The sequence below is a fragment of the Pleurodeles waltl genome, chromosome 4_2, assembly GCF_031143425.1.
Source record: "Pleurodeles waltl isolate 20211129_DDA chromosome 4_2, aPleWal1.hap1.20221129, whole genome shotgun sequence".
NCBI lineage: Eukaryota > Metazoa > Chordata > Amphibia > Caudata > Salamandridae > Pleurodeles > Pleurodeles waltl.
Window position 1 is genome coordinate 24,608,660 of NC_090443.1, and position 72,089 is coordinate 24,680,748.

Genomic DNA, 72,089 nt, shown 5'->3' on the forward strand with positions numbered 1-72,089 from the left:
GGTCTTTTCTATTACCTTGGCTGGGAAAGGTAGAAGAGAGATGGGGCGGAAGTTTTTCAGGTCGCTTGGGTCAGCCGTAGGTTTCTTTAGTAGGGCGTTGACTTCAGCGTGCTTCCAGCATTCGGGGAAGGTAGCAGAAGAAAAAGAAGAGTTGATGACGGTCTGGAGGTGCGGGGCGATGATGTCGTCGGCTTTGTTAAAGATGAAGTGCGGGCAGGGGTCCGAAGGGGCGCCGGAGTGGATAGAGTTCATGATGGATTTGGTTTCTTCCGTGTTGATGTGGGTCCAGTTGTTGAGGGTGATGTCCGGGGAAGCGGGTTCAGTGGTGTATGGTTGGGTCTGGTGTCCGAAGCTGTCGTGGAGGTCGCTGATCTTGCGATGGAAGAAAGTGGCGAGGGATTCGCACAAATCCTGTGAGGGCGTGACGGCGTTGGCGCTGGCGCTGGGGTTGGAGAACTCTTTGACGATGCTGAAGAGTTCTCTGCTGTTGTGGCTGTTTTTGTCTAGTCTGTCGGTGAAAAAGTTCCTTTTGGCAGTGCGGATCAGGTGGTGGTGTTCGCGTGTAGCGTTCTTGAGGGCGGTCATGTTGTCAGCGGTGTGGTCCTTGCGCCAGGCCTTCTCAAGGGCACGACAAGTTTTCTTTGATTCTTTGAGGGTGTCAGAGAACCAGAGAGGTTTTTTGGTGTTGGTCTGTCGATGCGTGCGTTTGAGGGGAGCAAGGTTGTCAGCGCAGTTGGAGATCCAGTTTGTGAGGTTGAGAGCTGCGTCGTTGGGGTCGGTGGTGAGGGTGGGTTGGTTGGCGGCGAGAGCGGAGAAGAGTTGCTCTTCAGGGATCTTGTTCCACTGTCGACGAGGGATGGGTTGAGTGCGGAGGTGGGAGGTCTCGCGTCGGAATGTGAAGTGGACGCAGCTGTGGTCGGTCCAGTGCAGGGCAGAGGTGTGGCTGAAGAAGACGTGTTTGCTGGCGGAGAAGATAGGGTCGAGCGTGTGTCCGGCGATGTGGGTGGCGGTGTTCACCAGTTGTTTGAGGCCGAGGTTGGCGAGGTTGTCGAGCAGGGTGGTGGTGTTGGGGTCGTTGTTTTGTTCCAGATGGAAGTTGAGGTCGCCTAGGAGGATGTAGTCCGGTGAGGCGAGGGCGTGCGGGGAGATGAAGTCGGCGATGGCGTCGCTGAAAGAGGCGCGAGGTCCGGGAGGACGGTAGACGAGGGATCCTCTGAGGGTGGTCCTTGGGTCGGTGCGAATCTGAAAATGCAGGTGTTCAGCGGCGAGGGGGGGGTCTTCGGTGGAGGTGGTGACGCTGATGGAGTCTTTGAAGATGATGGCGACACCTCCTCCTACTTGGTTGGTGCGGTCTTTTCTGGAGATCTTGTAGCCTTCGGGGATGGCGGGTAGCGATGTCTGGAGCAGAGGAGGCGTTCATCCATGTCTCCGTGATGAAGGCGACGTCCGGGGCTGTGGAGTCCAGGAGGTCCCAAAGTTCAACGGCGTGCTTGTGGACGGAACGAGCGTTGACCAGGATGCACTTGAGGTGGTTGATGGCGCGTGGGCTTGTGGTCGTGGTAGTTGCGTGGTGGAAGATGCGTTTGCAGGAGTTGCAGGCGAAGGGTCCATGGGTGCGTTTGGGGTGAGCTAGGAAGCAGGTTTTGGAGCGCCCTGGGTTGAGGGCGTGGAGGGTGGTGGGGTCGTAGCGGATCAGCGGGGCTTGGGGGAGCTGGGGACCAGGGGTCGTGGCGCTGGGCGCGGGCCAGGCGCGGACGGGCGCCATAAGAGGTAGGAGGGGGGGGGGGAGGGGTCAGCTGGGGGCGAATGGGAGCTGGGGGGCGGGGGCGTGCAGGAGGTCGCGGCGGGAAAGCGCGAGGGAGGGGGGGGGGACAGGTAGAGTGATAGGAGCTGGGGGAGGGGGTTTAGGGTGGAGGAGGGTGAGTGTTAGGAGGTTTGGAGATTAGGGAGAGAGATAGGAGTAGGGTTGTGAAGATAGGGGAGGGGGGGTTGTAGAGGTGGGTGAGGGAGAGAGGTAGAGTGAGAGGATAGGGAGATAGGTAGTAGAGGGGGTGGCGGGAGGGGGGGAGAGATAGAGAAATAGATAGAGAAAATAGATAGAGAAGTCGATAGATAGGGAAATAGATAGATAGACAGATAGGTAGGTAGGAGGAGGTGGAGAGTGGGGGAGTTAGATAGTGAGATAGGGAGCTAGAGAGATAGGAAGATAGGAGGAGTGAGGGAGGTAGATAGCGAACGGGTTAGCTAGGGGTGAGAGAGGGGGAGGCGAGTGAGGGAGGGGGATGAGGAAGGAGCAGGAGGGCAGGCTCGGGGGAAGAAGACGGAGGAGGTAGAAGAGCCGAAGACAGGAGAACAGAAGACAGGAGAACAGAAGACAGGAGAACAGAAGACAGAAGAACAGAAGACCGGAAGAGCAGAAGACCGGAAGAGCAGAAGACCGGAAGAGCAGAAGACAGAAGACAGAAGCACAGAAGATCGGAAGAGCAGAAGAACAGAGAAGAACAGAGAAGAACACAGAAGAACACAGAAGAACACAGAAGAACACAGAAGAACACAGAAGAACCGAGAAGAAGAACACAGAAGCACAGAGAAGAACAGAGAAGAAGAACACAGAAGACCGGAAGAACACAGAAGAACAGAAGGGAAGAACAGAAGAACAGAAGGGAAGAACAGAAGAACACAGAAGAAGATTGCAGAGGGGGAGCGAGGAGGAAGAGACAGAGAGGAGGAAAAGAAGCAGGAGCAGAAGAGAAGGTGAGTGGCGCGGGGCAGGGCGAGGGGCTGGGAGGAGGGGGGTACTTACAGTTAGGTGGGTCTCAGGAACACAGGAACTCGGGAACTTGGAGGAGCTGCAGCGGCAGGGGGAGCGACCTACCCTTGGGTCAAGGGTCGCTACCACTGTCGCGCAGCGGCCGCCATAAGAGGTAGGAGGGGGGGGGAGGGGTCAGCTGGGGGCGAATGGGAGCTGGGGGGCGGGGGCGTGCAGGAGGTCGCGGCGGGAAAGCGCGAGGGAGGGGGGGGACAGGTAGAGTGAGAGGAGCTGGGGGAGGGGGTTTAGGGTGGAGGAGGGTGAGTGTTAGGAGGTTTGGAGATTAGGGAGAGAGATAGGAGTAGGGTTGTGAAGATAGGGGAGGGGGGGTTGTAGAGGTGGGTGAGGGAGAGAGGTAGAGTGAGAGGATAGGGAGATAGGTAGTAGAGGGGGTGGCGGGAGGGGGGGAGAGATAGAGAAATAGATAGAGAAAATAGATAGAGAAGTCGATAGATAGGGAAATAGATAGATAGACAGATAGGTAGGTAGGAGGAGGTGGAGAGTGGGGGAGTTAGATAGTGAGATAGGGAGCTAGAGAGATAGGAAGATAGGAGGAGTGAGGGAGGTAGATAGCGAACGGGTTAGCTAGGGGTGAGAGAGGGGGAGGCGAGTGAGGGAGGGGGATGAGGAAGGAGCAGGAGGGCAGGCTCGGGGGAAGAAGACGGAGGAGGTAGAAGAGCCGAAGACAGGAGAACAGAAGACAGGAGAACAGAAGACAGAAGAACAGAAGACAGAAGAGCAGAAGACCGGAAGAGCAGAAGACCGGAAGAGCAGAAGACAGAAGCACAGAAGATCGGAAGAGCAGAAGAACACAGAAGAACAGAGAAGAACAGAGAAGAACAGAGAAGAACACAGAAGAACACAGAAGAACACAGAAGAACACAGAAGAACCGAGAAGAAGAACACAGAAGCACAGAGAAGAACAGAGAAGAAGAACACAGAAGACCGGAAGAACACAGAAGAACAGAAGGGAAGAACAGAAGAACAGAAGGGAAGAACAGAAGAACACAGAAGAAGATTGCAGAGGGGGAGCGAGGAGGAAGAGACAGAGAGGAGGAAAAGAAGCAGGAGCAGAAGAGAAGGTGAGTGGCGCGGGGCAGGGCGAGGGGCTGGGAGGAGGGGGGTACTTACAGTTAGGTGGGTCTCAGGAACACAGGAACTCGGGAACTTGGAGGAGCTGCAGCGGCAGGGGGAGCGACCTACCCTTGGGTCAAGGGTCGCTACCACTGTCGCGCAGCGGCCGCCATAAGAGGTAGGAGGGGGGGGGGAGGGGTCAGCTGGGGGCGAATGGGAGCTGGGGGGCGGGGGCGTGCAGGAGGTCGCGGCGGGAAAGCGCGAGGGAGGGGGGGGGACAGGTAGAGTGAGAGGAGCTGGGGGAGGGGGTTTAGGGTGGAGGAGGGTGAGTGTTAGGAGGTTTGGAGATTAGGGAGAGAGATAGGAGTAGGGTTGTGAAGATAGGGGAGGGGGGGTTGTAGAGGTGGGTGAGGGAGAGAGGTAGAGTGAGAGGATAGGGAGATAGGTAGTAGAGGGGGTGGCGGGAGGGGGGGAGAGATAGAGAAATAGATAGAGAAAATAGATAGAGAAGTCGATAGATAGGGAAATAGATAGATAGACAGATAGGTAGGTAGGAGGAGGTGGAGAGTGGGGGAGTTAGATAGTGAGATAGGGAGCTAGAGAGATAGGAAGATAGGAGGAGTGAGGGAGGTAGATAGCGAACGGGTTAGCTAGGGGTGAGAGAGGGGGAGGCGAGTGAGGGAGGGGGATGAGGAAGGAGCAGGAGGGCAGGCTCGGGGGAAGAAGACGGAGGAGGTAGAAGAGCCGAAGACAGGAGAACAGAAGACAGGAGAACAGAAGACAGGAGAACAGAAGACAGAAGAACAGAAGACAGAAGAACAGAAGACCGGAAGAGCAGAAGACCGGAAGAGCAGAAGACAGAAGACAGAAGCACAGAAGATCGGAAGAGCAGAAGAACACAGAAGAACAGAGAAGAACACAGAAGAACACAGAAGAACACAGAAGAACCGAGAAGAAGAACACAGAAGCACAGAGAAGAACAGAGAAGAAGAACACAGAAGACCGGAAGAACACAGAAGAACAGAAGGGAAGAACAGAAGAACAGAAGGGAAGAACAGAAGAACACAGAAGAAGATTGCAGAGGGGGAGCGAGGAGGAAGAGACAGAGAGGAGGAAAAGAAGCAGGAGCAGAAGAGAAGGTGAGTGGCGCGGGGCAGGGCGAGGGGCTGGGAGGAGGGGGGTACTTACAGTTAGGTGGGTCTCAGGAACACAGGAACTCGGGAACTTGGAGGAGCTGCAGCGGCAGGGGGAGCGACAGGGGGAGCGACCTACCCTTGGGTCAAGTGGCGTCAAAATTATTGGTAAAACAAAAAACGCTCTTCCTATGGAAACTAGGCCCTAACTATAACTATCTACTGGCGACTGCCAGTATGCTATATACTTACAGATATTTATATATATATTTTTTTTTTCCACAGGGACATTATAGTTCGGAAATAGAATTTAAAAAAAACATAGAAATTCACAAAAAAAATCAAAGGTTACAGGGACGTTATAGTTAGGCTAACATTTTACACATACCAAACCATAGAAATTCACCTGTTTTAGTTAGTTATCTCAAGTAACTATAACTTGTGCCCTAAGGTAACTATAACTAAAGCCCTCGCCATGCACTGCTAATTACCCCACAAATTACAGTACTCATGACACCTTTCATAACATCATTGATAATACCAATGTAATATCTGCAATAACATTTTGGTCCAAAAAATTGTGCATGGCAGGGGACTTTTGGGCACGAATTTTTATGTTTTTAAATAATTCTATTTCCTAACTATAACGTCCCTGTAACCTTTGGTTTCTTCAGTGAATATACAAATATATTCCCTCAACAGCTGAAATGACTTTGAACTAATTATGTGGCTTATAAAGTCGGATGTCGGGAGTAAATCTGTGGGACAGATGGAATCACTTGATAAAGACCTAAAGTCGAAACGCATTGTGATATCTGTGATATTTGATGACCTCCGAGGAAATAAATAGATGACATTTTATTTAACACACCCCAGGAGTGACTTGTCTGTTTAACTGTTGGAGATATGAGGGTTGCTGATCTTTGCCCTAACGTGTGCACCGGCAGAAAGGCGCGTTGCTTCTAGACCAGACTTTGAGGATTGAATTTGTTTTAAAGCAACTGCGCCCGGCATTGGAAACATGTTTTCATTGTGGAAGCGAGGAGATACAGATATCCTGCGTGTGTACAGTACACTGGGAGGATTGGAGGATTCCGACTTCCAATACGCCTTGCGCTATCCTGGAATGAAAATGGCACTTCCCATATGGATTTCGTGAGTAGTGCCTTACATAGTTTGATTGTGCCGATGCGGCTGTAAATTAATAGGGTCTGGGGCCTGACTGAACTAAAATTGAATTTATTGATTTGAATAGCCTTGGAGTGAGGAATGGATGGAGCCGCCCATTATTTGCGAACTTTTCAAAGTGGAACCATTTCTGGCACGGTTGAGGGTATTGCAATGCAATGTGCGGGCCTGCAGCATAGGATCTGGAGGATTACTGGAAGTGACAAGATGAAACGTAATGATTTTTGAACAACGCATCACATAAATTTGAGGATGAGTACATCAGTATAAACATTTGAAATAACATGTTTACAGAGGCGCGCCATGCTGCAATTGCTTACGGACTTCTAAACCCATAATGCAGCAGAATGAACACAATGAAAGGTAGTTGAATCAGGCCTCTGTTATCTGTGTCTGACATACGTATGCGCAATATACGATCTGGAGAGTTATCGAGAATGAAAAGCATACGTATGCAGGGACTATATAAACACCATTGGTGTTGATCTGTTATTTAGATGACTACGAACGGCAGCAGATGAAGGCTGCGGAGTAAAAACGAAGTGTCTTGACTATTAGTTAAATGATACAATGCAAAAATGTTTATGAATGCTGCAGCAGTGGCAAGCGTAAATCTCTGACCTAACCTCAATCACGTGCTTTATTTCAAGGGGGAAGTTTCCCTCAACAGCTGAAATGACTTTGAACTAATTATGTGGCTTATAAAGTCGGATGTTGGGAGTAAATCTGTGGGACAGATGGAATCACTTGATAAAGACGTAAAGTCGAAACGCGTTGTGATATCTGTGATATTTGATGACCTCCGAGGAAATAAATAGATGACATTTTATTTAACAGACCCCAGGAGTGCCTCGTCTGTTTAACTGTTGGAGATATGAGGGTTGCTGGTCTTTGCCCTAACGTGTGCACCGGCAGAAAGGCGCGTTGCTTCTAGACCAGACTTTGAGGATTGAATATATATATATTTTATATATATATATATTTTTTTTTCCTTTTTTCAGAGAAAAAATTAAGGTTAAAGTAACATAGTTAGGTGAATGTCAGTGATAACATTAACGTTTTGAACTATGATGATCTGTGACATTAGTGATGACATCTCAAATGACATCATTGATGGCATCACTGATTACATCACTGAGGACATCAAGCTTCGTTTTCCCACATATTGCTGTATAAATTACTATGGCATTAGTGGTCTGATAATAAGTATAAAATAGCTCTGGCATCATCACTACTAACACAGAAACAACTCCCTTAGGAGTTGAAAACAAGTATTATGTGCAACACTGGCCCTATACCATACACTTTACACGCAGTATAGTTCACATTAACAATCAACAACAGATATTTGGGTAACCCTCTTTGACTACAGTGTGCAATCTGTATACAACTGTTCAGAGAAAGCCATAGTGAGTGCCAATTCCAGAACAAATGCCCTACTAGGGACAGCTTTTATCTGCATCAAACCTCTGACACACACAGAACCGACATTAAAAAATGAAGTTGATATCTGTAGAGAACTGAGTACTGTAAACAGTGTTTACTCCAGGGAGAGAGTTCATTCTATACCACACTGAAATAATCAAGATCTGAAGGTGCTAAAGATCATACTACCTGCATTGTTCATACCGTAGAGGCAACTTTACAGATGGCTCATTTCTAAAGCAAAAAAACACATATACATGGGTTAGTCCCTGGTGCACACACTCTTCTATGTTAATTATAAATTATCACGCTGACACTATTCACTCATATATTTCAAGGCTGCTTACAAAAGTTAGGGGCATATTTATAATATGTGTGCGCCAGATTTGCGTATTTTTTTTTACGCAAATCTGGCACAAACTTAACTCCATATTTATACTTTGGCGCTAGACCCGTGCAAGGTAGGCGTTCCAGGGCAAAAAATTACTCTAAGGCATTCGCGCCTTATTTATACTCCCGTGCACGGGAGGGGAAGGGCCTTAAAAAATAATGACTCTAAACCAGTTTAGAGTCATTTTTTAACGCTTGGGTCAGGGCAGGCGTTAAGGGACCTGTGGGCTCATTTCCATGGTCTCTGACCGTGGAAGCAGTCCACAGGTGCCCTTCCCTGCCCCCAGGGACACCCCCTGCCGCCCTCCCCCACCCCTGGAGGACACCCATGGATGGGGGACCCATCTACGGTAAGTAGAGGTAAGTATTTTTTTTTTTTTTAAGTAGCATGGGGGGCCTAACTTGGGCCCGCTACATGCCATTGTGCCCAATGGCCATGCCGAGGGTACATAAGTCCCCTGGGCATGGCCATTGGGCAGGGGGGCATGACTCCTGTCTTTGCTAAGACAGGAGTCATTTCCATGGGGGTTGTGCATCAAAAAATTACGCTGGTCAGGTTTGAGTCAATATTTTTTACTCTAACCTGACTTGCACCATTCTTTGACGCACAACCCCCATTCTTCCCTACGCCTCTCTCTTCTATTGGAAACTTTTTCTGCAGAACCATGTTGTGTGGAGCATAATGGATACACGTCAACTGTCACTTGCACAGAAAGTTACTCCTGAATGCACACATTTATAATGTGTTCGGTACCTCTACCCAGCTGTGGTGCATTAAGAGCATATGTATTTTGTAAACTCCGACACTCATTAGCTGGACCCATGCTGTACAAAATTAGGCTAGGTAGGAAAGTATTATGGTTGTTTTAAGTTCAAAACGGTAATGTTGTCACTGACAAATTCACCTAGCTACAATGTTAGTTTAACCTTTGTTTTTTCAGTGAATTTCTAAGGTGTTTTTTTTTTAAGAAACACAAATCCTTTCATCGCTCCTCACTATAACGTTAGTTTAACCTATGATTTTTTCAGTGAATTTCTAGGTTTTTTTAATGTAAAGGAATACTTAATTACCGTACGTAAATGGAACCCCCTGCTCCGCACAGCCATCGGCCTTGCACACCAGGAGAGTTCCTGCACCCAACACCCCCATACAGCCAGCCTTACGATGTGCAGAGCCATAGGGCCTGGCCCGGGGATCCCATCCCCCAGGGCCATTTTTTAATTAATGGGGAGGGTGCCACACAACCCTCCTCCTTGAGACGATATTGGACCCAGGGAACCCATCCCGCGGGGCCACTTATTTAAATTAAGAATAGGGGGCCGTTTGGCCTCCCTCCCCAAGCTTTATTAGGCCCTGAGGACCACATCCCCCAGGTCCACTCTTTCATCCCTATCCTGTGGGGTCCAAAGTGCTTGTTTGGGGGAAGGCGGCACACAGCCCTCTCCCCAGACCGATTATGACCCCGGGGATCCCATCCTCAGCCCAATGCAGTTTTTATGGGGAAAGGGGCATGCAGCCCCCCTTCCCTGTGCCGATTTCAGCCCCGGGGAACCCATCTCCGAGGGCCTATTGCAATTGGTATGGGCCGGGGGGCACGTGGCTCCCCTCCCAGAGTTGATTTTGTACTCAGAAATCCCCTCCCTCAGAGCCCGGCACCATTTTGAAGGGGGAGGGGGGCATGCAGCTTCCCTCTCCCCAGGTTGATTTTGGCCCCTGGGACCCCATTCCCTAGGGCCCACCACAATTTTTATGGGGAGCATGCATGAAGTCTTCTCCCCGGGCTGTTTTTCATATTTCAGGGAGTGGGGGCAAGTGGCCCCTCTTCCCAGGTCAATTTTAGCACTCGGGGAGCCCATCCCCAAGGGCCCAGCACAATGTTTAGTGGGGAGGTGGGCATGTGGTCTCCCTCACCAGACTGATTTTGGCCCAGGGACCCCATCCTCTGGGGCTAAGTGCAATTTGCATAGGGAGAGGGGCAAGGGGCCCATCCCCGGGCTGATTTTAGCCCCACGGACCTCATCCCTGGGCACAGGCCACATAATCAAGGTGGAGGGGGAGCACGGCCCCCTACCCCAGGACAATTTCAGCTTGTGACCGCTTCTTTCGGGGCCCGGTAACATATTTAATGGGGAGAGGGCACATGGTCCCCCTCCCTGAGCTAATTTTGGCCCCAGGGACCCCATTTCCTGAGGTCTGGCTCAGAAAAAGGTGGGTGCTCTGGTGCCTACCCAGGGGCACCCACCACACAGTCGTTGGGGGCCACGAGGCAAGCCTGGGGCCAAGCCCTGCAGCAGTAATCCCCGTGAAGCCAACTCCATGCTGCACACAGCCTGCAGCCGTGCGCAGTGGGGGGTAAGTCATAGGTCTGGCCCTGGGACTCATCCACAAGGGTCGTTGTTTCTTTTTTATTTAAAGGAGAGGATTGTTTGTTTGGGGAGGGTGGCAGGCAGTCCACCTCTCTGGAGTGATTTTGTCTACAAGGACCCTATCCCCAGGGGCCAGTGCTATTTTTATCGGGATGGAGGCATGCAGCCCCCATTCCCAGGCTGAAATTGCCCCGGGGCGCACCACAATTTTTATGGGAATGAGAGGCATGCAGCCCCATCCGAAGGCTGATTTTGGCCTTTGGGACCCCATTGTTCGGGACCCACCGTAATGTTTATGGGGAAGGGGCACATGGGACCCCTTCCCAGGCTGATTTGGGCCCTGGGGTCCCCACCCCCGGGGCCCAGAACCATTTGGGAGGGGAGCATGCGGCCAACAGACACCATCCCTTCGGGCCCAGCAGTATACTGAAGGGGGAGGGGCACATGGCCCCTCTTCCCAGGTTGATTTTGCCTCGGGGGCCCAGCAACCAATTCAGTGGGGATGGCAGTACAAAACCCCCTCCCCATCCACCAAGGCTGATTTCAGCCCCAATTACCCCATCCCTGGGGCCTGGCTCAACAAAAGGTGAGTGCCCTGGTGGCTAACCAGAGCACCCACCACACTGTCATTGGGGGCAGCGAGGGGAGCCCCAAGGCCTCTGCAGCCCCAAATGGCTACTCGCATCCCTGGGAGCAAGAGTAATATTTAGATCTGTTTCCCTGCCTGCTTCTCTGAAGGAAGGGAAACAGATCTAAAGTCTGCTACGAGCGGGCGGGAGCATTTTTTGAAAATCCTGCCAGCTGTGAGTGGACTTGGTGTTTACTCTCACTTGGCTGGAGATTTAAAAATGTTCCTGCCAAATAAGAGCAAACACAGGTTGCCCTGCCCTCACCGCTGCAGGCAGGGAAACTGCTACGTCCAGGGGGTGGGAACCCTTGGACATAGCTGCTGAGCCAGCTCCAAAGTTGGGCTCCCTAGGGCCCTGAATGGCTCAAGGAGGGTGGCTATGTGCCCCCCTTCCTTAAAGGAATCAGCTACGGGGGTGGGCTCCCCAGCTTTTTCAGCATAGGAGAGGAGTGCCCCATGGCACACCTCTCCACTTTGTGAATTTTCAGCTCCGGCGGTGGGCTCCTAGGGCCCTTTAGAGGATGTTGGGGGGGGGGGGGGGGCATGGCTTCCCTCCTCATTTTACAAAATTTCAACCCTGGTGCCTCTTGAGGCTCAGTGAGGAGGCTGCACGTCCCCCTGCCCCATGGGTGGCCTCCCCGGGAGGCTCAAGGAGGGGGGCCACGCAACCCCCTCCCCTACATGAAATCAGTCCCAGGATTAGGCTCCCCAGGGCCTTAGCCAATTACATGCAGCCTGGCCTCCACTTTTGTTTTCAATCCTGCAAGAGTCCTGCAGGATTGCTGTATTTTTTTACAGATTGTTTTCTTTTTTCACCCCAGGGGATCTTTCTGGGTCCCCCTTTATTGGGCCGAGGGGATATCCTTCTCCTTCCCCATGTAGCTTTTGTTTTTTTTATACAACTTCAGAACAGAGAACTAAGTTCCCAAGACCTGTAAAGTTCTCATGTTGCTGGCAGCCAATGAGAGGCTTCACTCTCGCTGGAGTCTGACTCACGGAGGAGTGAAATGGCCCAAGTGAAATAAAGCTCTGTGGGCCAATAAGAACACTCAATTTTTAAACTGGTGCTCCCAAAAGTGTCTAGGAGACTCTCACGATGCCAACTACCAAAATATACAATTATGTTTTACCCTTAATTTCACAAAAACTACTGAATGGATTTACACCACATCACAAAAAGCATAATCTGCGTACCAAGATCTAGTTTCCTGCCGAATTTCATGTGATAACTTACAGCAGTTTTCGCTATAGCCCTTCTTAAAGAAGTCCATGGAAAAAGCATGGGGATGTTGCATTTTGGGACCTCCCTTTTTTCTCAGCCCCTGCTTGACAGATCACCCCGAAACTTTCCAAGCACACACTACGCAAATAGTAGCACCTTTTTGGAAATTTTTATGGAGATTCCTCAAACGGTGGCAATGTTATTAGCAATAGAAAAAATGCTTTTCTATGGAAAAGCAGACCTAGCTATAACTGCCTACTGGCGACCGATGCTAGGTTTTATAACATATATATATATATAAATATATATATATATATATATTTTTTTTTTTTTTAACTGAACAAAACAGAGGTTACACGGACATTAAAGTTAGGAAATAGAATTAAAAAAAGCTTAGAAATTTTCTGAAAAAAAAACAAAGATTACAGGGACTTTATAGTTAGGTTCTGAATTTACACACACACACACACCATAGAAATTCAGCTGGTATAGTTAGTTATTTCAAGTGACTATAACTCGTGCCTCAAGGTAACAAAAACATTAAGCAGCAGGGTAGGGATATCTTGATACACCTAGGCCTGGTGGTAGGGCCCTAAACCTTTTGGCATAAATACGAAGTGGCTCTGCAAATCCACAACAAAATTCAAAATAAAAAAATAAACAAGCGCAGGCACTCACTCTTGTTTATTCAAAACACCACGGGGTGGCCCAGAGGGCTGAGGCGTTTTATTTTTTGGGGGGGGACAGAAAACGTGCATGGACCCCCCATCTTCAGGCCGATTTCGAACACATTTCCATGGGTCCCAGTGTGATTTTTAGGCAAAGAAGGGCACACAGTCATCCTCCCCAGGTCATTTTCTGTCTTGGGGACCCCCATCTCAGGCACCAGAATTATTTTGATGGGAGGAGGGCGTGCACCCCCCCCCTCCCCTTCCTGCGCCACTTGTGGCCCCAGGGACCCCATCCTCTGGGACCTGATGTCTTTTTGAGGGGGAGGGGGACACGTGGCCCCCCTTCCTGGCCGCTTTTGAACCTGGTGATCCCATCCTCCAGGGCTCAACGACTTATTTTTTTCAAGGGCAGGGGGTGCCACGTGACCCCCCTCTCCCTGAACCTCTAAAGGCCCGGAGGCACTATCCCCAAAGGCAGCTAGACTCTTGAAAAGGGGAGGGAGGCACGCCTCCCCCAGCCGTTAATGGCCCAGGGACCCCAATTCCTGTTTGACTTGTTCCTGTAATGTATGTATTTTCAGCCCTTTATATCTTTAGAAATAGCACTACCTTTGCCAGTAACGTTTCCAACTTTTAAATGGTCATTATACTCGAGAAAAATAATTTGTTTAAAGAGCCTTCTAAATAGCTCTGTTTTTTCAATTTTAGGATGTGCAAGAACATTAGCAGACTGTTAGTTCAGACTTATTAAACTCAATTAAATATTTAAGCAACGATGTAATTTACCACACTGCTAACGTCTCAGGTTTTATTACCATTTTGTTTTTTTCATACGCCGTTAGAACATTGATTCGGGTGTCCACGGACTGGTCTTGTATTTGATCAAGTGTTTAACTAGAGTTCCTTCCTGTCAGATGTGGATGTTTTGTCATCTTCTCATGGGTATAAGGGGAAGTGAGACCATGACGGTCCAGTAAGTAAAAGTGACTCACCGTGGAGCCATTTACTGGTATTCCTTGATCCGGCTGCCACAGGATGACTCATCGCCTGCTCTAGTGGGGACTGGGAGCGAGCTGAAATCAGCCCTGAAGAATGTATGCTGAGTAAGTGAGCCCGGCCCTCTCCAGGAGGGAGGGGGGGTGTGGGGGGGGCAGGGGGGAATTACCCCCTGCCCTCAGGTATGTTTGCCGGACTGGAGAGCTGATACCCCCCCCGTCCATCTCTAAAAGCTGCCCTATGGTCCACAGCCTACCCAGTGTCCAGTCGGCCAGCCGAGCCTTATCCCCAGGCCTTGTCCTACAGGCCTCTTGAGCAGTGACTAGAAGCCTGGTGTGCATAATTGGAGGATGGTAGCAATGGCAAAATGAATGCACCTCATATAAGTGTCCAACAGTATCTAGGCAGATCTAGGCAGATTAAACTTATTTCAGTGTGTCTACCAATGGTGCTGTATGGTTGACTACCCCACTACCCACAGGTAGAAATATGTATTCGTTAATACATAGTAAATGTATATATCACAACCAAAGCGGTCTCTTTGTTTGAGCATGTAGAAAACTGTACAGAACATAAGTGTTTCAGACAAATACATCTTGTGTTACAAGAGCTTCTTTTATTGTGAAATTTCAATTCAGTTCATATTCCCATACAGTTCTTCATTGCAGTTGTTAACTTGACAACCAACATGTGTTTCGTCACCAAGTGACTTTTTCAAGGCAAACAGTATTCCAAAAGGTTCAAACAATCCTGTGATAGTGTCTATAATTACGCTTCACTGTTTGTCAATGCCGGAAAAGAGAGTAGTATATTCCAAAAAGGGTTGTTGGTAGAGTAATCTGTGTATATGATACTTGAAAGATCATGTCTTCAGAGTTGTATTTCAGAAAATTATTTAGCACGGGCCATGATAAGCCCAGTGATTGCTTCTCCTGCTGCCTGGCGTTACAGCTGCATGCTGTCAGGAATTGAGTATTCTGCACAATTTTCTACATGTTCGAACAAAGAGAGTGCTTTGGTTGTAATATATAATTGGAGGAGGGCTTAGATGCAGTGGGGGTCACCCATGCGCCACACTTTTAGTTTTTATGTCAGTTTGTGTTGTGGCCTCGCTAACTTCTGAGCTCCGAAGAAGTAGGCGCTAATTCCTATCAGGAAAAAGGCAGTACAGGCCATATGTACGAACACATTTTTCCATAGACACAGAATGGGTAAAACCCTTTGATACGTCTGGCCCTATGTCATGCACTAATTGCGAAACAGAAATTCCAAGCAGCAAATACACACCATGTGAGGCCATTTATTGTTTTATTTGGAGTGTCAGAGATTTATTAGACACAGTAAGCAGCACATGATATAAGAATATTTCAATTAATAATTTAATGATGAGTGCAAATGTAAAAACAGTTTGACCCAGATTTACTAAGGCATTGTATCAACTGTAGAGAGACAGTACACGGTGCATGCTATTTATTGTCCACTGGAAAAGTGCACTTCTCTCACCACAAAAGAAACAACTTGTGCTTCATTGCATCAAGATGCGTTTTATGGGGCAGACCAGAGCAAACACAAAGGTTTTGATGCAAAATCCATTCTCCTGAGAAGGCCTGACCAGGCTTTGTATCAAACACCAAGTTACTTGAAGTAGGCACAAACAAGGGATAATGCGCACATTTCTCACAAAAAAAAATATAAATGACACTGTAACTTTGTACTGGAAGGCGCCTAACTGGTGCAGGACTTCCCAAACCACAGCACCACCCCGTAGAGGAAGGGGGGACAGGACCTGGAAGCCCTTATCAGGTGGCAACATTTCCCACACAGAGCGAGCCTGTCCACGCCCGTCAGACTCCATCAGAGGGTGAGCTGGGCCTCTGCTCTTAGCTGAAGCATCTAACGCCATGGGGAAAAGGAGGCCCTCTGTGATTTTGGGGGGTAGAACATTTTCTGTTCCGTCAATAGCTAACTTCTTGACAAGCTCTATAGTGCTATAAAGATATCAGTACTGTTGAGGAAAGACCGGGGCAGTACACAGCTCATTGACAGACTCTGTGGCTTAGATTACTGAGTGTGGGGCACCTGAGGCTTTAGCTTATTTCCAGACGGCCCAAGGTGGGTGAAACTCTTGTGTATTTATTGCCATCCTCTTCGTTGACTCAGCATCAGACATGCCTACCATGATCACACCCCTAGCGAAGAAAAAGAGTGACAATACTCAGAAACTGACATCTAACACTGTTATTTTCAGTTGTTCCACACAAAAAAACGACCACGAGCCCCGAATTCACCAAACAATGCCCATTTATATGACACTTTGAAGAAACCCCTTCCTTTCAATATGTTCCTCAATTTAGAATTGCTTCTAAACTTGATCGCTAGAATCTGTCTATTCTAAGTTACAAGATATCGAGATTTCGGTGGCCAAGCTGTTTGAAACGGTCTCTGACTGAGGACTGCAGAGGGGGCAGGAGAGAGAGTGCTGAGTGTGCCAATGGGAATCATGGGTGGGCGCAGGGCCACAGGACCAGCTGTGCCACTGAAAAAAAACATGTGGAGGACTGTAACAATGCTACTTACTCCAATGGTGCCCTGCAGGTATTTCAACTGACAGGAGAGTGGACGGTTGGTTCCTGGAGAGAAGGTCAGTGCATAGGGAGTGCTTCAGATATGCAGCTTACCCATTCTAATATTTTATCACCTACCTGTGTGCTGCCCCGCCTGCAGCTACCACCAAATGGAACCCCTTACAGCATTGTCCTGACCAATGTGCCCCTGCTTGGATCTGACCAATATGATGATTGGTACGACCTTAAGAACAAAGTCTTTCTCTGGTTGAATAAAAAGGGTTGTCCAGGTATTTGTAATTATGACGATATAATCATTGTCAGGAGTGTATACTGGATAAGCAATGGTCGTCAGGAATGGAAGGGAGATAATGTGGTTGTGAACTCTTAGGGGCAGATTTATGGAAAGTGGCGCTGCACCGAGTGCAGCGTCACATTCCCTGTGCCCCTTAGCGCCCCCTACCACCACCCTGCGTACCTCATATTTAAAATACCGCGCACCATGGCGCAGGGTAGGGGGCAATAGCGTCATTTTTCATGGAAAGGATCGACTGACCATCTGGTTCTTAGTTAGGAGTATGTTGCCTATTTACAAGAAAGTGGTGCATCAGCTATACTGCACCACTTTTCTTGCATCCCCCTGACGTCACCATGGTAGCGCCGTATTTACAATACTTTAGCACAATAGCGTCAACATTTTTTATGCTATTGTGATTGATTGGTTGACTAGCACCAAAGATGATGGTGCTAGTCCAGCAATGCATGGAGAGGCACATTGGAAACAATGGGAGGGTCACTTTAACAAATACCTTGGGCAGGAGTTAAAATGACGAGAAAAATGGTGCAGTGAAATCTCGTAAATTTCACTGTGCCATTTTTCTGGCCCTCCTAACAGGCATATTGTGACGCAATGGGTTACAAAGTGGAGCACTGCTTGCATTGCGCCACTTTGTAAATCTGCCACGGGCAAAAGGCCTCCTTGACGCTGCCTTTGCGTTAAAAAAAATGATGCCAGGGCAGCGCAAGGAGGCACTAGGGGTTTGTAAATATGCCCCATAGTATGTACAGCAGCGCAGACAAAGATACTAGGCTTTTACACTCCAGCTCTATTCCCCTCCCTCCCTGTGTCTAGGGTTCAACACAATATTCCTCTTACACATTCAGATGTGTTCAACCGTGTGTCGTACAACATAATGGCATTAAATCTAAGCTGGTGAACCCTAACTGGGTTAGTTTTACTAACAATTCAATTGTGTATGTTTCCAGGAGACATGGACCTTTGATCCTTTCTTTGTCGATGGCTTTGTTACTTATGCTGTCTCAGTAGTCCACTCGAGAAAGGGGAGAGCTGTCGGTGGTTTGGCCATCTTGATTTCTCTGAATTATTCCAATAGAGTTAGTACATTGACAATTGCCTCATTGCACTATCAAGCTTTATGCTTGCTACGGGGCCCAATAAGATGGCAGTGATACATTTTTTATAACAACAACCCCCTCATGATAAAAGAACTGCTTTGGGTCTCAGTGTTGACAAGTTATTTGTGCATGTTAGAGGTGATTAGGCCTTTATATGGTTGTTGGATTTCAACACTCATCTTTGCATTGTAAATTTAGCTGCAATATGTGGCTTAACCGATGAATGCGGACATGATCTTACACATTTTGAGCACAGCACAGTAGGCAATAATTTACATCATTTTGAAATATAATCTGTTTTTCACCTCTGATATGTGTAATGCGTTTATTTGGGGGCCCTAACCTTTACAGGGAGGAGATCTTCAACATATATTGACTTCATGGTTCTCTCTAAGGATTTGCATGCCTTTATCGTGGGATATGTGATCACTGCGCATTGTGCCAGTGACCATAACTCACTCAACGTATTTGTTATGCACACTATGATTTCAAGAATCATTCCATTGTGCCGATCGATCTTCTAGTGGATAATTATATAGGCGTTTTATATATAGTTGAGCTAATGTTAACCCACCTAAAATTGTGAGAAAATAAACTCAGCTTGCGCACAAGGATCCTATGATTTGTTTGGAGGAAAATAGTGACCCGGCAATACTTGGTAGTGCGTTTGATCTTATTAGCCAGACTTTAAAGACATTGCTGACAGGGCCTCCTGTCTTTAGAGAACCGCACAGTTAGTTTGATGCGACCTGTACTACTGTCCATAAGAGCCTCATAATGGTCTTAAAAAGTATACTAAGCTCACCAGGTAACACCCATATTTGTTGAGCAGATTATAAGAAAGAATTAGAAACTAGAAATGTTTTAATCGGGATGGAAGCATCGGCCTCCTTACAGAACGCCAGTGCATTGATCAGTAACAAGGAATTTTGGCGGGTGGTCAGTGCTTGTTAGTCAGTGATGATCACTCACCATCTTTAATGGAAGTCATTCCTGCACTCAGCTGGGAAGAAGATTTTTGCAAAATGTATGCCTTTTATGATCAAGTCTGTAACGTTAATGATGTGTTGGGGATTATGCTAGATGATTTTTTCTCCTTTGACCTAACTGAAGTTCGAACTGCAATTGTTAGAGCTATAAAGGGAAGGTGCCAGGCCCAGACGAGATACCAGTTGACATATTCGTAGATTACGTGGACCTACGGGCACATTAGATCACCAACGTGTTTAATTGAGCTCCAAATTTCGAATACCCTAAGTCTCTGAGCCATTCGGTCACTGTCCTGATCTTTAAAAAGAGGAACATGACGGATCCATGTTGTTATTGACCTATAGCCCTCCTAGTTTTAATGGCCTAAGTGGTGGGGAGGGTTCTCTTTTCCAAATTAGAAAGGTGGGCCCAGGATAATTATATTCTTTCTGAAGCCCAATATGGTTTTCCTCAAGGTCTGGGGATAGTAGGTCAATGTTTAAATCGTTACAGACTCACAGTTGTTAAAAGGGGGGCAATTATTCTGGTGTTCATCGACCTTCCCCCGCTTCTGACCTAATTATTTGATTTAAATTATGGTGTATTATGCTTAATCTGGGAGTAGATCCTACTATTGTCCATTTCCTAGCACAGATTTATACTAATACATCAGCCTGCTAGATCTGACATATCAGAAAAATTTACCAAATTGTCCAGAATCGGAAGGCGGGGTCGTCAGGGGTGTGTCCTTGCACCTTTTCCGTTTACCATCTACATTACTGAGTTGGAGGCTCATTTGAGTTTGGGAGGCATGGAAATGCCCCAGGTTGGCTCCCATCCCGTTCCAGTTCTCCTCTATGCCAATTATGTACTCCTTCACTCCTTATGACCCACACTCCCAATGTTCTGAAGAGATTATTGGATTCGTTTTCTGATGAAGACATTTGTTATGAAGAACTTGGATCTTGAAATCAACATGGTTAATCCTATGAAACGGTGTAGCCCAAAGACAACCAAGACCATATCCCATCAGATCGATGCCTTGTGCATCCATGATGTAAAAACGTTTCAATATCTGTGGGATTTATTCAATTCGTCTCTGAACAGGGTCAGCCTAAAAAGAACCAGGCCGAAACAGTCCGAGAGACTGATTGAAGTGGTGTTTGCATTTGCAAATAAACTGGGATGCACACCAATCAGGGAGAGGTTGACTATTTATTAATCTAAATGAATTTCTGCTGTAACCTATGGGACTGAAATTTGGGCCTATTCCTTACTGAAGACAATTCAGATGGCTGAATATGCAGTCATACGAAGGTTACTTGCAGCCCCGAAAAGCACTTCCTGGTTTATTTGTCACACTGAATTAGGCATTTCCAGTCTAGCAGACAGAAAGTCCATTCACTGATGCTCTGGTTTAGCTATTTGGTACATGTTGGAGACATCCTTTAGTCGGCTTATTGTCTCTGATTGTCGCTCCTTGGCTCTAGGGCAGTGTATCCCTTGGATAAAATGTGTGGAGGAGGGTTTTAATGGTTAGGCTAGTTGGAAATATTTGTTTCTCCACCCATAGCTAAACTTTGCTGAAAAGTAACTTTTAAAAAATATGTACCATGTAAAAAGTCAGGAAAGGCATTCAGGCTGAGGTAGACAAACCTACAGTCAATTAGTTTGTTGCTATATCCACCTGAAATAGTACCGAACCTTATCAATTGTATATTATGGACGTACCACACAGGTTTCTTTTATTTCATTTTGTACCTGATACTTTACACCTTTTACTGACTTCCCAGGTGAAAGGCGTATGGAAGAAATCGTCCTGCTGCCCTTGAGACAACAGCGAAGTTCAATCGTCTATGCACTTTATTATCGTTTGTCGTTTGTATTCAGCTACTAGGTGACAGTTTTTGCTCCCATTCATTTTGGCTTTTAACTGTGCATAATTTGAGGCTGGCATATGAATTGTTACAGCATCCTCCTTCTGATCTTATGTGGTTTCAGTTGTTAAATGTATTCAATATTTACTGAAGGTAGGTCTATGTTATCATGTTTTAGTAAAAATTGCAGTTTTTTTTAGTTTGCCTGTTATGAGCTCTTGCACTGTGGTTGTATGTGTTTCAGGCTGAGTTTATTAGGCTTCAGTTTTTATCATGTAATATTTATTTTAAAAGCTTATGTTTGTCCATGATTTAGGTCTGATTAATCTCTACTAAACCCTGGCATACTTTCCCCCACTATGTAATGTAAATATTAAAATGCCTTGATAAGTGTGCATAGGAAGTGAAGGGTCTTTCACCTACGCAATATTCACAATATTCGCCAGCTTGGGAAGGTTCAGATATGCACACCCTTACATCTTCTTCTGGCACAGTTCAGGACTACTGTTTTAAAAAAAGAATTAGTAGGTTCATAACAATACACTAATATCATCATATCATCAACAATCAATTAATCAGAAATTTGTAAAGCGCACTACTCACCCGTGAGGGTCTCAAGGCACTGTAACTCTACAACACCCAAACCATCATTTAATCACACATATTTATCAACATATTGGTGTATAGCTATAAATAGTGCAGTAGGTGCCTTGGCACTGAGATTCAAGGGCCTACTGCACCAAAACTGCACCTGCATTTCACCCCCTAAAAGGCAACACGGGGGCATTATCTTAGCTTGCATTAAGGCCCCTGGCACCCTTTCTGTTCTGACTCTCCGGGTCCTTGAGAATTCAGCACAGGATATTTTCTCATTGTGCTACAGTTGCATTAGTGGGCAGTAGTGTGATTCCAACAGTGTCATTGTCAGCAACATTGACAGAAGTGCTGCAAGGCAACATTAATGGCAATACAGCACTCTACAGTTATTGATTATCATTCCCAGAATGCACCCAAACAAAGTATAAGTATGAACTGCAATTAATACAAATTTCTCTCTGAGTTAGGCTTTGTTAGCCTAAATGACCAGTTTAAGAGTGTATCTGAGCAGCTCAAACGTTTGTGCATGGTAACCAGAAATGGTTCTTTAACATCTATACAAGCTTTGATGTGCAAAGAATAATGAGTAGTGACCATTGGGCCTTAAAAATGACTTTTCTAGCGGCCTCAGACCTAAGGCGGCAGGTGATCCCGATGAAAGTATCCTACCCTAAACCCTTATCGACACAAATTGATGAAAGATATATGTCTGTCCTAACACAGTACCAAATTACTAATGATATGAGGCTCGCTGGGGAATCAGGCCTAAATACACTGGACTAGTTCTCTATAACCTTTTCAAAGATAGTTAAATGATTGACCTCCCCACTTAGTTAGATTGTGTAATCATGTGGTCAAAAAGGAAAAGAACAATGGGTCAAATCAGCCCTGGTTTGATAATGAGTGTTTAACAGCTGGGATGAGATTGAGGAACGCAATAAGGGTGAAGGATTTCTCAAGAGCGACTATTGGTAAAAATGGTTATAACTATATAAAAAAGCAGTACGATGCTCTGATTAGGGCCAAGAAACAGGCTTACTATCAGCCCAAATTGGGATCTTATGATTTGCACTCTCCAGGATAAGGACATGAAAAACATTTGAAAGATAGTTCAGAGAGGAAGTATAAGGTTGAATCCCCTGGTAAGGTGCGCAGTGCCTGAAAATACTTGGGCCTCTTACCTAAGCCATATCCACAAAGCTAGGGAGGTAACCCAGAGGGAAACCTGGCCCAAACTAGAGATGTCCTTGGAGTCCTTCTCAATACAATACTTAGTAAAATTGATTAGCCTTCTTAAATTTATCAAAGGCAGCCGGCCCACATAATCTTCTGGCAATCGTAATAAAGTCAAATCCTGTTTGGTGGGCGTCCTTCTTCATAAATGTTTTTATATCAAAACCAATGGCAGGCATATTCCGTCCAAGCTGTAAAGGTGCAATCATTAAACCAATACATAAAAGAGGGAGACAAATGGCCCAGCTAATTTCCGCTTGATAAGTCTCTTTAATGCAGATGCAAAACTATCCAAAGGTAATACTTATCTCTATAAAGAACTGGGTTGAGGGTAATGAAATTGTCCCCATGGAACAGGGAGGCTTTGAAGCAAGGTCATTTGATGCCCGACCACTGTTTTAGCTTGTGGGCGCTGGGGCAAAATAGCAATGGAAATGGCAGGGAACTCATACTGTTGTTTTGTTGATTTTAGTTCTGGTTTGTATTAGGTGGATTGTAGTATCCTGTCGGACAAAAAACTGAACTTGGCTCTACATAAAGAAACAGTGGAGATACATGCAGCTTTGACTGTAGGAGGATTGGTGCGCTTTAAGACCTCCTTTGGTGGTCCCTCGTGGACTCCTGTTCTAACTGCTTACAATGTGATAGTAACCTTCCAATGCCTTTATATGGCTGAGCTATTGTCCTTAACTTCTGAGGCAAAGTGGCAGAAGGGCGAGGGCAAATGTTTGAAAAAATTGTTTGGTCTGCCTAAAAGCGCAATGGGCCTGGCGACAAGATTGGAAGGGGATCTGCAGGCCTGGAATTTCCTGGCCCACAAATAAACCCTGAGGTTCTGGGAAAACTGTGTGTTCCGTGGAGGCCCAATAGCTATCTTTCCAGTGTACAAAGGAAATGGTGAAGAGTGATTTAAGGTGGGCAGTGCAGGCTAGGAACAGATTACGAAATATTGCTGCGGCTATACAAATGGAAAATTTCAAGATGGCAGAGGCCTCCCACCTATAAAAAGGCGAATTGAAAAAGGCATGTAAAAGAGAGTCAAGGTTGTCTGACTTAGGGTATTAAAAAGTAAACCCTCAAAAAATCATTTGTTGGCATCCTGGGATAATCGATCAGAGGGTGTTCCTGTATATAGCTGCCTTGCCTAATGCCCATTTACTTCTACTACTTTTAAAATTCCAGGTCACTCTGAATGTGCGTTATTTGAGGCCTGAGAAGATTAATGCACTTTTGAATGCTGAGGATAATTGTACGGTACGTGTAGATTAGGGTTTCAAAATGTTAATGTTCACTTTCTATTAGATTGTTTGCGTTTTTAAAGGATATGCTGTGTGATTTTAAAACCACTTTGTATCAAATAGAAAGTTTATAATTGGCCTGAAGCTCTCGCACTTTTGATGAATATGGAATTTTTGGATGTTGCATGTGCCCTCACAAAGTTCCTAAAAGCAAGTTTGGACTAGTAATGTGGTGATCACAAACCTTGGGCTTGAAGTCATATATAATAGACTGGCTGCTAGAAGTACTTTATGGAGTTACTGAGGATTGTCCTTGATTCGGCAGAGCACACTTGGTAGGGCTAGGGTGGTGAAGGATGGGAGAGAACTGTTTTATGTCTATGTAGGTATTTAGGCCCTGATTTAAGAGGGCCTAGCGCCACTTTAGTGTCATTTTTTTTTATTCTAAGGCAGCCTTTTCTCCGCCCCAGACTTACAGAGTGGGGTGATGAATGCATTGTGCCACTTTGTAACCGTTTGCGCTACATTATGCCAGTGCCAGGCATAATGTATGCAATGCGGATGCTCCCCATTAGGGGGACCGAAAAATTTTTGGGTTTTTTTTTGCCACTTTTAATGCCTGCTCAGAGCAGCCCTTTAAAAGTGAGCACACCATTGTTTACAATGGGCCCCTATGTACTGTTCAGGGTTAGCGCCAAAATGTTGGTGCTCACCCTGAACAGTACATCGATAGTGTCAACATTTTTGATGCTGTTGCCCTCTACCCTGCACCATGGTATGCCGTATTTTAGACACAGCGCATAGATGGTGGCGGTAGGGGGGCGCTAAGGAGCGCAAGGAAAGTGGCGGTGCACTGTGTGCAGCACCACTTTCCTTAAATCTGCCCCTTACTGTTTTAAAGACTTTTGTCTAAACATAAATAAACTTGAATGGAACTGAACTGCAGCACTCTATTGGTTATCATACAATATATATATAATATTTATTATTAACTAAATTTAATTTCTTGACTTTAGTATCTGGCATTGAACATGACCCTAATATGCTACACACACCATGATTATATGTGTTACTTGTCATTTGGCCACAGCACGGAAAACGGGATGCCCCTTAAAACGAAGGAGTTAGCTGGCAGTGTTATCTTAGAAAGAGTACTGTGATGCTCTATAGACTCCTCGGATGTTGTGTATATCTTTTACCAGCCTGCTCATCTTTAAGTTGAGTTGATTCCATTGCCATCAAATAGTAGAGTTATGGCATCCAAAAGATACGACGTCATGTTTCGGTGGAGATTTTTTTCATCCTTCCAATATCTAACACACGCAAAATAATTTCGGAGAATCTCAATAAGATATATAACCAGCCCATTTTTAACAGGCAAATTATAAAAGGAGAAAGAAGTGTTTAGGTTTAGAAAAACGCTGAACAGTATAAGTACTAAAAATTTCACTGGAGGTAGGAACTCAAGTGAATGTGTTGATTGGGACATTTAAAATTATTAAAAGCGGCTGCTGAATGCAGGAGTCGCCGGTTTTTTTTCTCGAAGATGGGAAGCAAGGAGATCTGGGTAAGTTGAGGGGCATGGTGGATCCATCTTTTGGGCACGTATCCTATGAAAGCCTGAGGGAGGGAAATTAGTTTTCCAAGGCTCGGAATTCAAAAATGAAGCATATGCGTTCAGCGCTGTCAGAGTCTTCCATCGGGTGTACAGGAAGCAACAAACAGCCCCGAACACCACCACAGACATTCAGCACTATATGAGAGCAAAGGCTAGTGAACTATACTCAAGTAGGAGCCTGAGTGCATCAACATCCATGAGACACAACAACAACCATGGCTCTTGCTTTGGTAGGTTGGTGAAATGTTGCATGATCCCAGTCCATATCAGCGAATATTTAATTCACTGAGCTACCTTGCAGAAAATAGATGAGGGATGGTGGCCATGCGTGCCACATAAGCTGCCCGGGCACACCTGGAAATATTGTTAGCGGTTTTGCTGTTTATTAAGGTGTTTTACTGACAGAGCAGGCATCAAAAAAGGCTCCTGTGAGTAGAGATGAGGAGTAGGGTGATGTGGTAACAGTCATCATACACTTATGATGTTGATGGGTTCCAACAACCACGCTGACTTTGATGCACCCACGGGTAGGGCCGGTTTGCTGACTGCTATGTGGAGGCTGTAGGGTATGGTACACGTTACTTACATAACCCGTTAGCCTTTGTGTCCTTGATTGTGTAATGTCAGTGTCCCCCATCTTATGGGGCTATTCTTCGGTTCACTGGTGCACGCGTATTCCAGCAAAGGCTGTAGTGTCGTCTGGGCCTGGTTTGTCATATTTCATGAGTTTATGGGTATCTTATGCATATGGTGGGTTTTTACTGTTCTTGTCAGTTCAATATAGCATTTTGTTAGCGACCAAAGGGAAAGACGTCTCCTTAGATCAGAGGTCTTCAAACTGGGGGGCGGGCCCCCATAGGGGGGCCTGAAGTGATCCCAGGGGTGGCCCCAGACTCTGGCCAAAATAAATATTATACAGCTAACAGGCCTTTGTTTTAAGCAGAAGCATGTTATTGCAGTTTTAAAAAGGTAACAGTACTTAACTGCAATGTTTAAATAGGTTTAGACATATTTCAACAATGCCATGTTTATAAAAATAATTGTGAAAAATTCTGAGGGGGCCCCAATGATTTTTCTTTTTCAACTGGGGGGGCGCGGCATTAAAAATTTTGGAGACCTCTGCCTTAGATGGACCCAATCAATCAATCAGTGATTTATACAGCGCAGCTAATCACTTGCAGGGTCTCAAGGCGTTGTTGGTGGGCGTGCTGCTCAGTCTTGAAGACGTCCTTCCTGAACTGCTTCTGTGATGCGGTCTGCCTGAGCTTGAGGGGAAGATCCTTCTCCTATCACACATCCCCTCAAGCCCAGGCAGACTGCAAATCCTGACGTCCATTTCCTGCTTAAGGGACCCACAAAATAAAACTGATAAAAAGTTTTAAACAGCTATTAAGCCAAAAACGAAATACTGGCAGACTATTCCCAATCCTACCAGCAGGTGGCAGGAGATATAAACAAACAAATCAATGAAAGATTTCATGATATTCCTAGTTGCAGAACACGTCTTAAAGAAAAACACCTTACATTAGTTTGTATAACGTATTCATGTTAATTGTAAACTATAGACGTATTATCCCTGTAATATACGAGTGTTTTTTAAATACATTTGTAACTTAAATATCTGTAGATCTATGATTATTTTGTATGCTTAACAAGAAAAGTAACCGTTTGGTCCAATTTATACTCTGACTTGCTCACTTAAATTTGTTTTGAGTGCACAATTAGCACTGAGTGCGAATTCATGTTTTTAGCCTTCATCGTGAATTTGCAAGTGCTAATAGGATTTCTCACGGTGTAAGTAAATGTTATCACCAGATGTGGGGGCAGGTTATAGCCTTTCGCGGTCCTTTTAACTGCTTGTTTTCCACTCTGAGAACAGCGGGATTTCTTATCAAGCCGAGGACGGAAGTAAATGTGTTTTTATGGTTAGGAAATGAGAAGTGACACCCAAAAACTGACGGAGACCTAAATGAAAATGTTTGTTTAGAAAGAAAATCTGTTCTCATGCAGAAATGAAAATATTTATAAGTGCAAATATATCGGAAAAAAACAAAACCAGTGTCGCACAATTAGTGTCGTTGATATTTGTCTTGTTTTTTTTTTTAAACACATGGTGGATATGAAGTGGAAAAGAGCCGCAGTCATTGAGTCACAAGGGCTGCTCTAAAAATGGCCCTTCGATACACTCTACCTATTGACAGCCCCACACATTCATCTACCCAACGCACGGGGGTCCTCGTGCTGTGCACAGAAAGCAATCTGTCGAAATGGAGCGAATGTTTTTTTTTGCATTTATCGAAGATGCAGCAAAACAGATAGCTTTCCCCACGTGCCTTGCCTTAGCATTCAAGAGTCCATGATATCTCCACAGACGCAGCTTTGACGTTAAAGGCTTGCAGGGATCCAGAAGAATAAGATGACACACTGTTACTAACTGGAACTCTGATCACCCGAGCCGGTCACCCGGGTCACAGAAGTACATAGGCAGCAATGCATGACAATGGTAATTCGATTCCTCTTCTACGCGTTTTTATTCGCTCAGCATGAATCTTTCGTGGTCGGCATTCACTTGGGGCTCAAAGTGCGCACTGAGCTCCACAACTGCCAGGTGTTAGCAATCAGTGTCGTAACACAAAGCGATGAAGCCTCCCTGCAGAACATGAAGAGGGCCCCCGAGAGTACCATGTCTCCCAGATGTTCATTGGGCTTCGGCAAAATGAGGACCCTCTGATGGGCTAGAGGGCGCATGCTCCGCACGGGCTGGCCTTACGCACGGTGCTTAATGCGAGTCAGTGGTTTCAAGTGGGGTCCACTGGCACTCATTTTTGGGGTCCAGTACTTATTGTTCCTAAAAATTAAAACCTTTGATCCAGAGCAAGAGAGGGCCAAATACCCCAAAAAAGAAGGGAAAGAAAGACGGTAAAACAGTGACAAAGTGAGTAAGCAGGGCTGAAAAAGAAACCGCAGCAGTGAGCTAAAGCAGCAGGGAGTGCTTTGTGCCGGATGAAAGGGAGGGGGTGGAATAAGACCACACATCCTTGTCACCCCGACCTTCAATGCCGCCGGCCTGGGCTTCTGAACAAAAACATGGGTCCCAGCATTTTTTTTTTCTTACAAATTAAACCCTAGGTACGTCCCTGTTAGCACCTCCATCACACAAAACGCATCCTGGTTCAAAGGGATGGTAGACATTTTAACATTCAGGAGGGCACTCTTTGAACCGAAGGAGAGGAAGGTAAGGAATGTACCCAAAGGTGAATGTGTACCCAACAAGGTACTCTGGTGTGAAAGCAAAAAGTCTAGAAGTACCTTATCATGGAAAGGAGAACCCTAGAAGATTATCTTTCTACTGCAGCTTAAACACACCAGTAGACTGGACCAATGTTCACATAAGTGATTACAGTAGCCTGGTGCAGAGCTGAGGGGTAATCTGAAATCCTCCAAGTTCTGGCAGTAGTGCTACATCTGTAAGAGACTACATAAGTGGAATGCCTTCCAGCAAAGGTAAAGAAGATTGGAAGACCTTCCACTGCTGGTATTGCTTCTTTGTGTAGTACTTTCAGGAGCAATCACAGGCTATTTCCATTACTGCCTGTAGGAAACTGGCCATTGTTGCAATTTCCCCCCTCCAATCCCCACAATTGTTGCCTGATATTGATGCCAACTTGACAGAGTGTGCTGGGATCCTGCTAACCAGTCCCCAACACCAATGTTCTTTCCCTAAAACCATACCATAGTTTCCACAATTGGCACATCTCTGGTACACAGATAAGTCCCTTATAAAATGTACCAGTGGTACCAAGGGCCAGGGAGGTTCCGTAAGGGCTGCAGCATGTATTATGCCACCCAAACACATGCACACTGCCATTGCAGATTGTGTGTGTTGGTGGGGAGAAAAAGGCAAAGTCGACATGGCATCCCTCTCAGGGTGCCAAGCTCACAAAATACTGCCTGTGGCATAGGTAAGCCACCCTTCTAGCAGGCCTCACAGCCCTAAGGCAGGGTGCACTATACCACAGGTGAGGGCATAGCTGCATGAGCAATATGCCCCTACAGTGTCTAAGTCCATTCTTAGACATTGTAAGTGCAGTGTGGCCATATTAAGTATATGGTCTGGGAGATTGTCATTTCGAACTCCACAGCACCATAACAGCTTCAGTGAATATTGGGAAGTTTGGTATCAAACTGCTCAGCACAATAAACCCACACTGATGCCAGTGTTGGATTTATTCTAAAAAAAGCACACAGAGGGCATCTTCGAGATACCCCCTGTATTTTACCCAATCCGCTAGTTTAGGACTGACTGGTCTGTGCCAGCCTGCCACTAGCAGACAAGTTTCTGACCCCCTGGCGTGAGGGCCTTTGTGCTCTCTGACGCCAGAAACAAAGCCTACTCTGGGTGGAGGTTCTTCACACCTCCCTTCTGCAGGAACTGTTACACTTGGTGGTGAGCCTCAAAGGCTCAGGCCTCATGTTAGAGTGCCCCAGGGCACTCCTGCTACTGGAGATGCCCACCCCCTGGACAAAGCCCCACTTTTGGCAGCAAATGTGTTGAGAAACTCAGGAAAAACAAGGAGTGACCACTTCAGCTGGGACCACCCCTAATTTGTCCAGAGCTGAAGTGACCCCCCCCCCGGGATAGAGTGGATGGATTGGAGTAGAATGTGGTGAATTGGAGTGGGGGGGTCGACTGGAGTGGGGTGGATTGAAATGTTGTGGAATGTGCTGGATTGGATTGGGTTGTGTGAAATGGAGTGTGGTGGGGTGGACTGAACTGGATTGGCGTGTGCTGGCTGGCTGGATTGGAGAGCAGTAAACTGAACTGGGATGGACTGGGATAGATTAGGGTAGAGTGGAGTGGACTGGATTGGGGTGGGATGGATTGGACTGGGGTGGGATGGATTGAGGTGAAGTGGACTGGGGTGCATTGGAGTGAGGTGGGCTGGAGAGGGTGGACTGGAGTCAAGTGGATTGGACTGGGGTGTATCTGATTGGCATGGAGTGGATTGGAGTCAAGTGGGTTGGATGGCTTTGATTGGTGTGGGGTGGATTGATTGGAGAGGGGCGGATTACTGTGGATTGTATTGGAGTGGGATGGACTGGGGTGGTGTGGGGGACTGGCATAGAGTGAGGTGGATTGGATTGGAGTGGTGTGGAAAGGACTGGGGTGGGTTGGATTGGGATTTGGATGATCGGAGTGTGGTGTTTTGGTCTGGAGTGGGATGGATTGGACTGGGGTGGGGTGGGGTGGATTGGACCGGGATGAGGTGTGTTGGATTAGAGTGGGGTAGAATGTACTGGGCTGGATTGGACTGGAGTGGGGTGGAATAGATTCACTGGAGTGGGGTAAACTGGACTGGAGTATAGTGGATAGGATTGAGTGGGGTGGATGGATTAGGGTGGGTTGGAGTGGGTTGGAGAGGGGGTGGCTGGATGGATTGGATTGGAGTGGAGTGAGGTGGGCTGGATGGATTAGAGTGGGGTATATTGGATTGGGATGGAGTGGATGAATTGGAGTAGAGTGTGGTGGATTGGAGTGAGTAAGGTAGATTGGAATGGGGTGGATTGAAATGTTGTGGGGTGTGCTGGATTAGACTGGATGGAGTGGATTGGAGTATGGTGGTGTGGACTGAACTGGATTGAGTGGGATGGGGTGGATGGGATTAGAGTTGGGTGGGCTGGATTGGAGTGCAGTGATGGGACGGGATAGATTACAGTAGAGTGGGGTGACGTGGGGTGGGGTGGACTGAATTGGGATGGGGTGGATTGGATTGTGGTGGGACGGATTGGACTGGGGTGAATTGCATGGAGGTGAAGTGGACTGGATTGGCCTGGATTGGAGTGAGGTGGACTGGAGTCGGGTGGATAGGATTGGGGTGGACTTGAATGGAGTGAGGGGGATTAGACTGAGTGGGGTGGGTGGCTGTGACTGGTGTGGGGTGGATGATTGGAGAGTGGTGGACTGGATTGAAGTGGGGTAGATTAAGGTGGTTTGAAGTGGGGTGGTTTGAGCTGGGGTAGGGAGGATTACAGTGGGTTGTATTGGAGTGGGATGGACTGGGGGTGGTGTGGGAGATTGGATCTGAGTACGGTGGATTTGATTGTAGTGGGTGGAAATGAATGGGGTAGGGTGGGTTGGATTGGGATTTGGATGATTGGAGTGTGGTGGATAGGAATGAGATGGATTGAACTGGGGTGGGGTGAACTGGACGGGGAAGAGATGGATTGGAGTGGGGTAAACTGGACTGGGCTGAATTGTATTGGTGTGGGGTGGACTGTAGTGGGGTGAATTGGGTTTGAGTGGGTGGATTGAACTGGGATGAGGTTAGGTGGATTGGAATGGAATGGGGCAGATTGTTTTGGGTTGGAGTAGCTATAAAAAAAAAAAGTTTGGAAATTTGTTTGTCCCACTGGGTAAATTTTTGCTAGCCACAAGGCTCCTGTTTCCAGGGCACTAGAAGTTAAGAACTAAATAATACCTCGATCACAATCTGGAGCATTGTGTGGGCACTAATTAATTTGAATGAAGCAATCACTGCTTGGTCCCTGCGCCACAGAAAGGAATGGAAATGATGCAAGGCCTAAAGTGGATGAATTACGAGGGTGGAAAGAAAAGTGCCACGCAAGCCAAGCAGGCTCCGAGCACTTCACTGTACACAACAGTCTTGCAAGTGAGACGTGTGTGGTAGCACGTGCACTTGCATGCTCGACCCTAAATATCAGGCAACTTTTGGCACATTGTTTCTAATCATGTTCCCTTTATCTGAATACAAAGTGAGGGCAATGAGAAAGGAGAAGGCCATAAGTATGTCAAGGGTTTATAACACACCTGTAGAAAAACAGCCTGCTTCAGTGCTTAATTTGTAAACGAATAAGTGCCGGGGGCTCAAAGTTTTGTTCAGGTGCTCAAAAAGTCAGATACCAAGGGCTGTTTAGTCTTGATTCCACCTCACACCTTTGTCACTTTTTTTCATTTTTTCTTTCTCCTCCTTTCCCACTTTTGTGGCTTTCTCTCGCTGTGGATCAAAGTCTGTTGAGGAAAAATAAGTGCTGATGAGCTCGATCTGCAACTACCTGCGCAAATTAAGCAGTGGTCTGCTTGCTTTATAAACTAAAAATTGCAAATATTACACAAAATGTCAGCAACAAGAGAAAAACAAATGAATATAGGGCCAGATGTACCAAAGGATTTTACCCGTGCTGTGTCTATGAGAAAGAGCTTTCGTACATATGGCCCATAATTCTCTCTAATCTCAAATAGCATGGGAACACTTTTAAGAGATTAAGGGCCATATGTACAAACACTTTTTCCCATAGACACAGAATGGGTAAAAACCTTTGCTGCATCTGGCCCTAAAAGTGTAAACACAAAACAAAGCACATTATTTTAATCGGGGTGGTGTGTACATGGTTAAAACTGCTTTGATTTGCTATTTTGTTGGTTGAAATATGTCCTTGTGCCATTTAAAAGTGTATTTCCTGGCTAATCCAAAGTATACCTGGTATAAAATTCCATTACGGCTACCAAAATGCTGGTCATAAAAGCAAAGGTAAAATTGAGCAAAATGTGGAGTAACGGTGACACTATGCAAGATGTCTCAATTTAAAAAGGCAAGAAACACTAGCTTGGGAGACAAAGCACTGAAAACATTTTATTTCCGTTTCTAGGATTCGCTGCCCAATTTAGTATGGATCGAAATGAACAACATTGTAGTCGTTTTAATTGCATCTTCAATATTTCAAACGATTTGAGTGTATCTTATGCTCTGTTTTTTTTAACTTATAATATACTATGCCACGGTGTGGTTTGCACATCAGCCACATTAACCATTTTACCTTAAAGTACTATTACTTGGCACTCATCTGCTAGTTCAGTCAGCTTCAGATCTCTTGGATGACCTGAGATTTTAGTTATATGTAGGGTATCAGAAACATATTGGTTGTCAAACGCTGCAGAGCTGGCCCCCACACAAAACTAAAACAAATCAGTGCCTCTGTTCTAACATTGTTTTGTGGGAAATTAAAGAAATTCCCTATACAATTATGCTCTGCAGATAGCACAATATTTGGTGTCCACAAGTTTCCAATTTTATTACATTTAATTAAATGACTGAGAACACAATCTCAAATACATATAGTATCAAATGCATGGTCATGTTAACCAACTAATACACATTTATAATTATTCACTTAGGAGATGGGAAAGCTCGGTTGAGTGACAAGTGGCAGGCTGGGTTCAGCTTACCTTCCCACTGCAGGGTTCTGCACCATCCTAAACATTCAACTCAACACCTGCAGGTAGCAAATCTGGCTCCAGTGCAACAGAGGCAATTAGGCGACGGTGCTGCTCAGTATGGGCTGTACACTTAAAGTGATCTGTCCAGTGCCAGCTTTACCCGTGTTTTGCGTTGTTTTCAATAGTGTTGCTATATTACTCTACGTAGGCATCATCCCATGTTTACAATCAAAGACTGTGTGTGTGCTCGAGGCCTGAGGTGTTTCATTTGTGCAAGTGGCAGTTATGAGTTGGCTGACTGGGAGATGAAATGTGTGCTGCAGTGTTGTGTTGAAGTACTGTCTCGATATAGAGATCGAGAGATCGAGATCGAGAGTGTGTGTGTGTGTGTGTGTGTGTGTGTGTTTGCGCGCTCGCGGTTTTTGGGGACTCTTCTGTCCTTGTTTGACTAGAGCAGGTGCTGCCTTTAAACAGTTAAAAAGGTTTCATGCTGTATCTCCCTTACCGGACTCTCCAGACATTCCGTGTGAGCACTTGCATGTGGTGTGGCATACGACGCCCATACAATAACAGAGTAGTTTCTGTAATGCCTCGAAAGCTGTCTTTTTTCTGAGAAAGTAGGAAAATTCCCTACTGTCTCTCCTACCAGCTTTTCACAGGTTTGAAAAATGTGGAACACAAACCAACAGGAAATAAGAGCTACTGACGGTTGTCCTTCCAGCCACATAGCCACCAGAAGTCCCATTGAGCTGAGAAGGAAAGTCAACTCCTTGAGCAACCTTTCAGACTGACCAGAGATACAGGACCTAGGCAAAAATAGCAAAAAACAAATGGACTGGTTAATTTGGAAATTGGTAACCACCTTGCTGAAGCATTATCTCACCAAAAATGTTAAGCTCCTGTCCACATGATTCTTTTCCAAACACTCTTGTTGGTTGACAATGATTTCTTGGCATGTACTGACTGCTCCCGTGTACACAATAACACTCTCAAGATAGTTCTTCTTCCTCTAGTCCAAGTCCACTCACCCGCCTCTTCAACCTGTCAATCTTTTTCTCCCTTGTCCTTTATTAAAACTACTTTTTTTCATCCATTAATCAAACTGTACACTCTCTTGTCCACACTTTAACAAGGAAATGTATTTCTCTCTTTTGCCCTCCCCTCCTACTTCTCTCCTCACTCAATCTCTTGATTTCTATTTTCCCCTCCACATATCTCCGCTTCTTTTTCCACATTCCCCATACATCTCTTGTTCTCACTCTCTCATCCTCTCACTTTCATTCTGCAGGTGTCCCTAGCCATGAGACCCCTCTGACTCTCTCTTTGCTAGTCCCTGTGACCCCCCCCCCACCAGCTCCCGGTCTCCCTGCCCCTTCTCTCCCGAATCCTACTGTCTGACCTCATGTCCCCTCTCTACTTCTGATCCCTGTCTTTTTGATGCTACTCTTGTCCGATCAGTCTATCCCCCTCCATGCACCCTGTCCACATTCTCTTGTATATTGCCCCACCTGGTAAAAATATATTTACTGTTCTTGCTTCCACATCTACGTACATAGGCGTACCTTGCATGTAATAGTTAGGTCAATATAGTGGACACAATCTTATTGTCATGTACACATGCAATATAATCGCGGAGTGCCGCTGTAAACTTCTGTGGTCTGCATTTACCTGTACTGCAGGCCCGAGGGTGGGCTAAACATACCTAAGATGCTTGCTTGGGTGCAGAGGCTGCTGTTACCTGCAAGCTGGGCATGGGATGTACTGTACATCTGGATGCAGACTGTGCTTGTCTGTATACCTGGACTAGATAGAGTGCATTTACACATACAGTGTGCATTTGTGTGGGATACAAACATGCAAAGCAAGCCTGGGTATATGCTTCACTTACATATAAAGGCAGGCCTGGTTGTATTCTACCCTTACCTATAGATCACAAGTGGGCACATGTGCTTTCTTTCATAGCAGATCTGGGTTTCAACTGCATTTTCTCAAACAGCATGTCTACACTTACCTGTATGGTTAAGCTGGTGAGAGCTGCACTTCGCTTTACGTCAGGCTGGATCTGGATGGAATTTACATGTGCAAGCCTGGTGTGAGCTGCACTTACTTGCACATTAGGCATGCCTGTAGCCTCCTTTTAGACATCCTGACAAGTAAACTGCTCTTGGACATGTTTGCACTTCGCCAGTGCCCTGTCTGCTATTCGGTTAGGTGCACTCTTGGTCTGGCAGGCAGCGTATCTTGAAGAGGACAGCACAGGGAAGTGGAACTTAGCCACTGTGAACATTTATACATCTCACTGTTCACAGACAGCTAAGCCCTACCCCACTCAGCCGCATGTAAGTCTCTGAAGGAATCTGGGAGGAAAAACAGTAAATACCAAGGCCATTTTTCCACCCCTCCAGTATCCTGGGTGCCGAGTCGTAAACGATTTTAACACAATCTCTCTATGAAGTGCTTAGAACCCTCCTCTGTCTGGCATTGGGCCCTACAAGGGCTGCTACTGTACGTCTAAGATTCAGTGACTGCAGGTGGGGCAGGATGACAAACACTTTAGCTTGGCACTACTGACACAGAACCACAGTGCTTGTTTCTTTACATGGAGGTAAAACGGGTCTGTCATAGTGGTAGATAAGCCTAGCAGAGAGGACCATAACAAGTTCAGCCAGACTTCCCACTAAAAACGTCTTATCGAAAATACTTGGAAAAAAGCTTATCCTTTTGGTCATGGGTGGGAAGATCGCTGTGGATGCTGCGAGTCTCTTACCTCTGCCCCTTGTTGCTGTGGGTTGGTGATGGTGCCCGCCAGGGTGAGTGCCTTCAGACTTCATGGCCTGTGAGTGTTGGAGTCTCGCACCGCTCCCACTCATGTCCCGTGGGTGGTGCGAGTCTCTACTCTTTCTCGCTGATGGGCATGCATAATCTAAGGGTCACACTTGTGGCCCATAGATGGTGTTCATTTCATCTCTGATCCATGGGACAAGTCTTGACCCTCCCTCACCTTAGCCCATGGATGGTGTACGGTTCTCTCCTAGCCAGTCATGGACCATGAGTGGTACTAGTCTGTCCCATGCACCACAGGTAGTCCCCTGAGTCGATTGTAGGCTGTAACTCACGTTCAGTTGGAAATCCCTGGCAATGTGATTTACTTAAAAAATGAAATCCCATAACCAGGAACCCCAGCTGCCCATGACAAATATGGCATGGTTCTGACTCTTGCAAGCAGCCTGCTTCCGTTTCCTGCTGGTTGGATAAGCTTGTCCTTTGTATGAATGTGTTCTGGTCTAAAATCTGCCCTCCTGAATAAACGTGCCCTGCTGTTGATTCCTGCCCTTGTACAAACATGGCTTGGTACTGAAACTTAACTACACTATGAGCATCAAGTGGTCGTGATATCGGTCCTAAGAAGGTCTGACCATTATATTAGCATGATCTGGTTCTGAACCCTGTCCGTGATACTACAGTGGTCTTCTCGTCCAGAATCCTGCCCACAACAGAACTGCTGTATTCTTCTGAATCCCCAGTGCCTGGTAAGGTTCGTAATCTTGTTCATAGCAGGACTTTTGTCTGTTTCTGAAACATGACAATAATATGATGGTGGCCTGGTCTTAGCATAATATGATTGTATTACTAAGTATCGAATATAGAAATACTGTGGACAAATATTGAGGACCAAAATAAAGAAATGCAAGTGCATATAGAAGAAGTATAGATTTACTGTTCCTAACTCCACATCTATGCATTACATATATATATATATATATATATATATATATATATATATATATATATATATATATATGATGCAAAGAAAATATATGTGGAGTTAAGTATAGAAAATCTATACTTACCTTTCAATATTTAGGTGTTGATATTTTGTTCTTGATATTTCATACCATGGTATTCTATCTTCAATATTCAGGGGGCACAGCCACAGGATGACCATTACCTTACCAATAATCTGATCCACGCAGTGAACATAGCCTGGTTCTAAACAATTCTGCCCCTAGTAAGAACCTGGCCTAAACTTCAAACCATTCCTTCCCAAACATTGCATGGTCTCAAATACTCAATGGCTGTGGTGCGAAAGTGGCAAGATTTTTTGTTGTATCAACATTGCCCCGTCTTGAACTCTGTACACAGCCCAAAAGTGCCTGGTCTTGTAACTTTTTCACACCTTCAACAGAACTGAGAACCACAGTGGCCCCGAACTCTGTCCAGAGTGACTCTTGCCTGGTCTGATCAGAATGTACAAAAATGTCATGGTTTGGAATCCTGCCCTTAGTTTAAAGGTGGTCAAGTCATGCTCATTTTAAGAGCATTACCCGGTCTTGGGCCTACCTACGATATACAAATGTGGTCATTGCCTGAAACATTAATGAAGCTGAAGCCCTGAGTGAGTACTATCACTAGGCCCAAGGTGTGGCTAGAGACACCTGCTCAGCACAAGCATACTCTCCTGAGCGCTAGTGAGCGCTACATATTGACATAACATTAACAGTCTTGATCGTAACTAGAAGTGGCTTGATCACTTTGACCTTGCCCCAAGTATTAACGTGGCCTTATGTTGAAACGCCTTGCTACAGCATAACCGTGACATTGTCCAGCCCATAGTCTGCAATGGTAAGGGCCAAAACCGAACTGAGGATGCTTCTGTTCTCATCTGGAGTGGACCCGGTATGACACTTCAGACTGGACTGTTCCTACTGGAGCAGGACCATGACTTTGGCTGATCTCCTTTTACAGTGGCCTCATGGACAAAACACAGGATGAACTGGAATACTGCCCCAAGTAATTACCAGCTGCTTTGATTATTTCACGCAATTTCTTTTTTCTTAAGGGAGATGCCCCAAGTACAACAATTATGCCCAACTGTGGGCCCTGTGTTCACTGTACCACTGGACTAATGAGGCCCAGTAGGCTAAAACCAATATGTGTTACTTGTGCTACCTTCTGAAGGGGACCTGGCCTGGCATTTTGGGTTTAACTGCTCCTACTGGAGAAAGAACAAGACTAATTCGCACATGGCAGGCCTCTGTCTAGAATGACATGCTGGCCAAAAAAGTGTTGGCCCAGCATGCAGCACTGAGTAATTACCAGCAGTTCAGATAAATTTAAGCATTCTACCAATTACACTTTTTTTTTTTAAGTCAGATGCCCTAATTACGGTGGGGCCCATGCTCATTGCGGCATTGGACTGAAGTTGCCACTCAATTATGAGCAAAGCTTAATTTGTAAGTTAATAAATGGTGGGTTTCAAAGTTTGCTCAGACAACAATGGCCGAAGCTTTTGAATGGTGGTGTACCGACTACCAAGGCTTCGAAGTATTGATTCCACCTCATCCCACTTTACTACACCACCAGACACTGCCTGCCCCTTATCTCACTCTGCCAGCTTCCTACTTTCTTCCTTTCCCACAATTCTTCTGTCTTTGTCTTTCTTCTTTACCCCTTCTGTGTTTTTCACTTTGTTTTTCCGAGTCAAATTTAGATGAAGAAAAATAAACGCCAGTCTCCCTTCCCGCACCCCCTGCTAAGCCCCTACCAAAAAAAAGTGCTGGTGGGCCCTTGCTGCGACCACGGGCTCAAAATAGGAAACGATTATGAGGTCCAAAGGCTGAAGCAAGTGTGGGGGTGGCTTGTGCTTCTCTCTAGAGCAGAGGTCTTCAAACTGGGGGGCGGGCCCCCCTAGGGGGGCCTCAAGTGATCACAGGGGGGGCGCCAGACTTTGCCAAAAAGAAGCATTACACACATAACAGGCCTTTGTTTTAAGCAGAAGCATGTTATTGCAACTTTAAAAAGATAACAGTACTTAACTGCAATGTTTAAATAGGTCTAGACATATTTAAACATTGCCGTCTTTATACAATAATTGTGCAAAATTCTGAGGAGGGGGACCAATGGTTTTTATTTTTCAGCTGGGGGGGCGCAGCGTTAAAAAGTTTGGAGACCTCTGCTCTAGAGGGACCGGGTTTGTCTATCTCAGCTGCACTAAATCATATTGATCGTGAGCATGAGGGATTTGTCTATGGTTGGTCTATCTAGAATGACACAGTAGGCAAGAAACATGAGGGACTAAAATGTAACGCAACTTTGAGTAATTCCTAGTGGCTGAGTCTATTTCAAGCATTCCACCCATTCCTTTTTTCTATTTTGTAAGTGATACGCCCTAAGTGTCACAGGTATGCCCAGACATTGTACTTGCGCTTACTATGGCATGGACTGGACTCAAGTCACACCTCACTGATAAAGTCCAAAAGGTTAATAATGGTCTGGGGTTCATGTGTTCCATCTAGTGGGGACCTGGCCAGTTTGTGATGGACTCTTCCTACCAGAGTAGGACCGAGACTGTATATGAACTGCAAATGGCTGGCCTCTGTCTGCACTGGCATGGTGGGAAAAAACAGATGTTGCTCCGGTCTTCACTGTGCTCAGCCTCAGACTGAACGTGATCAGGACTGACTGTGCTCTTCTTATCTGGAGCGGACCTGGCCTGACAGTTTAGACAGGAATGTTCCTGCTGGAGCAGGGCCAAGACTGACGTGCACATGACTGCCTCAGAATACAGTGGCATGGTGGGCAAAAAAAGTGAATTAAAGATGGACTAGAATGCACCTAAAAAAGAACCAGACACGGAGATTAATTCAAACACTTCAACCGTCACCTTTTCCCATAATTTACGATTGGCACAGCCTTCACACAGTAGGAACGCATTAGTCCTGTTCTGACGTGGGCACCCCTCTCGGATGAACGTGACCTGTTCCCGAATCCTAGCTCTCGAAGTGAGCGCAGTTGGCTCTGTGATCTGCGATTCTACAAACACAGTCTGAACTGTCGCTCACTGAAAGGATAGCTTGCAAATATTAATAAACGTGTACATACCAGGTTGTGGGAGCTCCATGGTGGTAAGTGCACCAGATGCCGAGGGTGCTCCAGTTTCGGTGGCTGCTGGGTGGGCTCCGAGGTAGCTCCTGCTCCAGAGTGGGAAGTTGCTTCAGGGTGCCCTGCTGCTTCAAGGGGCTAGGATTCTGTGATCAGTAATTCCTTCAGGGTTAGTTGGGGGAAAGCCGTAACTTCTGGGGCACATAGCTGGGGTGCCGACAGAAAGACAGGCGGAGATGTCAGGGGAAGAGAGGCAGACCGAAAGATGGACATACAAGGGGCATAACGTGGGACAAACACTGGGGGACGGAAACCAAGACGCGGAGACAAACAAGAGCAAGTCGCGTGACTGAGGCAGGGTTACGGAGGAAGGCCGCAATATCAAGACAGAAGGAAAGAGACAGACAGTGTGACAGGGTCAGATGAAGGAACAAAAAGAAGGCAGAGAGTCAGTGACAGGTAGAAGGAGTGAGGTCAACAGAACCACAGGGCGAAAAGGAGCGAGACGCACCAAGCCGGACCGGCAGAAGTAGAGGGGGACAGAGAGATGAAGGCACAGGGAGGGAGGGGGCTGAAGAGTAACAGGGGCATGGACAGTGAGAGGGACAAGACTGGGGTAAGATAGAAGGACACAGACTCGCTCAGACAGAGGAACAGGCAAAACGATGGCTGAGGGCCATATATATATAATGAGACAGAGAGATACACACATCAAGAGTCAGAGGGACGGGGACACAGACATGGGAGGAGGCAGCGCGAGGGTCAGGCTCACAATCCAATTTGTTCTCTCGTTCAGTGTCTTACTGTAAGGAGGGAATTCCTTTTAAAGCCTCTACAGAGAGCGGAGGGCGTGGAGAGGTTACCGTAATACGGAGTGTAGCAGGGCCACACCAGCACACGATACAGTGCAGTGTACTCGCCAACACTCAACAGTGTTTTCTGGGACAGCAGGGCTATTTTGCTCATGCTTAGCTTGCACATAGAAGGGCCATCTGCACTTGTTAATAATGTTGTGGCAGGTCCCTGCTGTCTACATATAGGCGATGTGGCCTAACGGCCAGAGATGCCGAGTTTAAAACTGCGAACCAAGTTTGTGACCCGGCTCGGCTCTACATTCCATGTGATTCAGGGCAAATCACTTATTTTCCCTGTGCTTAAACAAAACAAGCATTGGCAAAGCCAATACGTCTTGTCTGTGCAATAGCTGTTGGCTTTGCCAATGTGTTTAGCCATCTTGTACACAAGCGTGGCTTCTGTTCAATATGGGCAGTGTAGAGTGGAGTAAAGTGGAAGGGTGCAGAGTTGAGGCGTGTTCGGTTGAGTAGAGTGTCGTAGAGTGGAGACGTGTAGAGTGTCACAGAGTGGAGTGGCAAAGAGTGAAATTACGTATAGTGAAGTGGCATAGAGTGCAGTAAAGTGGGTTATAGAGAGTTGTGTACGGTGGAGGAGTGTAGTAGAGTAAGTAGATTGGCATAGAATGGAGTGGATTGTTGTAGTGTGGAGTGGCTCAGAGTGGAGTAGAGTGTCATAGAATGGAGTTAACACAGAGTGTTGTGAAGGGAGTAGAGTGGAGTAGAGTGTCATGAATCAGCATAGAGTGTTGTTACATGGAATGGCGTAGAGTGGAGTAAAGTAGTGTGGAGTGGCATAGAGGGAGTTGCGTAGAGTGGAGTAGACTGCCATAGGGTAGAGTAGCGTAGAGTGGAGTAGACTGTCGTAGAGTGGAGTGTCATAGAGTGGAATGGCACAGAGTGGTGTAGAATGGAGTGGCATAGAGTGAAGTAGTGGAGTATAGTGGAGTAGACGGGATTACTGTGTCATAGAGTGGAATGCAGGGGTGGCTCCTCCGTTAGGGTGGAGGAGCATTGCTCCCTGCCAGCAGCGGCAAAACCTTGACAAGAAATCAATAATCAACTGTCTTTATTATCATTTTCCTGTAAAGGGGCGGGGCCACGGGGGTGAGGAGCAGTGAGGGGGAGTGCATAGCACTCCCCCTCAATGTGCATGTATGTTTGGCCGGCCATTAGGACCGGCCAAACACATATGTGCAGTAGGCTCCCTCCAGCCCAGCAATACAGTTGCTAGGCTGAAGAGCATGCACAGGCTCCTAGTCTGCCTGGGAGCGCCCTGACTGGGCACTCCCAGCCAATCCTAATGCTGCTCTGAGCAGTGTCAGGATTGGCCACAGGGCAGGGTGGAAGCCTGTGCCTGCAGCAGAGGAGTGGTGCGGCGGCGATTGAGGTAAGTGTTTTTTCTTCTTCTTATTGATTTAATGTGTATTCATCACCCCCGCCCGCTCCTTCCACAAGCTGCGACTAGTAGAATGGAGTAAAATGGTGTGGAGTTATGTAGAGTGTCATAGGGTGGAGTGGAGTGTCACAGAGAAGAGTGATGTGGAGTGGCATGGAGTAGAGTGGAGTGTTGTACAGTGTAGGGTCATAGAGTGCAGTAGAGTATTGTAGACTGTCATTGGGTGGAGCGGCTTAGAATGTTGTAGAATGTAGGGGTACAAAGTGGCACAGACTGGAGTGGCATAGAGTGGAGTAGTGGAGTTAAGTGTCATAGGGCCAAGGGGAATAAAGCGGCATGGAGTAGTATAGAGTGAGTAGTGTGGAGAGGCCTTAAGTGGAATAGAGTGCTGTAGAGTACAGTGGAGTGGCGCAGGGTGGAGTAAAGTAGCATGGAGTGGCGTAGAGGAAATTGCATAGAGTAAAGTAGAGTGTGGTAAAGTAGAGTGGCATAGAGTGGAAAGGAGTGTGATAGAGGGAGCAGAGTGTCACAGTAGATTAAAGTGGGTTGGTGCAGGGTGGAGGGGCATAGAGTGTTGTAGAGTGTGGTGGCATAAAGTCGAGTGGCACGGACTGGAGTAAAGTGTCATAGAATGGAGTGTTGTAGAGTGGAGTGTAATAGGGTGGAGTATCCTGGAGTGTTGTAGAATGGAGCAGAGTGTTGTAGAGGCGAGTGGCATGAAGTGGAGTAGAGTGTTGTGGAGTGGAGTGGCATAAAGTATTGTATAGTGGAGTGGCATAGAATGGCGTAGAGTAGAGTGGCATAGACTGGAGTAGGGTGAAATAGTGTGTCACAGAGTAGAGTGGAGGGAAGTGGTGTTGAGTGGCATAGATGGAATTGCGTAGAGTGGACTAGAGTGCCGAAGAGTGGCACTGTGTAGAGTAGAGTGTTGTGGAGTTACACAGGGTAGAGTGTCGAAGAGTGGAAGAGCATAGAGTGGAGTGGAGTGGCATAGATTGGAGTATCATAGAGTTTCTTAGAGTGGAGTAAGTGTCGTAGAGTGGAGTAGAATAGAATGGTGATGCACAGCATAGAGTGTAGTTAAGTGTCATAGAGTAGAGTGTTGTAGAGTGGAGTGTTGTACAGTATTGTGGCATGGAGCATTGTAGTGTAGAGTGGAGGGGCATAGAGTTCAGGGGCATAGAGTGGAGTGCCATGTCAAAGAGTAGAGTGGCGTGTTATAGAGTGACATTGAGTGGAGTGGCATAGAGTGGAGTGTTGTAGAGCGGAGTGTCATACAGTGGAGTGGCGTAGCATAGAGTGACGTGCCATAGAGTACAGTGGTGTGTCATAGGGTAGAGTGGAGTGGCATGTCATAGGGTGTTTTAGAGCAGAGTGGTGTAAAGTAGAGTGGCATGTCATAGAGTAGAGTAGCGTGTGGTAGAGTGGAGTGGCACTGAGTGGAGTTATGTGGAGTGTCGTAGAGAGGAATAACAGGTTGTAGAGTGGAGTGACGCAGAATGGAGTGGTGTGTCTTAGAGTGGCAGAGAGTGGAGGGGCATAGAGTGGAGTACAGTGTTGTAGAATGGAGCGGTGTAGAGTGGAGTGACGTAGTGTGGAGCATGCATGGGTGTGGTAGCAACTGCCATTACAGACAATACATTTTCAATTGAAATTACCACTACAGAGGGAGAAAGAGAGAGGGAGAGAGCAAAAGATACCCACCTCCTACATATTATGCATGTGCAAGGGCCCAATCAGTACTTCCTATTATGGTTATCGCAAAGCCTCTCCCATTGCACGATAAGGACAGACCTCTCTAGTTTCCCAAGTCCATGCACGAGTATCTAATTCATTCCAGGATTTCCTTTTGTTTTCTGAGACTCAGAGTCCTGTATTGATAATAGGCTACACAGGACTACAAATCCTAAAATGGAAATCAAAATTCCTGGCCTCTGTAAGTTAAACACGCAAGGACCAAGAAAACGTTTAAGTTCTGTAAGGTCAATGAGTCGTCCCAAAATCCCAGATCACGTTGATGAGGGATGTTTCAGAGTTCTCGCTGTACATGTGTGGCTGTCGCAGGGCCTGTCTGCACATGTTAAGGGTGCTACATGGCCCCCTTTGCTCACACTGAGGACCGGCGGCTTCTGCCGCAAATGTCAAGAGGGGGTCAGGGACACAGAAAACAATAAAAAAACAAAAAACAACAAAAAAAACTTACCTTTCCCACCATTCCCGACGACTCCTGATGCCTCTCTCCTCTGCTCCAGATGGTTGGTGTCCCAGCTTTCACAGGGGCACAAGTACAGGCTCCCCAGCCATCCGGGTGCTACTTTCATGCTAAACATAGCATGAAAGCAGCGCCAGGATTGGTCTGAGTGGCTCGGGCTGCCACTCAGCCACAGCTCTGGGGTCTGTGCAGTTTCTCCAGCCCAGCTGTTCAACACAGCCTGGCTGGAGAAACCTAAGTGTAAATGTGTTTGGCTGGTCTGAGACGGCCGGCAAAACACATGTGCACTTAGGTGCACTCTCTCCTCCCCCCCCTTCCACCTCCTGTAACCCAGCCCCGCCCCTCCCTGCACTGCTGGCTGAGCCAGCAGATGAAAAATAAAAGGATAGTCAACTATCGTTTTATTTTTCACCTCCTGGCTGGTTGGGGGGATCGGAAAGACGCCCCCCCGCCATTGCAGAGGAGCCGCCCCTGTGAGGACACTCCTCTCTCTATGTATTCTGTTGGAGCATCAGGCCTCTGCGTATGTTAGAGGACTGCAGGGGTCCTCTTTGTCATGTTACACGTGTTGATAAGAATGGTAGCGGCCAGTATTAGGGTGATTACGGGCAGTCTGAGACTGACGTGATTCTGTGTATAGACAACAGAGGAAAACAGAAGCAGGAGCCCGGGGGAAGCCCACGGCGCCCACGCATGACGTCAGTAACCCGGCAACCTTCAAACAAAGCACCAAGACAGAACACGCTGACGAGGAGGAAGCGAGGCGAACTATCGGGCTACTGAGGAGAGACCAGTAGATCAGGCTTGGAACAAAGACACAGCAGTGGGGCAAGTCGGACACCAGTGTAGGGAGGATTGGGGAGAACTGGGTAAGGAGCAACACCGGGCCAGACTGGACATCAGCGACCAGTCTAGACGTAAGGGTAGACCACTGGGCAGTGGCGTAAGGAAAGGAGGGGAGGGGAGGAAGAACATGAAGGAGGCCCCCCAACTCGGACGTACTCAGGCCAGGTGCTGTGCTGAGGCGCCACCTGCACCGCACAGGCTGCGGGAGCCTTTGTTACGCCAATGACACTAGACGACTCTGGACACCCGTTCCAAAGAATGGGAACAGGGACAGATAACTGAGAGAAAACTGTTTCAGCGGTGCAGAAAACTGGAGTGGATTGTGGACCAGACTGAACCAGGATAGAAGAGGCACTGGACAAGTCTGTGCACCAAGACAAATCACTTAGCGACACAGGACACCAATGCACAGAATCACTGGACCAGACTGGGACAAGGGCAGAAAGCTGGATCAGACAGGACACCCTTGCAAGAAACCGAAAAACAACACTGATACTAGGGGAAGAGCATATATTGAGACTGGACACTGGTTTAACCAGATTGAGAATGGAGTTGAACAGTGAGAGTCACTTGGCACCAGTAGGGAATACCACGACACATGAAGCGCTGGATAGCACTGGCAGAGTAATACAAGCACTTGGCCAGACAGGGCACCGGCACAATATAAAACACTGGATCAGATTCGGAATTAGCAGAATATATAGCACTCGTAGGACTGGGCACCAGTTCTGTACAGAGCACGAGGCCTCACGGAACACAAGAACAGATGAGCACTACATCACTAGTTGAGAATGAGAACCACTGCATAAACACTCTTTCACGCTGGGCACCACTATAGTACAGAGCATAGATTCAGACAGTGCAGGACTACAGCACAAAGTGGTTGGATCAGACAACATCAACCTGTTATTTAATGCCTATAATCCAATCGACCAACCCATTCTGTGACCCATCTGTTCCTTCACTAGCAGCAATTGGGGCCAATAGCTTCATCATCTGTAGTTCTGTCTGTCTCACCTTCATAAACCACTGCTTTCCCGACTCCTGATTTTTCTCCGCAGAAGTGGTTCTGCCATTGCTAAAGAAACCAACAATGGATCCCCTTCCCAATCTATCAACCTCTTTCAAAACTTTTTCTCCAAAACCTTTAACATCCTATGGTCTCTTTAGTCACCCATTGCCTTACCTCTATCAAACTTACTTGCTCCATTTCGGCTGTAGCTGACTACAACACCTTCATGTATCCACCTTTCATACCCTGCACATCACAAACTTCTCACCTTCATCTATTAAAAAGCTGCAATTTTTAGACCTGAATTTTGGCAGAATTGTCAACAGACGTATTGAGTGGCCTTTGGGTCTGCCTCTTTCACCTAAAGGCTTTCTTCGACCAGCCTCTTTCAGCCATTATCACTCATATCAGCCCTATGCAGTATACATTGTTCACCTAATGACACTTGGTATTTGGATGAATTCTTCTACTTCCCCTAGAGTGCCTGGATTGAACTACATGACGGATTACTTTATAACTCTAGCTTTTCTGTCCACTCCTGCTGGCACCCTCCCACATACCTTACCCCAATGCTCTACACATTAAACTCCGACCCACTGGCTTTGCCAATGCCTAATGGTGACCCAGACCAGCTCTAGCCTCCCTTGGCAGCACTCGTCTTTTCTATATGACTCAGCACTCTGTTTCATCTGATGCACCTCCATTTCATCACTAACTCACTTGCAAATTTTTGTGAGCTAAGACTCTAACCTGAACCCATGTATCCCTGTACACCATCTCTGTTGGTGAGATCATCTCTTCCTTTGGTTCTCTTACCACCTGCATGCTGATGCTATTCAGTTTGTCTTCTCTCCCCCACCTTTTAACAAAAACAATGCCCACCTGTTGTCTGTCGTCTGTCACTGGGGGGCTCTTGGCTCTCTAATGATGAACTCGTAGACAATTTGAATTGTCTACCATCCGGCAATATAAGCTTTTAAGTTCCTATCCTCCTGGTCAATTCCACACTTCCGCTGCTCACCACTGCTCAAACTTGTCTCCTTCCCATCTGCAAGGAACTGAGACATTGGCCCTCATTACGACCCTGGCGGGCGGGGGAGAAGTGGCGGCAATACCGCCAACAGGCCGGCAAAAAAATAATGGAATTATGACCACAGCGGTTACCGCCATGGTCATTCGCCACTTCTCCACTCCAACCGCCAGGGCGGTGACGACCACTGGGCTGGAGACTTCAGTCTCCAGCCCAGCGGCCGTCACCAGTCCGCCGGCGGTATCAGGACCCTGCATACCGCCATGGATTTCGTGTGGTTTGAAACCGCCACGAAATCCATGGCGGTAGGCACTATCATTGCCAGAGAATTCCTTCCCTGGCACTGATAGGGTCTCCCCTCACACCCTGAACCCCTACCACCCCCCAAAGGTGGCAGGAACCCCCTCCCCACCCCTACCCCTAACATCAACATACACACCCCCAACATCAACATACACACCCTCTACATGCACACATACACTACAACACATACCCGCACACATACAGACATGCTCAGACCGACCCGTACACATTTCCCATACACACAATACCCCCCATGCATACACGCACTCACACACCCCCTCTACATACTCACACGCACTCCCCCATGCACGCACACAACACCCCCCCACCCCCCTCCCCTAACAGACGATCACCTTACCTTGGGGACGGGATCCATGGGGGCTGCTCCACCACCAGCTCCCTGTCACCAGAACACCGCCACACCAAATCCTGGGTTAGGATTCGGTGAGCGGTGTTCTGATGAAGGGACGGTGGAGCAGCATCCACTCTCCCCCCGACCGCTAGTATGGCTGCTGGCGGCTTTCTGTCCGAAAAAGGATGGAGGCCTGCCAGCAGTCATGATTCGCTGCGCGGGAAACCGCCTGCACTGGCGGTCTTCAGCACAGCGGTACCTCGGCGGTCTTGGAAAAAGACCGCAGAGGTTGAAATGAGGGCCGTAGTGTTTAACTCTAGCAAAAGCCTGGAATCCTTCATTGCACCCACTTCCACTGCACCTGGGTTATACCTATTCAATATCAGTTCAATCGGCCAGCACCATCCCTTCCCAACAGGTACATTCATAAACCTAGTAGGCAAAATTGTAACCTACACCGCATACTCTAGTTGACATTCCCTGCCAGTCAGCTACAGCTCTCCACTAACATAAGAGAGATTAGCTATTTGCAGATCATGGGGCGACATTCAACTCATTATAGTTTAAAGACTTTCATGGAACTGCCCTTCCTGACTCTCCTGCAGCTAGTCACCTGCCACGCCCCACTCAGTTCCCTAACATTAGCCAATCTACACCACCAGTCTTTGTGTAAGTCAAAGTGCACTCACTGTGAGTTCACATTTCTTGAACCTCTTGCCCACCACCTCTGGAATGCTCCCTTTTTAGCTTAAAGCTACTGCAGCACTGTCAGGGCTCAAAGAAGTTACAACTCATGTATCTGCTTCGGAAAACCCCAACCCAAGTCAAAACTACCACCTCATAATGCTTTGACCCCCATAAGACCTTTATCATTAGTATTCCAGTAAATTAAGTTTAATATGGTTAAGTGAGGAATACCAAATGAGTCAGTTGTCCTGGCACAAGCTGCTTTAGCATCATCTGGTGGGTCCTGAAGAGTGAAATATTGGTATCACAATCTCAAAGCACTTTGCTCGGCTGCACGTTAAGGCCAACTGGTACCATACTAGTCTTTAACTCCCTACACTGGAGGAGAGGGTAACTTGCAAGGTTCAATGCACCTACCTCAAACATTAGCTTTGCTACCACCCACATGTGCAAATTCACTCCTGAGGACTCCAAGACGTCCCTTCCACCTCCTTAGGCATCATTATAGAGCCTTCTGCCCTGTAGATCCCAACACTCAGCTGTCCAGTCCTTTTGTGTCCTAGTATCCAGCAGTGCCCTCTGTCCCAATATGCCACCTTCTGACGGGGCATGGCTGGCAGCACAAATTGCAGACACCACTGTGGGGCGCTCCCATCCACCAGCCGTCTGTTAAAATCCTGAAGCCAATGGAGCGTTGAGGCCCGTATTTAGCCGACGACCCCGTGGCTGATGGTAGGATTGTAGAGATGGTGGCAGATGGGAAGAGGATGTGGCCTAATGGCTAGAGCTGCCTACTTTGGAGCTGGGGAACCAGGTTTGAGTCTCAATGTCGGCTCAACATCCTGTGATTCTGGGCAACTCAGTTAATCTCACCATGCCTACCAAAAAATGAATGTGTCCTAGTGTAACTTAACTGGTGCTCATGTAAAGTGCTCCAATACCTTCGGGCTGAGTTTGCGCTATAAAAAACGGCAAAAAAAATAAGAGGATTAGTGGGAGGTCTGAGAAAGGCTTTTTTGCCAACATCATCTGCCCGTGAGGACCGAGAGAGAAGCACCAGTGGCGTTCGGCTGCAGGGGACTAGGCAGAGTGGATTGAGGGTGTGGCTGGGAGGTCCTTTAAGGAGGTCATGGGTGCCTGGGCCATGAGCTGGGAAGATGAGACCCCCACCCCGGAGACCAAGGGGGAGTGGACAGCGTGAGGTGAGATACGCACTGGGTGCAGAGAGGTGAGGCCGCAGAGACCGATGGAGAGCCTCAGAGTCTTGAGAGCCATGGAACCCCAGCAGGAGTGGTGACTTTAGTGAATAGAGGCCCGAACCTGGAGAGAGACATCTAGGCCTGGCACCTGTGACCCAGAGGTGTGGGCTGCTCGGGCGAGAGAGAGCCAGGTAGGGACAAACCAAAGAGACTGGTGATCCAAGAGGGCCCCATGCGGAGGCAGCCACTTCCCGTCTTCTGAACTGGCCGAGGGAAACCAAGGAAAAATAAACCAAAAGGGGGGAGACCAGACTGGTCTTTGGGTGAGATGGACCTGAGATAGAGCCATGTTGAGCGCAAAAGGCTGCTTTATTATGACAGGTTGCAGTTTAACTTTCTAACATTCCAATAACATCAACAACACCAACGCCCTAATAAAATGGGTCAACCTAACCTCCCACCAACGTATCCAAATTCTACCACATGATACTAGCATTTCCCCTGTTCCCCTTTCCATTCCATTCAGCGTCCTTTCACACCTGACCCCAGCCTCATTCTCCTAGCCTCCTTCTGCCAAAGACCCTCAGCAAGGCCCCAACCCTTCCGACCTAGTGTGTGAGCCCTGCACTTGACTGCACCTACCCTAAGTGACAAATAAAGACAATCCGCAAACTGGTTCCCAACAAAGAGGGTCTGACTGATGATGCCTAAATTACACCGTTAGCTTTATGGAGGGAGGGTGTCATCTAAGCCTACACTGCCTGACACACAATATACCAATATTAGGGGGTTGCCCGTCTTGGGCCACATTCAACCAAACAGAAAAAAGATGTGATTTGAGAGGTATGGATAAAACAGTTTGATCAGTCAACAATAATACTTCAATTATTATTGGGCTTAAATTATTCTATCCTCTATGCTTCAAACATGTTATTTAGCAGAGTCCTTCTAGGTAGTGAAGTCAGATTTAATCAGTTTCTTAACAAACAAAAAACATAATTATGGTGCTTATATATACAGTGTAATAAGAAAACAAAAGAATACGACATTCAAAATATAGGATACAGACTCCTCATGACAGTTCATAAGTACTATAGACGGTCTAGGGCCATATGTACAAACACATTTTCCCATAGACACAGAATGGGCAAAACTGCTTTCTACATCTGGCCATTAGTTCTTTAATGTCAAAATCTGTTCCAAGGTAGCCCAGTAAAGCTGATGCCAAAGTACATATGTCATCAATCCACTATGATTAGGCTGGTTATGTTGATTTCACATATTCTTCCTCTTTTGCTTGTTGACTCCTTGTGGATAAAAGTCAACAGGATCACAGCGCTGCTATCTGCCTTGGAATACACCTCACCACTAACTGTCCCTGACGCTCCTCCCACCACTTAAACCTACCAATCCCCTGTCTACCTGACTGTGGCCTGATCCACCCCCTTGGCCCCATTGTGTGAGATGGACCAGAGACACAGCCATATTGAGAGCAAAAGTCTGGTTTACTAGGACAGGTTGTAGTTTAACTTTATAACAATACAATAACATAACCCACCTCACTAATACAATGAGTCAACCTATCCCTCCCACCCTTAAACCTCCCCCTCAACATATCCAAGTTCTCCCCGTAATCCCAGCAGTCACCCTGGTCTCCCATTTCATACCATACACCATCCTTTCACACTTGACCCCCGGATCACTCTTCTGCCAAGGACGCCCCTTTCCCCCTGGCAAGGCTCCAACCCTTCAGACCTAGGCCCATATTTATACTTTTTTAGCACCGCATTTGCGCCATTTTTTGACGCAAAATCAGCGCAAACTTACAAAATACACATGTATTTTGTAAGTTTGCGCAACTTTTGCGTAAAAAAACGTGCAAATGCGGCGCTAAAAAAGTATAAATACGGGCCCTAATGTGTGAGCCCTCCACTTTACTGCCACACTGGAAAAACCCTGAACAGGTGTCATTTCTTGTTCCCCCTTTCACATGGGTCAAACATTTGTCACAAAGGAAAAAGGCTGTCACTCCAACAGCCGTTTTTGTGTAAACCTGAACATTGCAATTACCAAATGACTGTCGCTTAACAGCTGTCCTAGAAGGGACTTTCTCAACTGAACTGCTATTACACCTAGTACCATCTCCTAACAGCCAGTTTCTTGGCCAACTGTTCTCTAATTTACCATCGACCCTGCAGACATCCAGCTTTTCAGGTGAGTGGCCCGTCTCGACAGGTACAACCTCGCCTACGCTGACATAAAGGAGGCCCTTCTCACTTGGTATGGTCTCACTCCTGACAAGTACCGGGATCAGTTTAGGCAGAGTAAGAAAAATTATTCCCAGACCTGGGTAGAATGTGTATTCTTTTGCAGAGCACTGGATGGTTGGGTGAAGGGCAGTAATGTGACAGATTTTCAGGGGCTGTACAACTTAATTGAGTGGGAGCACTTGTCTAGTCTGTGTTTTGCGGAGCTGCACCAGCACTTGACTGATAGTAAGCTGACTGACCCCAGGAAGCTTGCTATGGAGGCGGACCGTTGGGTGAGAACCCGGGTCCATAAGAAGGTTTATGGGAGAGACTCCCCCAAAGATAGGCAGGGTTCCCAGAAGAAGGAGAGGGAACTCAAGGGAGACGCAGCAAGGTCCCAGGATAAGGAGAGGGAAAGAGGGTCCCAGGTCCATTCAGACAGGAATGAGGGAGGTTCTGGTAGTCGGTGGCCGAGGGCACTCCATTTTCAACCCCGGTGCTTTGAGTGTTCCCAGTTAGGACACATGTAAGTGGACTCTGTCTGTCCTAAGACAACCCCCACTAGTGGCCCCTCTACCGAGGTGGCCAATGTGGCCCTAGGGGGAGGTAGCCCCCACAGGCAGGTCTTAGACCATGCCATGATATCCCTTAGTTGGGAGGTGGACTCAGAGGGTCAGCTGGTGATCCCTGAGGGTGGGAGTCATCACTTCCACCAGGTGACAGTGAATGGGGTCCCAGTCAGTGCTCTGAGGGACAGTGGGGCTAGCCATTTCATGATGGTGGAAAGGCTTGTCTCCCCAGAGCAGTACACCGGTCAGGTTTGTAGGATGACACCAACCCATGGGCAGGACTTCATCCGCCCTATGGCCCCGGTATCCCTAGAGTTGGGTGGGGAGGTGACTCTGAGGCGGGTCAGTCCCCAGATGCCCATTGACTGCCTTCTGAGGAATGAGTTGCCCCAGGTGTAAGGGGAACTGGGAGGGGTGGCCCCCAGAAGCGCCCTCACAGTTCAGTTGTCTGGGGGTACCACTCCAAGGCAGAAGGTACCAGACCCCAGCAAGAGGGACTGGAGGAGGGAGAGCCCACCTCTGTCCCCTGCTCAACCTGAGGGTACAGACCCAACGGTGAGTGGCCAGTCTCAGGATACCACCCCTGAACTGGTGGGAGGTGAAGTGGGAAAAGGGTGCAAGTCACCTGGGGTTACTGCCCCCCAATTTTCAAAACCACAGAGATAGAGACCCTAGGATGGCCTGGGGCCCGGCTCTTGACACTGACAGCTGTCAGTGGCCTCTGTTGGTTCTTATTCTTGTGGTCAGATTTTTCCCTGGGAGGGGAACTGAAGTCAGACCCCAGGGGTGGAAGGAGACAAATCACACTGTTGGACCTATTGGCACTGTCTGCCTACTGGGATGCATCTGTGAGCAAATGAAGGTTAGATGCTGAACAGAGGGAGTCCTCAGATGAGAAGAAGGGTTCCCCTGGGGTTAGTTCAGTGGCCCCTGAGAGTGTGGACCGAGGGATCTCTCTAGGTTCAGAGGAGCGTAGAACTAGCAAGAGCCCCGGCAGAAGTGGGCCATTGTCCAGGTTCTATCGCCCTGAGCAGGAAAGTCCAGCAGGGTATTGATTGGCCTACCCTGGCTTTAGGCTTGGAGGGGGTTGTGTTGGAAATGGCCCTTTTAACAGGATTATCCCCAAACTTTTTGCCTTCTTCCTTCTATTTTTTTAGGTCTGTTTTTGCTGGTTTATTGTCTCTGTGCTCTTTGCCACTGCTAATCAGTGCTAAAGTGCAAGTGCTCCCTAGGTAAATTGTACTGTTGATTGATTTATCCATGATTGGCATATTGGATTTACTGGTAAGTCCCTAGTAAAGTGCAATGGAAGTGCCCAGGGCCTGTAAATCAAATGCTACTAGTGGGCCTGCAGCACTGATTGTGCCATCCACATTAGTAGCCCTGTAAACGTGGCTCAGACCTGCCACTGCACTGTCTTTGTGTGCAGTTCTAAACTGCCAATTCGACTTAGCAAGTGTATCCACTTGCCAGGCCTAAACCTTTCCTTTTACTACATGTCAGGCACTCCTAAGGTAGGCCCTAGGTAGCCCCGGGGGCAAGGTGCAGTGTATGTTTAAGGTAGGCTATACTAGTGTGTTTTACATGTCCTAACAGTGAAATACTGCCAAATTCGGTTTTCACTGTGCAAGGCCTATCTCTCTCATAGGTTAACATTGTGGCAGCCTTTAAATATCCTTAATGTGCAGATTCCCTTTGAGAGAAGATACAAATGTGAACTTTAGGGTCTCTGAACTCACAATTTAAAAATACATCTTTTAGTGAAGTTGTTTTTTAAATTGTCTGTTTGAAAATGCCGCTTTTAGAAAGTAGGCATTTTCTTGCTTGAACCATTCTGTGACTCTCTCTGTTTGTGGATTGTCTGCCTGGGGTCAGTTTGACAGATGGGCTGTTTTGTATCTCTCTAGAGAGTGAAACAAAAGGGGGCGGGGTGTAGCCTGCATATCCTGATGAGCCATCTGAGCTGAAGGAGAGGGAGGAGTGGTCATTCACACCTGAAAGGACTGTGCCTGCCCTCTCACAATGCAGTCTCCGACCCCCTGGTGAGTGTCTGGGGCCTGGCCTTGACAAGGAAGGATCTTGCAAACACTTGAGACTTTGGTTTGAAGTTTGCCAACTTCAACGGTAGAACAGGGTATAAGAAGAAGACCCAAAACCCCAGACCTTTAGAATCTTTCCGGAATCAAAAGGAACCTCTGCCAAGGAGAAGAGCTGAAGAGCTGGAGGAGGAGTACTGTTCCTTTGCTGTGCTGCTTTGCTGGACTGGCCTGCAGTTGCTGCTTCTGTCTGAAAAGAGTGCACAGGGTGAACTTTGCTGTGTGTCTTGCTTGAGAAAGTTCCCAAGGGATTGGAGTAGAGCTTGCCTCCTGTTGGGAGTCTCAGGGACACCAAAGACTTCAGTTTCCTAGACCTGCAGCACAAGGAACTGTGTGTTTTGTCCTGTTCAAGAGGAGAAACCACTGTGATGCCGCCAACGAAGCCGCAGGCCTGCACCGTGACCTGCCAACGCCACACAGAGCCGCGACCCTGGTCTCACCGATGCCGTTATCAGACGACTTCACCGAGCTGCTGCTCGCGCAGCGACCTTTGGGCCCTGCACTCCGGCATCTCCTGCTCACACCGCAGCCTGGGCCTCCCCGACGATAACGCTCCTGCTGACACTGGCACCTCTGCCTGCACCATGGCCTGTGGACACCGCTCATAAGGAGCACAAAGTACTGAACCATCCTGCACCGCAGCCCCGGTCCGACGACGCCAGCACTATCGACTCCATTGTTGTCACCAGGCATCCCTGCCTGCACCGTGGCCTGTGAACACCGCTCGTGAGGGTCACAAGGCACCGTCCCGTCCTGCACCACTGGCTTGTGCCTACTGAAGGCAGCGCTTCCGCAAAGATGACGCTGCTGCCTACACCGTGACCTGTGGGCACCACACGTCACATCGTACTGCTTCACACCACAGACCCGACGGCATCCACACCAGTGCTCCTGACTTCATCAGCCCGGAGTTTGATCTGCAATGCGTGTGACTTCAAGGGCTCAATGTCTCCTGCACCAACTCTGGAACCGACACCGTGACGTCAGTGACAACGCTCTCCGGAGCTCACCGCAAGGATCACGATGCCCCATAAATCCAAGGTACTTACTGTTTGACGGTCCTTGCGACACCGTAGCTGGCCCGCGACACTGCGGCCGGCCTGAACTGTTGGTTTTGTTGATCACGATGCCGTGATAGCCCCAGGTGGAGATTTTGAATTCAAGGAACTGTATTTTTGAGTAAATCCTGCAGAATTCATATTTTTATTACTGTATGTTGGAGTTTTATCGTATTTGGTCTTGTTTTAAATAGATAAATATTGGCTATTTTTATGAAACTGGTGTGGTGTCCTTTTGTAGTGTTTTCACTGTGTTACTGTGTGTTATGTGGAAATGCTTTACACATTGCTTCTGCGATAAGCCTGACTGCTTGTGCCAAGCTACCAAGGGGGTGATCAGGGGTTATCTGAGCGGGTATCTCCCTTATCCTGACTAGAGTGAGAGTCCCTACTTGGACAGGGTGCAAACCGACTGCTAACTAGCCATCTAACAACCATCATACGTTTTTCACTCAATATGTTCCAGATGCTTGGTACAGGACTCCTCTTTTTGCTCCCTCACCATCGGGAAGGTTGTGCCTAACCTATCACTACCTTTAGCCCAGCGTTCACAGGCCATTTGTAACCTGGCTGGTTGCTGGTTGCTTTGCCTGGTCCGACCTACAGGATTCTCCCACTGGTGTCCCTCTGGTTGCTATAATCAGAAAAATAAGTGGTCCTTTAATCTATGTTCTTATTTGACCTAAGTGTCTCATCCACACCTTTATCATCAGGTAACCAAACCCATTCCCACCCGCTCCCACTGCTGTCTGCAAAATAGGTTTGTCCTGCCCCGTCTGTGACATGCTGTGACAAAGCTTGCTTTTTCTTTTCTTTTTTTTAAACAATTTTTATTAGCATTTAGTAAGATGTTTACATACAGTTATACATTTCAGTACATCACCTGTTGGCTAACAGTATATGTTCTTATACCACAAACAGGCACATCCTGACAGGAATCATATCTTATATTGAGTCGAGGTATCCCACATAACACATTGGGTGGTCATATATATGATTGATACATCTGCTATTAAGCTTGTGTTAACTCATATGTAAGGACTCTGCCCTTGTCAGGCTACCTTATATTTACCAATTTGTCAGCTGGGATCCCAGGGTGATGTGTATTTTCTGATAGAAGTAGTGCGAGGTGGGGGAGATAGTCCAGACCGAATCCCAGAGAAGCGATTTCTCAAGTCACTAGGATAACTATAACATTGCTTTGTCAACCCGCCTAACAGAACGGTAAAAAAAATGGAACACAAATCAAACCAATGCGTCTTGGGTAACAGAGGCTAAGTCCAGAGTCAGTCGGGAGCGCAAGGGGTCATGGGAGCCCCTGTATTAATGAAAATTAACTGTGGCACACATCTTCTGGACCACTGCCTTCTAACAATTCGTCCACAGCCAGTCCCCTATCAGTGTCCCGTCCAGTCCAGTATCTCGGGAGTCATTGTAGGAGGCTGGCCTGGTTTGTAGTGGGTACCAAGGGGTACTTACACTCTGCACCAGGTCCAGTTATCCCTTATTAGTGTAGCAGCTTAGGCTGATAGAAGGTAGCTATAGCTGAGCAGCTTAGGCTGAACCAGGAGACATGCAAAGCTCCTACTATACCACTGGTGTCATATGCACAATATCATAAGAAAACACAATACACAGATATATTAAAAATAAAGGTACTTTATTTTTATGACAATATGCCAAAAGTATCTCAGTGAGTACCCTCAGTATGAGGATAGCAAATGTACACAAGATATATGTACACAATACCAAAAATATGCAGTAATAGCAAAAGGAAGTAATGCAAGCAATGTATAGTCACAATAGATTGCAATGAGAGCACATAGGTATAGGGGCAACACAAACCATATACTCCAAAAGTGGAATGCGAACCATGAAGGTACCCCAAACCTATGTGAGCTTGTAGAGGGTCGCTGGAACTGTAAGGAAACAGTGAGGGTTAGGAAAACAGCCCACCCCAAGACCCTGAAAAGTAGGTGTAAAGTGCACCTATATTCCCCAGAGAGCACAGAAGTCGTGATAGGGGAATTCTGCAAGGAAGACCAACACCAGCAATGCAACAAAGGTGGAATTCCGGACGAGGGTACCTGTTGAACAAGGGGACCAAGTCCAAGAGTCGCGACAAAGTCAAGATTGGGCAGATGCCCAGGAAATGCCAGCTGAGGGTGCAAAGAAGCTGCCACTGGATGGTAGAAGCTGGGCAATCTGCAAGAAACAAAAAGAGGACTAGGAACTTCCCCTTTGGAGGGTGGATGTCCCATGTCGTGAAGAAGCTTGCAGAGGTGTTCCCACGCAAAAAAGACCGCAAACAAGCCTTGCTAGCTGCAAAGGTCACGGTTAGGGTTTTTGGATGCTGCTGTGGCCCAGGAGGGACCAGGATGTCGCCAATTACGTGAGGAGACAGAGGGGGCGCCCAGCAAGATAGGGAGCCCTCACAGAAGCAGGCAGCACCCACAGAAGTGCCAGAACAGGCACTACGAAGAAGAGTGAACCGGAGCTCACCCGAAGTCACAAAAGGAGATCCCACGACGCCGGAGGACAACTCAGGAAGTTGTGCACTGCAGGTTAGAGTGTCGGGGACCCAGGCTTGGCTGTGCACAAAGGAAATCCTGGAAGAGTGTACAGGAGCCGGAGCAGCTGCAAATCACACGGTACCCAGCAATGCAGTCTAGCGTGGGGAGGCAAGGACTTACCTCCACCAAACTTGGACTGAAGAGTCACTGGATTGTGGGAGTCACTTGGACAGAGTTGCTGAGTTCCAGGGACCACGCTCGTCGTGCTGAGAGGGGACCCAGAGGACCGGCGATGCAGTTCTTTTGGTGCCTGCGGTTGCAGGTGGAGGATTCCTTCGTCCCACGGGAGATTTCTTCGGAGCTTCTAGTGCAGAGAGGAGGCAGACTACCCCCACAGCATGCACCACCAGGAAAACAGTCGAGAAGGCGGCAGGATCAGCGATACAAGGTTGCAGTAGTGGTCTTTGCTACTTTGTTGCGGTTTTGCAGGCTTCCTGAGCGGTCAGCGGACGATTCCTTGGCAGAAGGTGAAGAAAGAGATGCAGCGGAACTCTGATGAGCTCTTGCATTCGTTATCTAAAGAATTCCCCAAAGTAGAGACCCTAAATAGCCAGAAAAGGAGATTTGGCTACCTAGGAAGGAGGATAGGCTAGCAACACAGGTAAGAGCCTATCAGAAGGGGTCTCTGACGTCACCTGCTGGCACTGGCCACTCAGAGCAGTCCAGTGTGCCAGCAGCACCTCTGTTTCCAAGATGGCAGAGGTCTGGAGCACACTGGAGGAGCTCTGGGCACCTCCCCTGGGAGGTGCAGGCCAGGGGAGTGGTCACTCCCCTTTCCTTTGTCCAGTTTCGCGCCAGAGCAGGGCTGGGGGATCCCTGAACCGGTGTAGACTGGCTTATGCAGAGATGGGCACCATCTGTGCCCATCAAAGCATTTCCAGAGGCTAGGGGAGGCTACTCCTCCCCAGCCCTGACACCTTTTTCCAAAGGGAGAGGGTGTAACACCCTCTCTCTGCGGAAGTCCTTTGTTCTGCCTTCCTGGGCCAAGCCTGGCTGGACCCCAGGAGGGCAGAAACCTGTCTGAGGGGTTGGCAGCAGCAGCAGCTGCAGCGAAACCCCGGGAAAGGTAGTTTGGCAGTACCCGGGTCTGTGCTAGAGACTCAGGGGATCATGGAATTGTCTCCCCAATGCCAGAATGGCATTGGGGTGACAATTCCATGATCTTAGACATGTTACATGGCCATGTTCGGAGTTACCATTGTGACGCTGTACATAGGTAGTGACCTATGTCCAGTGCACGCGTGTAATGGTGTCCCCGCACTCACAAAGTCCGGGGAATTTGCCCTGAACGATGTGGGGGCACCTTGGCTGGTGCCAGGGTGCCCACACACTAAGTAACTTAGCACTCAACCTTTACCAGGTAAAGGTTAGACATATAGGTGACTTATAAGTTACTTAAGTGCAGTGGTAAATGGCTGTGTAATAACGTGGACGTTATTTCACTCAGGCTGCAGTGGCAGGCCTGTGTAAGAATTGTCAGAGCTCCCTATGGGTGGCAAAAGAAATGCTGCAGCCCATAGGGATCTCCTAGAACCCCAATACCCTGGGTACCTCAGTACCATATACTAGGGAATTATAAGGGTGTTCCAGTATGCCAATGTGAATTGGTGAAATTGGTCACTAGCATGTTAGTGACAATTTGGAAAGCAAAGAGAGAGCATAACCACTGAGGTTCTGGTTAGCAGAGCCTCAGTGAGACAGTTAGTCATCACACAGGGAACACAGACAGGGCACACTTATGAGCACTGGGGCCCTGGCTGGCAGGGTCCCAGTGACACATACACTAAAATAACATATATACAGTGAAATATGGGGGTAACATGCCAGGCAAGATGGTACTTTCCTACAGTCATTCTTTGAATCTACCTGGTCTTCCTGCACTGAGCCCGTATCACCCCCGGGTGTTTCGAGTTAGCTAGAATATCTGTCCAAAGTTCTGCTAAAGCTTGCCTTTACTTTTAATGTGCTACTCAATTCTAAGTCCCTGCACACTTGAATGGTAAGGTCATCCTCCTGGCTGCTCTTTTTTTTGCTTCCGCTACCTTACTTTCATGACAGAGCAAAAAAGAAACATTTTTCCCCTTGCCTTGCAAAAACCCTCTGGGCAAATTGCCTTTCATTGAAGTCACAAAATGATGTGTGCCCTTCCCTGCCAAATCGAGGGCTGACCGTGAACTCTGTACGCTCACCGGCAACCCTCCAGTTCTCCCTGATGCTGATTTTACTGTCAGAGCCTTTACTTTTTATTGATCACCTTTGTTGAATCAGCGACCAAGGCTTAATAGCCTATACACACAGCGACGCCGACTCAGCCTTGGGGAACGTTTCATGCCTCCCCCGCCCCCTGATGCGTCACCAGGGAGGTCAGCTTTGAACAGAGCGCCACCTCGCTGTACCTCAAGTGGGCTTTCTGACAGGAGTCTCCTGCAGTGCACATGTCTTCCTGTCAGATGCGGCGCTCCCTTCACCGACCATCTTCTCCCTCGCTCCCAACAAAGCCCGCCCACTCTTTGGCCTCACATTCTTCTTTTTAGTGGCTGGAGGCAAGCAAGCCCAAACGGCTGCCACCAAACCGCTCACCACTTCCCCGCACAGCCTCTCAACACTGACCCATGGTTGCCCAAGGACAACTGGCGCAAATAAATCTTTGCGCCCTGCAGTGCATAACACACACATCACCTCCCTAATGGCAGCCTCCGCCATAATGACACGTGTAAACAGGGTTTGATCTATATTCTTGTGTAAAAAATAACTTTCCAAGTAAAAAAATACGAAGAATAAATATCCATACACTGACAACTAAGCCTACACTGCCTGCCACAGGACCACAGTGCTGCTAACTGCCTTCGGATACCACTCACCACTAACTGTCCCTGACACTCCTACCACCACTTAAACCAGCAATTCCCTGCCTATCTGACAGTGAGCTGATCCACCCGCCCGAATAACCCCGGGGTGCACCTCCTTACAGAAGCACATCCCTGTAGTCCCATGGCCCGAGAAGACCCAAGGAGACAGCAAGGAAAGCAGCAGGGCCTTGGAAGGCGGGACACAGCTGCAAAAGAGGCTTTTTTGGACTGGAGACCGAAGTGAAAAGAAGCCCTGGCCCTGGAGGGGAAAAGAAAGCACCTACCCCGGTAACTGGTGGCCATGAAGGGCCTAGGAGAGAGAGCAGCCAGATGATGCCGCACACAATAGTTCTGCAAATCCATGTAGGGACAGCCCCTGACATCTGCTGTACCGGCCCAAGAGAAATGAGGAAACAAAGCCAAAGGGAAGAGTCCAAACGGGTCCTGGTCCAGGAGCGGGTCAGTAAGTATCAAGGACAGACAGGTATGTGGACTGCCCTGTCCCTCTGAAGTTGTCCTGCTCAACAAAACCTAATTGGCATCAGGGACACATGCCTGAAGACCCGTTGGAACATCCTAAGCCCCCTGTTGACTATTCACTAGATCCTTCTCAGAGGACGACAGCACCCCACTTCCTCCTGGGGGAATTAGAAGGGAGGCCCGGTGGGCAGTAGACGTTACATGCATTGTGCCACGGGGCAAGGAATGATGGCATGGGATAAGATTCACCCATAAAAAGGACGTATAGATAAATTTGCCAAACCACTGACATTTCCCCCCATGGCGGTGGCAACAGGGCAGGGCGGGCCTCCATTGTGTGAGGAAGGGAATGAGGGGTTATCTCACCAGGGGACCAGTGCAATCTTTCAGGTCATATAGGCATCTCGGAAGGCCCTAGAATCTGCACAAGACTACCTCCATGTAGCAGATGTGGAGGGTCTCATAGCCACACTGGAAGGGTCAAAACAGGAGCTCCGACAGACTGCAAAAACGCTGAGTGTTGCTGCAGGTGCAACCATTTACGCTTTGTGGGATTTTTTGGAGAGAGTAGAGGAGTGCCATCTGGAACAATTCCTCAAACATCTGTTTTGCACCTTTGTGCAGTTGGAGAGCCTCTCCCCGTTTCCTCATTGAGCAGGCCTATTGTGCCTGATGTGGGAGTCTCCACCAGGGTCATAGCTCAATCCCTGAACTATACAGACAGGGACCTTTTTCAACATAAGTCAGAGGCAAGGAAGAGATACTTTATAGTTCTCAGAAGAACATAATCTTCCGGGAATATACAAAATTGGTACAATGGCAATGTAAATCATTTTAACCAATGAAGCACAAATTGTAAACCCTGGAGGTAAAATGTATGCTACTCTACCAGGCTAAACTCAAGGTCATTTTTGAAGGAAAATAATTTTATTTGAGAATCCTGACCAGACATGGGAATGGGTCGAAGAGCAACCACCATCCACAGCTAGGAGAAGAACACAGGGACCTGAGCAACATGCAGATGGTAACTGATACCGTACCCGCAGAGGAATATGGAAGCGATCAACACAGCGAAAGAGGGGATCATCAAAAGCAAAAGCGAAAGACACTGCTAAGGACCAATCCAGCTGACACAGAGGCCAACTAGGAACCAGGACACAGATGGAGGAGGGGCAGACAGACAAGCCTGGGTCTCAGACGATTAACTAGCTCATGGTGAACTATTGATTATATGGTGCAAGACTTGTGGTTGGTGAGAACACAGTTGAAGCGAGTTTATTGATCTTGCAGTTAATCTTGGGAGTAGGATAAAGGGGGAGGGGATACATTCCTTTCTGCAATTAGGGACGTGGGTATTTCAGAGCCCACACTAAGGAAATGTTGGGAGGAAGCTAGGGGATAAAGTTTCAAGTTACACACTTAGAGACTGAATATACCTCAGATAATGCAATGAGAAGAGAGGAGGGAGATATGAGGGATGAAGGGAGACAAGGCAACATATCTTGACTACAAAACTGACCCAGACCACATAAGTCGCCCCAATGGATGACCAATTAAAAGTTATTTCCTAGAATGTAAATGGAATGGACTGCAAGATTAAAAGGAAGAGGTAGCACAATACCTTCAGCAGCACTCTCCAGATATAGGCCCTCATTACAACCCTGGCGGTAAATCCCGCTTACCGCCGTGCCGACAGCCGTCAACATACCATGTCCGCGGCGGAAATCCGCTACGGGTATTATAACCCACACTGAGAAATCCGCCACTATACAGGCATCCACACAAGTCTGCCACACCAAATGTCAGTGATAAACTGGCGATAGCAAAACCCACACCGTTACGCCAACAGGAATACACCAACAGTATCACGACCCACGAATCAACGCGTCGATCTTTCAACCGCGGTAAACCATTGGCGGTACATACCACTGCGCTCAAAATACACACACATTTACAAAACACAACCACATTGGACAATTCAAAATGCACACACCTGACACACATACACACAACACACCCACACCACTATAAAACACCCACCCACATTACCCACAACCCCTTACAGCGAACAATTTTGAACAAGCAGAGAGAGAGAAAAGCAAAGACCACACCATCATCCAGAGGCACAGAACACCATCAGACATACACCATCCATGCACCTCACACCACACACCCCAACACATCACCCCACACAGTAGACCCTGATGACAGTGAGGGAGGATGAAGAGGCTGAAGATGACGATGAGGACAACAGAACATCAGTTATCCGTCAGTACTTCCAATGACACACAGGTGAGACAGTGCAACTTCACATTTCTATGACTATTGTTGTATTCTGTGTGGCTGTGGCATGATGGCATTAACCACTTTTTACCTCTACTTACTGTTGTAAAGATGAGTCCAGAATAAACCAGGATAGGTAGGTTCTTTATTTGAAGTATCCCATCCACACAGATACAGCCAACAGCTCTCTCCAACTCCAACAGCTCTCTCCAACCCCAGCCTGAGGAATAGAATCCCCTTACATTCTACAGTCCATATGATGTAATACATTACAGCTACCACACACCGTCCCCCCAAAACATATAATACAAGATACACGAAAAACAAAATCTTATATTTCACCACAAAACGAAACAACCAATAACATTTTAATAATGAGAAACACACAAACTTCATAACTCATGATTTTTTTAAATTTGAAATCACAACACGAGATTCCATATCCTCCAATCTTTAATTTTGACAGCATTCCTGAAAAGCTTGATGACTTCAAAAGGACTCATGAACTTACTTCCACCTTTACACAGAGTAGGTTTCCTGACTAAAATCTCATCACCAACATTCACACTAACAGTACGAGTACTCTTTTTCTTGTCAAAATGTTCTTTCCTTCTTCTTATACATTTCTTCTCACACTCACTCCCCCCTCTCATACCAGGCCAAGAAACACTGTCATTTGTATCCCACGACATCTAACCAGGAACCAACAGAGTGTTACCTTTCCTACCTCTGAATCATTCAAAAGGAACTTCACCAGTAGTAGAGTGTGGCGTGAGCCTGTATGCAAGCAAGAATTGCTTTAAGCCTTCTTTCCAATTCCTACCAGCTGCAACTTCCAATTGTACACCTTCCTTTACACATTTGTTAAATCTCTCTACACTTCCACTTCCTTCAGGGTGATACAAGGAACACAATCTATGCTTAATGCCCCTGCACTTCAGAAACTCCTTCATTTCAAAAGAAACAAGCTGCGACCTATTATCAGTTACAATGGAATTTGGCAATCCTTTTCGACTGAAAATTTCATTCAACAATCCAATCACTCTCCCAGTTTCAATACTACTGACAATTCCAATTTCAGCCCACCTGGAGAATTGATCCACCAAAACTAAAATGTAGTTGGCCCCACCTTTCCCATGAATAGGTCCCACAATATCTATTGCCACTACATCCCATTGCTTGCTAGGGAAATCTCTGACACACATCAGTGGTACTCTAGTTTTGTAAACCTTATCACTATTACAACAATCAGGACATCCTCTGACCACCCTTTTAATCATCAAGTCCATGTCTGGCCACCAATAGTGGATTCTAGCTTTTGTCTTACTCATCCCTTGATGACATGCGTGTCCTAGCTCTATAATCCTGTCAGTTAACACAAATGGAACGTCTAGTCTTAATCCACGCATTAATAGACCTTCCGTTACAGACAACTCATCTTTCACCCTCCAAAATCCTCTCAAAACTTCATCTTGTTTGGCATCCGAATTCCAACCACACCTAAGTGACTCACACACACGCTGTTACACAGAATCTTCAGCTACAGCCCTCACCCATTCATCTTGCTCAACTATCCCTTCAGTAACACTGCACACACTAAAAGAATCCTCATGATTTTTGACCAAACTCTTCTCAGTTTCAGAGCTGAGTCTCGATAAACAATCAGCAATTCTGTTACTAGGCCCTGGAACGTAAAACACATTAAAACAAAAATCTTGAAGATCCTACTAGAAATCATATCTACTCCTTTCGTCATAAAAACGTTAACAAGTGGTTTATGATCAGTGAAAACATGGAATTCCCTTCCCCACACAAAATTCCTGAATTTGTTGACTGCCCAAAACACATTCAAATCTTCCCTCTCAATAGTAGAATAATTTAGCTCTGCCCCTCGCAAAGTCCTGGAACTGTACACCAAAAGGTCTGAGTTCATCACCATCACCGGATTTCTGTAATAAAACTTCTCCCAGACCTTTAGCCCTAGCATCCATCATGATCACACATATTTTCCCTGGATCATATGAATTCAAACTTTCAACTGTCGATAATTCTCTTTTAATACACTCAAATTCCTTTTCACACCCTACATCCCACAAGAATTCAGCACCTCTCTTGAGCAACTTCCCCATGTGTCCTGTCTTGGAGGCCAAATAGGGTAAAAACTTATCATGGAACTCTACCATACCAAGAAAGGACAATAGATCCTCTTTCTTTTCCGGATGACGCAATCTTAAAATGTTCATAACCAGATCATCCTTTGGATATAAACCCTTAGAGGTGATTTTATGACCAAGATATTCAATTTCCGTCTTACTAAAAGAACACTTCTTTAACTTGAGTGTCAAACCATGATCTCTCAGTATGGTTAATACCTTCCTCACTCTCATTCCATGTTCTTTTTCTGTCTGTCCATAAATTAATATGTCATCCTGGAAACACTTAACTCTAGGTTCAGAACCAAATAGATTGAACATCATGCGCTGGAATACAGCTGTAGCTGATACCAACCCAAAAGGCATTCTAATGAATCTAAAAGTCCTGAACGGTGTAATAAACGTAGTGTAATCTCTTGAGTCAGGATGCAACACGACCTGATGATATGCAGAGGCCAAATCTAGCGTGCTGAAGTATTTTGCCCCATGTAACAATGATACCATCTCAGTTATGTTGGGAAGCGGAAACTGGTCACTAATCACACACTTATTGAGATTCCTCAAGTCAATACATAATCTGATCTCACCCGAAGGTTATGCGTGCAACAACAATAGGTGAAACCCATTCAGAGCACTGTACTGGTTCAATGATGCCTTCCTTGCATAACCTCTGCATCTCCTTCTCAACATCATCTTTCACAGATACAGGAATAGGACGTACCTTAGCTACCACAGGCACAGACCCTTCCTTAATCTTAATGCGATGCACATACATCCCAACTTGTTACTAAACACTTCCTTGAATTCATCAACAAAGTCAGGTAAAGACACAACGTTTTCATTTTGTACGGAAATCTCACATACTTCACGCAACATTTGAACATATTAACGCTTAATCATAACTGGCGTAGACGCATTTGGGTCTAAAATAACATTCAGCTCCTTCTAGTGTGGCCAACTCAGAACACTGTCACACTTCACAGGAACATAAATGTTACCAAAAGTCATGTTAGTCTTGAAAGTAACCTCAGATTCGAAATAACCCCTCAGTTCTATAACTTGCCCACCATAAGCACCAGGAATTACATCAGGGTCTTTCAAATCAACACTATGACTTCACTGTTTATCAAATAAGTCATTAGACAATAACGTCAACCATGCACCTGAGTCAAATAACACTTCACTCTCAATTCCCAAAATAGTGACGCGATCTTTTTTCTTACCATCTTGTGCACTAACAGTCAAAATACAATCTTCCACAACTTTCACAGAAGTAAGACTTTTGCTTGATTTGCAACACCTGGCAAAATGTCCCTTTTTGTTAATTAACTTGTAAGTCATATTAATAACCGGACACTTATTGTAAGGAGCATAATGGCCAATGTTACCACAATAAAAACATTTTGGCCCTCATTACAACCCTGGCGGTAAATCCCGCTTACCGCCGTGCTTAAGGCCGCCAACATACCGTGGCGGAAATCCGCTACAGGTATTACAACCCACATCTCGTAATCTGCCACAATTCAGACACCCACACAAGTCCGCCACACCAAAGGTCAGTGATAAAATGGTGATAGGAAAACCCACACCGTCACGCCAACAGGAATACGCCCACACTATCACGACCCACAAATCAACGCGGCGGTCTTTCAACCATGGTAATCCATTGGCAGTACACACCGCCGCGCTCTAAATACACACACAATTACAAAACACAACCACATTGAACAAATCGAAATACACACACCTCATACACATACACACACCACACCCACACCACTATTAAACACACACTCACATTACCCACAGACCCTTATGACATTTTGGTGAAGAAGCAGAGACAGAGAATAGCAAACACTACACCAGCATCCAAAAGCACACCACACCATCACTCATACAATATCCACGTACCTCAAAGAACACACACCAACACAACATTTCACACAACACAACAAACATCACCTCACACATCACCCACACCACATCATGGCACCTCAAAGACACCCCAGGTTTTCTGAGGAGGAGCTCAGGGTCATTGTGGAGGAAATCCTCCAGGTAGAGCCACAGCTATTCGGATCACAGTTGCAGCAGATCTCCATTGTAAGGAAGATGGAGCTATGGCGGAGAATTGTGGACAGGGTCAACGCAGTAGGACAGCATCCAAGAACAAGGGATGACATCAGGAAGAGGTTGAACCACCTGCGGGGGAAGGTAAGTTCCGTGGTATCAAGATACCAGGTAGCCATACAGAGGACTGGTGTTGGACCCCCACCTCCTCCCCCACAACTAACAACATGGGAGGAGCAAGTCTATGCGATCATGCATCCTGAGGGCCTCGCAGGAGTAGCAGGAGGACTGGACTCTGGTAAGGCAAATCTTTACTACTATATCCCCCCACCCTACCTGCATGCCATCACATACTCCCCCTCACGCTCCCCCTCACTCCCATGAATCCACCACCTCCCACACACCCAACCATCACAACCCACCACTCCCACAACCAAGCCCTGCATGCAACAACAATGCATGACACCCATCACAGACATGCATGGACACCCATCACAGACATGCATGGACACCCATCACCAAAGCATGTCCAATAGAGAGACTCACCCAGGGCATAAAATCACCACTCACACAAGGGCCAAGGCGATAGTGAAAGCACAGTAATACAGGGAAACACACCCATTGCACAAGATGGCACACACAGATAAAGTAACAATACATTTACATCCCAACAGGACCCCTACCCAACATCACCAGACAGGAGGTGCCAGCCATATCCAGTCCCCCCACAGATGAGGCCCACAGTGATGACAGCATCTCTGCACGCCTGGATCAAGATGACCAGCCTGGCCCATCAGGGGCTTCTGGACAGTCGGTTACCCTGCCACAGTCCAAACACCCACAGAACCTCTCCCCTCAGGAAACACCACCACAGCACCCACCCAGTGGGCCCATACCACTGCCCCAGGGACACGTCAATCAGCAGTGTGTTTACACCTACAGGGACCCCAGGCAACCCCACTAACCCAGGACGATCAGGGACCTGGGGTCAGTGGCAGTGGGCACACGGATCAGGGGACAGAGGCACAGGACAACAGGAAAGCTGGGAGGACTGTTGTGCGACGGGGGAGGACAGGCCCAGGGAACCGACCCTCCACGATGCACTCTCCAACATCATGGGAGCATACCACCATTCCCAGGAGACCATGGGCACGGTACTGGCCAAGTTTCAGGAGACCCAGCGGCTGCAGGAGGGACCATACATGGGGATCAGGGAGGACCTCACCAACATATACACCATCCTGGTCACCATAGCAGGGGTGCTGCCTGACATAGGCAAGACCATGAGGGAGGCAGTGGCACAACAAAGGGCCCCTGACACTGAACAGCCCTCCACCTCCGCCGGCGCCAGTGGACAGGAGGCCCCGCCACAGGACTAACAGGCCACCAGCACCCTACTCCCTGCAGAAGGAGAACAACCCTGCAAACGGTCCCTGTGATCCAGGCAGAAGACAGAGAATATTGCCAAGACCCCCGCCAGGATAAAAGACTCTCCTGATTGTCACCCATCTGTCCCACTATGTCATCCTGTCCAAAATGAACTGCCATTACTCCCCTTCCTATGCCCCACTGGACAATGCACCTGTGATACCAAGAGGCTGGACTCTACTATGGACCTTCCTCCACCATCAACCCAGCCCCTTGCACATACCCCAATACTCACTAGCCCCTAAATAAACACCCTTTAAGCACAAACCAATCTGGAGTCAGTCTGATCTTTCTCAAATGTATGACAACAATAGTAACAAATAGCAATGTAAATGTTCATTTGCTCATACCAATGAATAACATTTATTGGGCAGCAGTACATATAGCAGAAGGCAGAATGGGGTACCCAGATCTAAAAAATGCAAATCCAAAGTGAACTGTCATTGTCCATAGACAGAGGTTAAGAGGCTGACTTATACAATGTCCTACAGTATTCAGAAATGTGAGTTAGAGTTACAGTCTCTTACCAGTGTCACTGGAAGTATTGCATGATGATGTTTGTTTCGTTGTCAATATCTTCTTCCTCTGCCTCCTCTTCCTCACTGTCCACAGACTTCACCGCTGCCACAAGACCATCACCATGCTCATCCTCCTGCAGAAAAGGCACCTGGCATCGTAATGCCAGGTTGTGCAACATGCAGCATGCCACGATTACCTGGCACACCTTCTTCAGTGAGTAGTATAGGGAGCCACCTGTTATATGGAGGCACCGGAATCTGGCCTTCAGGAGGCCGAACGTCCTCTCAATAATACGCCTAGTTCGCCCATGTGCCTCATTGTAGCGGTCCTCTGCCCTTGTCCTGGCATTCCTCACTGGGGTCAGTAGCCATGACAGGTTGGGGTAACCAGAGTCACCTGCAAATGTCGAGGGATAACTGTTAGCATCACACTAACCCTTAGGGACTACTCCATGCCCAGACACCTACTCATACTGTGTACTCACCTATTAGCCACACCCAGTGCCTCTGGTGTTGGCCCATCACATAAGGGATACTGCTATTCCTCAAAATGTAGGCGTCATGCACAGAGCCAGGATACTTGGCATTCACATGAGAGATGTACTGGTCCGCCAAACACACCATCTGCACATTCATCGAATGGTAGCTTTTTCTATTTCTGTACACTTGTTCATTTCTGCGGGGGGGGGACAAATGGCACATGTGTACCATCAATGGCACCAATGATGTTGGGGATATGTCCCAGGGCATAAAAGTCAGCCTTCACTGTGGGCAAATCCTCCACCTGGGGAAACACGATGTAGCTGCGCATGTGTTTCAGCAGGACAGACAAAACTCTGATCAACATGTTAGAAAACACTGGCTGAGACATCCCTGATGCCATGGCCACTGTTGTTTGAAAGGAGACACTTGCAAGGAAACGGAGCACTGACAGGACCTGCACTAGAGGGGGGATTCCTGTGGGATGGTGGATAGATGACATCAGGTCTGGCTCCAATTGGGCACACAGGTCTTGGATTGTGGCACGATCAAGTCTGTAGGTGATTATGATGTGTCTGTCTTCCATTGTCAACAAGTCCACCAGGGGTCTGTACACCGGCGGATGCCACCATCTCATCATCTGCCCCAGCAGTTGTGGCCTATGGAGGAGAACGGTGAGCAGAGGGTCATGTACCACATAGGTTGCACAAGTGTGTCTGCAGTAATGTGAGTAAATCTGTGTGTGGCGTAGTTAGTCCGTATATGTGCCAAAATGTGTTGTGACGCAGTTAGGTGCCATGGCATGTGCCCCCCTGAAATGGCGGCTGCCTGACTTGTGAGGAGGGACACGGGGAAATGAGGT

The 72,089-nt window shown here is 47.2% G+C and overlaps 1 long non-coding RNA gene across 1 annotated transcript; it reads right to left on the reverse strand.

Moving 5' to 3' along the window:
* Positions 1-33,054: 33,054 nt before the first annotated feature.
* Positions 33,055-41,324, reverse strand: LOC138292080 (uncharacterized). Its single transcript, XR_011202580.1, has 2 exons — positions 40,534-41,324; positions 33,055-34,457 (listed from the first exon to the last, which is right to left on the reverse strand). It is a non-coding gene; the product is annotated as an uncharacterized lncRNA (long non-coding RNA).
* Positions 41,325-72,089: the final 30,765 nt, after the last annotated feature.